General features: G+C 37.1%; 4 protein-coding genes across 5 annotated transcripts in view; 2 read left to right on the top strand and 2 right to left on the bottom strand.

Annotated features, from left to right (window-relative positions):
- LOC128025354 (pro-neuregulin-3, membrane-bound isoform-like) overlaps positions 1–18,731 on the top strand; it is a 144,570-nt gene extending 125,839 nt beyond the window's left edge. The window contains exons 3-9 of one of the 2 annotated variants that reach the window (XM_052611626.1): positions 3,241–3,314; positions 7,948–7,974; positions 10,240–10,342; positions 11,000–11,126; positions 13,903–14,015; positions 14,397–14,585; positions 17,657–18,731. In XM_052611626.1, the coding sequence (XP_052467586.1) occupies positions 3,241–3,314; positions 7,948–7,974; positions 10,240–10,342; positions 11,000–11,126; positions 13,903–14,015; positions 14,397–14,585; positions 17,657–18,326 (1,303 nt within the window). In that variant the 3' untranslated portion in view covers positions 18,327–18,731. Of the gene's footprint in view, positions 1–3,240; positions 3,315–7,944; positions 7,975–10,239; positions 10,343–10,999; positions 11,127–13,902; positions 14,016–14,396; positions 14,586–17,656 lie in introns of both variants that reach the window. The other variant, XM_052611625.1, reaches the window with a different exon arrangement.
- A 22,708-nt stretch (positions 18,732–41,439) lies between these two features.
- Positions 41,440–47,185, top strand: LOC128025782 (SH2 domain-containing protein 4B-like). Its single transcript, XM_052612309.1, has 8 exons — positions 41,440–41,619; positions 42,871–43,018; positions 43,207–43,360; positions 44,590–44,728; positions 44,826–45,023; positions 45,303–45,464; positions 46,552–46,772; positions 46,858–47,185. The coding sequence occupies exons 1-8, from the start codon at positions 41,457–41,459 to the stop codon at positions 46,948–46,950; spliced, it is 1,278 nt and encodes a 425-aa protein (XP_052468269.1). The 5' UTR covers positions 41,440–41,456; the 3' UTR covers positions 46,951–47,185.
- Positions 47,186–50,721: 3,536 nt separating this feature from the next.
- Positions 50,722–66,645, bottom strand: LOC128025353 (ribosome biogenesis protein BMS1 homolog). Its single transcript, XM_052611623.1, has 23 exons — positions 66,462–66,645; positions 65,751–65,930; positions 65,343–65,533; positions 65,113–65,192; positions 63,630–63,818; positions 63,410–63,552; positions 63,181–63,302; positions 62,514–62,707; positions 62,141–62,280; positions 61,412–61,989; positions 60,841–60,942; positions 59,464–59,618; positions 59,263–59,344; positions 57,967–58,046; positions 57,677–57,889; positions 56,975–57,163; positions 56,621–56,801; positions 56,134–56,192; positions 55,874–55,996; positions 55,600–55,747; positions 53,714–53,889; positions 53,461–53,622; positions 50,722–51,627 (listed from the first exon to the last, which is right to left on the bottom strand). Exons 2-23 carry the CDS (start codon positions 65,918–65,920, stop codon positions 51,400–51,402), a joined length of 3,705 nt encoding a protein of 1,234 aa, XP_052467583.1. The 5' UTR covers positions 65,921–65,930; positions 66,462–66,645; the 3' UTR covers positions 50,722–51,399.
- Positions 66,646–67,231: 586 nt separating this feature from the next.
- Positions 67,232–68,782, bottom strand: LOC128025784 (homeobox protein SEBOX-like). The gene is made up of 3 exons (XM_052612310.1): positions 68,687–68,782; positions 68,379–68,551; positions 67,232–68,273 (listed from the first exon to the last, which is right to left on the bottom strand). Exons 1-3 carry the CDS (start codon positions 68,703–68,705, stop codon positions 67,569–67,571), a joined length of 897 nt encoding a protein of 298 aa, XP_052468270.1. The 5' UTR covers positions 68,706–68,782; the 3' UTR covers positions 67,232–67,568.
- Positions 68,783–72,089: the final 3,307 nt, after the last annotated feature.

The following is a 72,089-nucleotide window of genomic DNA, read 5'->3' as shown; positions in this document are numbered from 1 at the left end:
ATAGGTTTATTTTCAAGTCAAGCTATTGTGGCTTAAAAAGCATGTGAAAAGTAGAAAAAAAACTCTTAGTTTAACAAAGCTCAGGGTAAATGTGTGGCTCCTGAAAGAAGATACATTTATTATTTACTGTCTTGCTTGTTTCCATACATTTCTATACATATTTCATATGTGGGGTTTTATTCATCTAAAGGCACCTTTGGCCCTGTTAAATGTTAGAATTTAAAGTATTTTCACACTCTCTCTAGTTCTTTTTCATAGTTCTTTTTTTGCCCTGAAATCATGAATGTGTTTAATGTGATGGAAAAGGCAGTGGAAATTAATGTTTACATGTCTTGTTAAGGCTATAACTATTTAACTATAACACATAACTATTTGAATGAAAACTTTTATTTATTTATTTATTTATTTATTTTACTAAAATGTAATACCATTTTGTATTGAACTGTTATGTCATATATTGTATAACAGTTCATATATATATACATACATACATACATACATATATATATATATATATATATATATATATATATATATATATATATATATATGTATGTGTGTGTGTGTGTGTGTGTGTGTGTATAATATTCTATTTAATATTATTTCTATTGTGCATAAAGTAATATTAAAACGCAAACATTTCTCATATTTCTGCTTTTGACAAAATTTTATTAAGGGTACAATTGGTGAAAATTATTATTATTTGCTTAGATTATTTTAATTTAACCTGAAATAATATTTGTAAGATGGATAATTTCATAGTTTAATATTGCTAGTCTGAGTAATGGTAAATGTATGTAAAATGTTTCTAAGGTCATCTTTATGCATATATATATATATATATATATATATATATATATATATATATATATATATATATATATATAGAACTGAAGTCAACCCCTGGGACATAAATATGCCCAGAGTTGAAGAGACACTAGTTGAAGAGGTAGGGAACTGGTCCCTGTCTTGCCAGGTTTTTCTTAAACAAAAATAGTTTTTTTTATTGTATTTTTTGTTTTCGTTTTTTGACAGGAATGCTTGGTAAGGAACAACTGGACAGATATAGTTTCCATTACTTTCCTTATTTTAGCCTTCCTTTTCGTCAGTAATACTAGAGGATGACAGGATCAGTTTGTGCCTTATTTACAGAGGAAAGTTGTCACGGGATCTTGAGGAGGGATGACAACATGTTTGTGTAAATGTGTGTTTGTACAGTATTTGGGTGTGTTAACATAGTTAATATTCAGCACCCACATGCAAGTCACAGGCTCAGTCTGTTATGTGGGAGCTGTTTGACAGGGAGGAAAAGAATACCACCCCGCACATCCCACTCATAGACACACTTTCCTGCACAAACAAGCTCACCTGTTTTCTCCAACTTACATCCACATACCTTCAAAAGTGTATTTTCTGCACTTCCAAAATCATCAAAAGTTATTGCAAAAATAATTATTGTTTTCAAAGAGGTTCCCTCTGAAAACTTTGACCATCTGCCAATAGTCAGGAAAGCAGAGTGCCCGCCCTCTAACTTACGCAATTGGCTGAGCCACTGTTGCCTTGCAACGCAGGTCGGAATTCTCAGACACTTTTCATGGAACCCGCCCCACTAATTGCTTACTTTTAGTTGTCTCTACATATTAATCTGGGAAAGGAGTATTTTAGAATCGAAAAAAAAAGACACACTTTAGCTTTAATTAACAAGTTGGGCCGTAGTCAAATCTGAGTCCTTCTCATTGCCTTGGCCTCCTTCAGGGGAGATATATATCCTTTTTCTCTTTTTCTCTCTAGCTGTAATTTAACCAACGGGGGCAAGATCATTGATGCCAAGCAACATGTCCTTGAATGATAATGAAAAGCCATGAAGCAGATGCAGACATTCTAGTTTACAATGTTGTTTACTCCGTAGGCACCTCGAATGTCATATTTACATGCGCACACATTGATTTTCCTCCGATGCCAAGTAAACAATGATGCATGAAATCATTTGTCTGTTTGTTTTCTGGGCATACGCCTAAAAGCTCTACAGTATTGTTTAACAAAAAAGGGGAGAAAGGGGAGAAACAAACAAAAAGGCTTCCGACAGTCACGGCCATCATTCTTCCATCAACCCGTAAGTCAGTGTTAACCAGGCGGTGAGCTAACAGAGTGCGAGGGAGCAGGAGATGAGACCGCACTTCATGCTCCTCACCTGTCTCCATGACTGTAATTACAGTCCAACCGTGGTTTTCCCTCTTTGCAGTCATTTCTTTTCAGACTCTTCCCTGTTTCTTTCAGCAAACCTCAGTCATGCTTCTCAAAGCCAGACACACAGACAGGACTGAGTCTAGGCAGCTGTCGCACGCACACTGCAGATGAAGCCAGATGAAACAACATCAAGATCATTCTGTTAAGGGGCTTATCGGATGCTTCTCAGCCTGTATGCTTGTTGTTTCCTTTTATGAAGCCATTATGTCATTATCATGGTATGCCTCATCAAAATCATGTTTGCGTTGCACAGGATAGAAGTGATCACAGAGGCAGATCTCAGAATTTAATCATTTTCTGGTAAATGTGCTGAATAAAAGGCGCAAAGCTGCTGGTAAATGGGGAGTATGTGTTTGCGGCATCGGAGATGTGTTGTATTTATATTTATGTAGGTGAAGACTACAGTTGTTAGAAATAAGATGTAAAATAAGAACTGCAAAGAAAGGACGAGAGAGACTGAGACCGAGATTAGAAGATGTCTGAAATGCTTTAGCTGGAGGGCAGCTGGTGTTCTCTGTGGTTCTTCTAAACACGTATTCATAACACATTGCTACTTTTGGAAGAAGTCCCCTGTTTCAAATAGATCTCACAGTAAAAGTCTAGTCAAATGCCTCCTTCTCTTCCATACAGTCCCATAGCTCAGTGGGGATGTGACATAAATGTCAAGACTGTGTTATCTGTGTGAGTGCAGGCACCACTGAGCTCTTGACAGACCCGCCCTGTTGTGATCCCTTTTTTCTTCTTCTTTTTGTCCCTATCACCCCTCTTTCTTTTACTTCCTGGTCTTTTTCTGCATTGGGGTTAATTTATAAAATTTCTGGATAATGTGGTTTCAAATGGTGAGTCAATCTCTCTCTGAAAACGATAATGATGGATGGACAGTATTATAAATGGGTTGGCATGCGGTTCCCAATAAAATGAGAATATCCTCTAACCTAAACCAGGCCATTTATATTTCTATGTTGAAATGTTGAATCCTGTCTTCTCTTGCAGGTGTAAAGAGGGTTACCGTGGACTTCGTTGTGACCAGTTTGTCCCGAAGACTGACTCCATCTTATCTGACCCAAGTATGTATTTTTGTCAATGTATGTTTATTTTAAGGGAAAATATGAGGGAATCTATTCTTTCCTGGGCTTAATACATGGACACAGGAAAAAAAATATTTTGAATAAACACAAAGTTATTGAGTTATTTCCTACTAGAATGAACAACACAAAGCCCTTCAGCAACAACATGCTTCATGATACAGCAAACCAAAGATGAGAGAACATAATTTACGTCTTGTTTACTTGCTTTCCAGTCTTAGTTTCAGAAGTTTCCTGCCTCTCTATCATCAGGTGAGTCTCTTAGCCTCCAGGGCTGAGAGTTCTCTGCCGTTTCCTCAAAACCGTGTATTGCTTAAGTAGTTAATTATACATCTCGCTCTAAGTGCTGAAATTGCCATCACCCTACAATGCCACACTCTCGTGAAAATCAGAAAGCATTTGCATATGCTATTCTCTTTGGCAAAGCTGATCTCTAACTCTGCAAGAGCAGAATTTTTAGTGTGACAGATATAGTGTGTAACCTGCTCACTTTCATTGTCCTGCTATACAATGTGATTGCAGACTCAAACAAGGATGAAAGTGGCTACGAAATGTTATCAAGTGACCATTTTTCATGAAGAGCACATTTCCCCTGCCATTACTAAAGTCCTTGAATGAGAGTAATTGCTTTGCTAATTTTAGGTTGATGCTAAAGTTATTAGCCATTTCTGTGGCAGATGAGTGTCTCAAAGGTTAAAAAAGGGACTTTGGAGCATAAGTAGCCAAAGGGACGTTCATAGTCACTGAAAAAGCTGTCAAAGAGAGATGTTTGCTTTCTTACAGGATGGTATTGGAGAGATTTGTGGAACCTCACAAAGCCTCGATTCATAAACTTCTTCCTGTGACTCAACTTTCTGAGAGCTATTATACCTATATGAAAGGAAGTCGAAGCCTAGGAAGGAGAAAGCAGAGAAAAGTGCTGTCCAGCACACAGATGAATCTGCAGTGAAGCTGTTTTCTCAGAATGGCTTGTGTTGAATGAATTGTCTAGCTTTTGGGGCGTTATCTTTTACAGCGAGTGAGACGGCAACCTAAACTCCCATTTAGTGCACTTTGAGTGGCTGGTAATGGGATCTTTCTTTAGCCTTTCTGCCAAGGCCCACTTTATGTCCCTGATACTTCTCTTTCATATCTGATTTTCTCAATGAGAGCATTCAAATCCCTGTTATCCATCATGCCCTGATATGGAGCCATCATCTTTAGCAGTGCCATCATCTTCTTCACGGATACACCTACACAATCCTTCTGGTATTGCCTCCTCCACCCTCCTGTTGACACTGTTTAGCATTACAACAATTTTAAATCAGTGCTGTTGCAAATTTGCTAAATGTGGATGAAGCTTTCAGCATCTATAGTTTTTTGTTTTTTGTTTGTCTATACAACATTGATAGAGATGAGCCAGTTAATCCAGATTATGCTTGAATTACAATCCATTCCGGCCGTGAAAACAAACACAAAAGGCAAAAGGACTAATATCCTATGTCAAATTACGGCCTTTACAATTTTTTATAACCTATTACTGTATGTTTTCAATGTATCTTAAGTCCAACCTGTAGAGGCCAATAGCCGCTTTTCCACTGTGGGGCCAGTGCGAGCCAGTGCTTCAAACAGGCCAGGTGGGCCTTTATAGGCTACATCACATTTAGAAATAATTATAATTTCTATATTTTTTATAAAAGCTCCCAAACAAAAAACATTAATATATATTTATGACAGGCTACACGAAGCTAAACTCTCGAGATGAAACTTAAGAAAGATAAAATATGTTACTTAATAAATACACGATTGTTATAGACTTCTTCAAGTGGTCGTGTCTACTATGGTAACGTTAATGCCTAGCGTGTATAGTCTTTTTTTCATCACTTATAAATATGTCTGCCTTGTATGGTGATTATAATCCACATCGGATAAAGTTATTTGAAACACTTGCTGCTGACTGAAAGTTTTGAGCTCAACTTATTTTAAAAAGTTTTTAATGCTGGTGTTATAGCTGTTAGCTTTATGAAATGATCCGCAGTGCTGACGCTCTCCAGACGCGAAGAAACTCCGCCTTTGTTCATAACCAAATGTTGGCCCCAAGGAAGCACCAGACGAGGACGATCAAGCACCAGAAGTGACTGTGGAAACCCGACTGGCCCTGGCATGCACTTGCACGTCCGCTTTTGGCCCGACAGTGGAAACGCAGCTAATGTTTTCCATTCCTAGTTTGAGCCTGATGTGTATGGCCCAGTGCATCTTTATTCACTTAACCCACCAAATGAGCCATAAATCACCCCCTGGGGGTGGCTTGGCTTTGTCTGCCACCTAGTCTTTTGTCCCCTGAGCTTTTTCAAAATCTATCTCTGCTCAACACGCTAGCACAAATCATCTGTCGACCGTTGTTTTTGTCTCCATATCGACTACCACATAAGAGATGATCCAAAGAGCCTTGGTTCTGCTTGGCCCCTACCTCCCCCCAGCTCTCTGGCATGAGAAAACACTTTGGGTCAGTGTCAGCAGAAACCCAACTGCTCAATATGAGGAATTTTGCCTGCACTGTATGATAGGAGGTATCAGAAGTGTAGTTTACCCAAAATTGAAAGTTTTCTCACCTTCATGTTGTTCTAAAGCCCTATGAATTTTTTTCTTCCACAGAACACAAAAGGAGAAAATTTATTTTTGTGCTCTTTTGGGGACAGATGTTTTAAGGCCATAAAAACATGCATAAAAGTATCACCAAAAGTGGTATCGTGCACTATATTCCATTTCTTTTTAAAGCCAAATGATAGCTTTTTGCAACAAAAAAAAACAGAGCTTTAGTGTTGTCTGATTCATGAACAAATCATTCTTTTAAATTGAATCTTTTTGACAAATAGTTTGATTTGGTTCACAAAACTGATGTAAATGATTTGTTCACATTTTACTCATTTGGTTCTCATGTTCTAAATCAATAATCTGGTTGTAGTGGTTAAAAAAAGGACTTTGGTTAGTGAAGCCATTTTCCAAGCTGTGGATAAACCCGGGATTCACCCGGTAACTCAAGAGAGACGGATTTCACGACTGGCTTGCTCAAGGGACAGTAGCCCCTCTCATTTAGGTATTTATCTCTCAAGCATTAAGCTATGTAAGTAAGCTGCACAAAGGGGCTTTCGCCTATTGCTCCAACTAACCGAAGGATTAAGGATTTGATTCATTTTTGTAGTTCTTCCGATCAGTCTCTGAGCGACTGACGTTGATTCAGTGTGCTGGGTCCCATCGCTCTTTGATGGCGTAAATGTCTCCCAAGGGTGACAGGACAACGGATGGAAGGCTGTGGTTTATAGGAACAGTACATCAGGACCTTGCTGCCAGGTTTCGAGGAATGAATGCATATCCGTTCTTAATGACTTTGTGTGTGGCTCATGACAGCACAGCGATTATGACAGGATGAATGTGGCAGTTATTGTGGGCAATCAGAGGCAGCCGCAGCATGAATGGGCCAAGCAATGCTGGCAGTAGGTATACGACAGAACCGCTGGATCATCGCCTGGCCCTTTTGTCCCACAGAGCTGTTGTATTTTTATTTTTATTTTTTTTTAAAGCTGCCAATAAACAAGGGTTCTGTCCTTACACACCATGAATTTAAATTATAAGCAGGAACTGGCAAAAACTACCAATCCTTGCATTCTCATTAAGAACTGCTGAATGACCTCTTCGAAAAAAGAAAAAAAAAGGACATTTTGGCTTATTATTTTCCCAAAGATCATGTTGAAAATGCTGCTTGAATATATTCAAAAATGCACCATTGATAAATTGAGGCTACATGTGGCGATTCATCATTTGACCGAAGGTTTTCTGTCACTGTTTGATTTCTGTTTTTCCCCCTAAGTATGTCCACTAAAATAATCTTTCTCTTTTTCGCAGTCTATTTAAAAACCTTAGACCACCTCCGTCAGAAAACCAATTAAGTTTGAGGGTTTCGTTTGAATTTAAATGAGATTATATTACAGTAGCATGAAAAAGGGGACTATTCAAATGAAAAGAAGCATGAGTGTTCTTCTCTTTATCTGGACCAGCAGTTCTGAGGCTTCAGTGGGATAGAGGAGAGAGAGAGAAAGAGAGGGAGTGACTGCATTTACAAGACGATTTGCTTGTGTGATGCTCTGCTGGAAAATACTTTTTTAAAGAGGAGGCATATTGGTTAAAGCTTTCAGATGATTTAATAAAATTTTGGAACCAAAAATGCAATTTAAAGCATCTCCTGGGCAGAACAGTTGACATTGAGGCATTTCTAAATGCTGTCTCTGACTAAATCTCTTGGGGAGCATGTTTTCTACAGGCAACTAACAGCCTTTATGTGCTTTATATTATAAACTGCTTCACCCTCTTCAAAATTGTGTTTGCTTGTATCTTGGGTAATCAAGAGAAAGCTATTTCTGTTGCCGAAATGATGCCACTACAGAATTTTTTCTCTTTCTGAACAATGAGCAGTTTTAGTTGACACAAAACTCGCTTGCTTTTTATTCACGGTTATTATCTGGGTGATTTAATGTCTTTGTTCATGGAAATCTGTATGATAACATCTCTCTCCTTGTTTCTGTCTTTCTCTCCATCTGTTTAATCGCTTTTCTCTTTTTTTTATTTCTTCCTGAAGCAGCAGATGAGCTGGGCATTGAGTTTATGGGTAAGAAATTTATTTATTTATTATTATTAATATTTATTTAACCTCTTCTCTTTTCTCCCTCATTAGCATGCAAACAGAAGTAGTTGATAAGAAATTCTTCTGGAAAATTCTGTAGTGTGACAAGCTGTACTCCATCTAGTATATAATATATATATATATATATATATATATATATATATATATATATATATATATATATATATATATATATATATATATATATATATTACTTTATTATATTTTATCATATTTTATTTTTATATCATTCACTATTCATTTTCTATATAATTTTAAGACCACATTTGAATTAAGAGACTTGAATTGAGAAGCATTCTTCACACTCCAAATCCATTTAAATGATTAAAAAAACTGTGATTATAAATGTTTAAAATTAATCCCATATAAATTCCAATAAATTTAAAATCTAGCATATTAATGATGTTTGAAATAATAAACACCCACAGGCTTCTACTCTCATTCCTGGCATTCATTAATGTATACAAAATCACATGATGCTCTCTGTTCCTCAAAAAAGCCTAATGTTCTTGAGTTTCCATGGAAACAGAGCAAAAGAAATGTATTGTAAAGGCACAGGGTAGCATCTGTATGGGCGATGTGGTTTGTGTGGCTTGTGCGCATACATGTGTCTGCTTGCGTTAGTCTGCGTGTGTTACTATGTGTGTCACTGTCAATTACGGCAAAGCCCTGAGGTGTGCACCTTGCTGAGGTGGCATGTTGTATAGCAAGTCTCTGGGGATAAGAAATATCACACAGCCATGGGCTAAATAGATGCATTTACCCTGACAAACCACAGTATCCACATACGTAAAGCAGTGTCGACAAACAGAAGCCCAAAAACTGCTGTGAAAATGGATTTTCCACAGGCTTTCTCCTTTTATGCATCCACACCCCTTCCCCGACCATCCTTTATCATGTGCCTAACAACTGAAAGCATTTCTTTAAGTGAACGAGTGATTCCTGTGAAGTTTTCCATTAGTCGTGCGTCACACGCACGCCTCAAGATTTCCTCAAAAACTGTCAGAGAAGGAGAGATAGTTAAAGTGGAACTGATATGCATTTCTGCTTCTCGGAAATGGCTGCCTGAGTGATTTTAATCTGGATGGTGAGCGAGTCCAGTTGTGGCCATTACGAAGTGTTTTCCATGAGAGAGAGAGAAACGGGAGGGCGGTTGTTGAGTGCATGTGTGCATGAATGGTCAGCTTTGTGCATTTGTGGCATGAGAGAGCATTTCAGTCACGTTTGTGAGTGAGCCTAGCCATCTGCTCGCAGACACTCTCCACCAAACCAGGGCTCAATTTCCTTTGAGAACTAGTGTTCAGTCTCTTCTATCCCACTAGCTGTTCTTGGTTTTCCACAGACGTGATGCTAAACTGTTTTTGATGCCCATTTTCTGCTCCTGTACACAAAGATAGATCTATATAGATTATTCTACTGTACTAGAAGTAGCTTTAAAGAACAAAGCTCAGACCTGAATCCCTTTGAACACTTTTACAATGTATTGAATCACAGGATATGAGTCACACAGCAAATCTCAGCATTGATGTTCTGACATCAAGTGGATCTTCTCCCAGATGAATATAAATTGTTAGGGAGGATCAACGCCTTACTAATCAGAGTTATTATAATTTAGATGTAAATTGAGAATGCTTTTTTCAAATCTAATGCATGAATGTTTCATTTATAACCAGAAAAGAAAGGTTTGATTGAGACGAACTGTGAACAATGGATTGACAATGTCTTACAATTTCTTGACGTGAGAAGGTTTTATAGGCTCTACAGACAGACAAGCAATAATTTTTCCATTTCATGGACCAAGATGGAAAAACACTTCCTATGGCGGCCTATGAACAGATCATTAGTCCGATTCTTCAAGCACATTTCAAGCCTGCCTAACCTCTGACACAAATGAATGTCTAGCTGACAGCTCCCTGCATGTTTCTCTGCTGTCTGTCCCTGAACATCAAATCAAATATGATTGTGCACGTTTGCATGCTAGTTAAAAATGCTGAAATTGATAAAACAGCCGTTATTAATTTTGAGATGGTCCCTTTTCAATTGTCTCTAAAAATGTATGTTCCGTCGCACTGGGAATGTTTCCATTATTGTGGCATTGATACATTTTATATTTTTTACAACCTATAAGAGACAATTATCTACACAAGATTTTTTTTGTTCAATCAAGACAGGCAAGTGATACCTGTGAATAAAGCCTGAATTATGTGCTATCTTTGTCTGTCTTTTCAGAGAGTGCAGAAACCTATCAGAGACAGATATTGTCCATCTTCAGCATAGCCATGGGGATCAGCCTGCTGGGAGTGGCTTGCATGGTTCTTTACTGCAAAAATAAGTGAGTCCCAATAATGCTTGGGATTTTGAATAACATTGTTTCAACATATTTGTTTTTTGAAGGTAATAGGTGGAAAATAATAAATGAAAAGACAATTAAAAATGAATTACAATTGCAATTCAGGCATGCAATGGCTTATGCCTCTTCTATGATTTCCTATTTAAGAATGAAATTCTTGAAAATAAAACATTATTTAGTAGTTTGGCACAATCTTGTATTGTTGTTTCTTAGAAAATAAATATTTTAACAAAACTACACTGCTTATTAATATTTGAAAAGCTGTTGTCTGTAAAATCAAGGTCTCTCTTGTCAAGGGCTCATGAAATATTGATTATTTCAACATTTTCGTCACAAGGGAAGGTTTGTAAAATGTCATATGATGCAACTCCCCATCATCAATATATTTTTTTAAATGAATAATTTATATTTGTATTTGAAGTAAAAAGCAATGTGTACACTCAGTTTAAAGTAATGTGTACACTCGTGTTTTAAGATGCAAGGAATATTTTTTAAATCATGTTAAACCAACATGAATACAGAGAGTACATTTCGAAGAACCTGTCGCAAACTAAACTAGATTGTTCCTTTTCTTTTGTTTCACTGATATGAGTCTCATTACAGATTATTAAATGTTGTGGTTTAAAAATGTATTAACAGGAGACAAAGAGAGAAGCATCGAGCCCATCTGACTGAAATACGCAACATGAGGGACTGTACTATCAATGCCTCGGGTCTCATGTCTAAATCCAGCCCCAGACTGGAGAGCACCCTCCAGCTTCAAAAGGTGATGTTTGTTTATGTCCCACAGAGCAAATCTGCATGAAGTCCACATTTGTGCTGACAATGCACATAATGATTGCTTGTCCAAAAAAAGCCTAAACCCATGTGTATACCAAATATATACGTGTAAAGTCTGAAATCAAGTCACCCTCATGTGCTGTAATGGAGATTGAAATAAAGTCCCCTGTGCATAACAGTCACCAGTAATGAATACAGTTGGAGGAATGATGCCCTCCATGGTTTTACTGCTTTCCCACCTGCTCCAAAGATCCCTCAAGTTGACAGAAATAACACTGCATGCAGCTTGGGGAGTAAACACTGCATCGATCTGATGCAACAGTCAAAGGCAGCCAGCCACCTAGCTGATGAAAAACTGGATAAATAGAGTTACATTATCCAAACTGGAAAATCAGTTTCTTCCTGATGCCATTTGGCAGTTCATTCTCATCCCATACACAAATGTTGATGGCTCACATTCCCATGTGTGTTATCAGGTCCAATGAGAGTGAGCAATCAAACTTAAATTATTCCCAGTGGCTTACATGTATATTTCCTTACAGATACTTTAATACCAAAGTCATTTATATGAAAATAGTGTGTAAACGACACAGGGTGCAGCATATCAGATCAGTGACTTTTGCTAATCCAAGCATGCACAGAAAACATTTAATTGGACCACTTATATAATTGCCACCAATATCTGCTGAGATAGTAGCAGACAACTATAAAATTAATTTCAGAAGAAGCTGAGAGGGGGAGTTCCAATCTTTTGTTCAGACTTCACTTGAATTTTGCTTGTTTCTCCCCTCCTTCAAAATTTCGTTCACAGTAAAGCTTCGGTTCTGCTTCTCTTCCTCTGAGTTCTCTCACCCTGCTGAGGCAATGAAAGGGTGGTCAGAAATCATCCAATTTTCTTGTTGGAGAGAAGAACAATGCTAACAGGTCCCCAAGGAAGGAAGCAGTGTTAGAAGGACATGCTTTTTCAGCTGTAAGGCCCCAAACTACATTTAAGTCAAACTCAATCGTTTTAATGATGTTCCACAAGACAGGCAGAGGGAGGGAGATTTCACTAACTGGAATAACTGCATTATCTGTCTTTTCCAGCTCCAGCAACATTTGGGACGATTGGGGGGGGGGGGGGGGGGGGGGGTGGCGGGGGGTCTTGGTGTACTTATAGCTGTCTGCTCTCAGATTGCTGGTTTTGTTATTATTAGTTAATGGCATTAATTTTAAGAGGGGACTGAAATTCATTAATGTAATCTTGTCTGAGATTAATTCCTGACTGGGGAAGTCGAAAGGAAGAATAATTAGAGTGTGTCTTGCTTAATCTGCAGTTTAAATGTAAAGTCTAATTAAACTGGCTTTTCCTCACTGAGGGACCTGTATATCGCAGAGTGAACATTTCTATGCAGCCTCTCTTTAGAGTTCATGATCCCTTTATTTTTTCTTTGGTCTGTGTGTGCGTTCTTATATTTATCTGTCTATACAACTGAGGGGAAGTGAGATGAGATGCTGGACAACACTAGAGCAATCATAGGTGTCATTTACAGCCAGTCGTGTCCACACCACTTCATGAAATAGCTTGCAGCATCAATGTATATAATACAGAGGAAGCATCCCTAATTGCTGAGCAAGAGTTTTCATTTTGTTAGTGTGTGTTATAACAAGTGGCAATCCGGCGTTGAAATTCGATTTTAATGTTTTGCTGAGAGGTTGTTGCAGTTGTCATCATTGGCAGAAAGCGACAGTGCTCACATGGCTCCCAGATGCACGCAGCTCGCTATCCGTTCTAGTTAAGTCATGAAACAAAATCAAACAAATGCATTCCCATAACTACTCTAAAGTGAAAGAAAGAGTGAATATTTTTATTCAGTATGGGCGCATTAAATTGATCAAAAGTGACAGTGAAGACATTCATAATGTTACAAAAGATTTATATTTCAGATAAATTATTTTCCTTTGAGCTTTCTTGTCAGCAAAGATTCCACAAAATATGTATCAAGGTTTCCACCAAAATATTAGCTAGCACAACCATGATAATTATATGAAATTCTTTCAGAAACATTTAAAAGTCGTACTGACCCAGGACTTCTGAACAATATTTTACATCCCCTGCAGTTCACCTACAATTTAAATGAATGAAAAGAAGTTACATAAGGATGGACCCTGAAACCAAAACGTGGAAAATATTGCTGGACCAATAAGCCATATTCAGGCCTCAGTTGCTGTTTTACACATTCATCCACTGACTTACAAAATCACAGTGGCAGATATAGAAGTGAAGTTGTCAAATTAAATGTCACAGAATTATTCAAGTATGTGAACTTGGTTAGAAAGAGTGATTTCTGCCTCCACCCAGTGTGTAATTACAGCTTATCAAATCATTATGCTATTGAAATTGTTTTTTTAAATGATTTTATGAACATTTCTAATCGCAATGTTATGCTCACATTTCAAATTAGACTAGGGTATGAACAAATGCTTTACTACTGATCTGTTTAATCAAAAAAAAAATGTATATATATATATATATATATATATATATATATATATATCTTGAAATAGATTTTGCTAATACTAATTAATATTCATGTGCTGAGCTGCTACCATTTCATGACATCAAAGTCAGCTGCATCCACTCATCTATCTTCCTCACTCTCTTTGGTTAATAGCACCCATTAAACATTCACACATGCATGGAAATGATAATCAGTGGGTCATCTACTATATAGTTTTGTTCATCTGCAATAATATCTTTTATTTCCTGTTCGTCTCTACAGAGCAGAAGAGCCCATGGTTTCTCCTCTCCGCAGGCGGCCAGCATAGTTCTCAGCAGCTCTAAAGTTTCCCTACCAAATCATAATCGCAGTCTCTCCATGGGGAAGCGCTGCAGGTACTTTCCCAGAACTTCACAACTATTGTAAAACTTCTGACACACTGTCCCTCTCTATAGAAGTGAAAGCAACGGAGGAAGAAATTTAATCAGCTTTCAATATGGCACCATATGTTAATGTCAAAAATGAACCACTTAAAATAATTATATTAATTGTAATTGGTAGCAGCCATGATAATTAGCATTTCCGAATATGTTTTCCATAAAAGTAATTTATAAGCACTGATTTATATAAAGAATCTAACAACAGGGCCTGAATTATTTATTTTGAACTCTATCATTGGAGCCGTGTGCTATCCTAAAGGTGTCTCATATAAAATATTTGAAACAACCTGCACATTTTTGTCTCCTAACTCCAGAAGCTTTAATCTGTTTCTACAGAAGCTGTTCCTTCTCCTCAAGCCCTGCCCTAAAAAACAAGGTAACCGGTTATCGAGCTGTCTCAAAGTGGACTCCGCCCATCTCTAGAGCAGGCCATCATCTCAGTGGAGGGTCTCGAGATTCTCTTCATTCCTATAAACATCTCCAGGAAGTGGAGGTGAATGAGGTGATGCCACAATCTTTGAGAAGGTAAGCAATAAAATGCAACGATTGCAATGATTTATCTTTATTTCCCCAAGATCTAAATATATATATCATTTTTTAGGTATCAGGTTTTTTTTTATTTATTTATTTTTATAAGGATGATATTTAACTATATTTTTGAAGATATAACAAAATTATTTGATATGCCATTTTACTATATACAATATGTGTTTAGAATTTCCATAAACATTTTTCCTCATTAAAGACAATGTTATCTATACACTGCACCTACTTTGCATATTAATCTGCTGTTGGGACAGCATGTTGAAAAAAGAAGTGTAATAGTGGGAGTATTTATTGGCCAGATTTTGGTATAAAAAATATCTAATATTTCATAAGAATATTGACATATAATTTATTTTCCTATTCATTTGTCGTGTGTCCCAAAATGCATAATAAACATGCTTTTAGTCCTGGTGTCCTCTACAGTGGACATGTAAGAAATCAACATCCTGTTCAATAAAAGTCATATTTTTGTTTGAAACCCCGTAACATTTTCCTGAGATGTTGATTTGAGAGAAACAGTTTGAAAATTAATCAGATTTAAATTATAATTACAAAATATTTTCATATTTCCATAACCATGTACTATTACTATTATTCACAACTATATATATATAGTCAAAATGTATATAAAATAAAACTTTATTTATAATATACATACAGTAAAATACATAAATATGTTTTCCATCACTATAATTTGAGTCATTATTTGAAATGTGATGGAAATGACACTTGGATGGATCAGAAAAATGAAATGATTAGGTGAAAATGACAATTCTTTTGGGATGCACGTTCTCTACAAAAATTTGGGTTAAGGTTTTTAATTTTTAAAGGAAATGAATTATATTCAGCAAGGAAATTTATAAAAAGTGACAGCAAATAGATTTATAATGTTACCATGTTTCCATGAATATAATAAGTAGCACAAACAAATCATCATATCAGAATGTTTTTTAAAGGATCATTTGACAATGAAATATGCCACATGAAGTTGCTAAAATTTTACTTACCATTAGGGGAATAAAATAATATTTAAAAACATACTAAAATAAAAAATAATTGTTTTAAATTGTAATACTATCTCACAATATTACTGTTTTACTGTACTTTTAATTAAAGAAATGCAGTCTTGGTGGGCATAAGAGCCTTCTTTCTAAAGCATTACAAAATCTTATACCAAACCCAAAGTTTTGGAACACAATTTGACATTGTTAGTAGACAAATTAAGTCAGGTCCATAGAGCCAAAGGTGCACATGATTGTAGAAAAACCTTTAAATGTTAAAGTTAAAGACCATAACTGCTGAACTTTTCTGTATAGAACTGGTCTAGAACCAGATCCAGAGTTGAATGAGATTTCCAAGGAACATACAATATTGATTCAGAGAGTGAAACTGGGTTTCATTGACAGGGCACATGGCAGGAATAGTGTATTTCAGTTAAGTAGGGTGTATGTGAACAAGTAGCCCTTACTCTTGAATTTCCAAGCAATGTTCTCATTACCATGCCAACTTGATCCAGCTTCACAGTGACTTGTAAACTGTGCTTTCTGCCAAACTCTCTCTGTTTGACCTATTTCCATAATTTACATTCTTAAACAGTGCAGCTTTGAGCTTGGAGACTCATTTAAGGGCTGTGATCGAGCACATATATATTAACACAGTTACAAAAGGGGGGGGGTTTCTGTTTTTCCAGTGTGTCAGCAGAAGGGCTCTCTGTGCTTTCGTAAAGTCTGCTGGGTTCATTTTTGACTTTTGCTTAATTTAAGCTCATGTCTGAAAGCACAAACAATGGGTTACACTCTTTAGGGTTACACACTATTTAGTTATTACTGTCCATGATTAATTAAATATTGATAAGCCTCTGTGAACCTTTCTCAGGCCGGTTTAGGCCCGGCCCAAAGAGAGACAGATTGGGGCTGAGCTGACCTATTTCTAGACTTAACAGCTTTAAAACACCAACACCATCCCTGAACCTCTCTCTTGTTGCCATGGAGACACCCTCCAGTCTAATGGAGAAAAAAAGAAGTGAAGATGGGGGGAAGAGAGAGAGAGAGAGATGGGCAGGCAGAGCTCGCTTATCCCCCTCACTATGACAGCAGGACCCTCACAGAATGTTGTCAGTTTTATAAATAAAAATAAAAAACACTGCATAGACACATATTTACATGTCAGAGATGAAATATGGATTGAAACTGTGTGTTCCATTGGTGCGGTTATATTTAGATATTGTTTTGATTTGCTGCGATCTGCCAGATAAACCTGCAGCTAGAATACACTTTTAACACCCATGTATTGTGTTATATTATTTAAGCCCTGTTATTTAACAGTCTTTGATACCAGACAACAACTCAGTGGGAAGATGAGCTGGGGTTTCTGGGAAGTGACAAAACCTAGCATTTTCGTGTGAAGCTTTTATATTCACTTTTTACCAGGAGCAAGAATGATTTGGTGCCTTTGCAAAGCTTAATTTAAATGTCATCATGTCGAGGTTTAGAAAAGAGGGCGATAACTGAGCCAGTTTGAACCTCAACTCTGAGAAACCCACAACATTTCCTATGATTTTACATCTGACAAACCCTAGATAACCCAAGATCTGAGTGTAACATCACGGCGGTCTCCAAGCAAAATACTACAAGATATTTGGTTTGTCACCACAAGGTGTGCTGGATTCGATAAGCAGTCCCATCCTGCAGATCAAAACCACAGCTAAATGAAGTAGAGTGGCCTTCATAAACTCATAGGCCTGGGTGAAGGATACACAAGCTTTGATGGGAATGGCTCCAATCTTTGACAAAGCCATCAGAAGCAAAGTCCAAGCTGTGGCCGGATTATACATAATTACACTGAGATTCAAAAGATACAAAATTCCCACCACCTCAAAATTATTTTTTCACTGCTGTGATTGTTTATTTGTTTTTGGGGTTTTTTTTGTTATAGAATTGTTTTCACAACATCCTCAGTGACCAAGTGATTTATTTCATGTGTAACAGACTAAATTAATGTAATGGATAATGAGATGTAAGCACTAATTCCCTCGGTTTCTCATTCTCTAGGTGCCAGTCTCACTCGGACAGAAATCAACAAAGCTGTTGCAATTTGAATATGCAAATTATGTTCTCCGCCCATTCCAAAGGAAAGATGGGCTACACCGATGTTCCGTGCACTCGTCTCGACCAGGGAACAAACTTTCCTCCCCCTTCTTTCCGAGCCCACTCCGTACCCATTATCCCCTCCGTTCAGGGACCTGATTTTGGGGAAGGGGGTGGGAACAAGCTGCATAATGGGGGTAGAGGATCTTCTAGCTACAACCTAATCAATCCTGAGACTGAGGCGAAGCCAGTGGCAAATTCCAGTGGATCACTTGCCAGCTCCTCTGTGGCGGTGCAGAATCCACAGAGCCTCACCTGCTCCGAGTCTGCACTGATGTCAAGGGGCCAAATCAAACACAAAAGCCTTGTTACCTACACAACAGCCTTGGGATCAGGTACAAGCTCCAGGAGAGCAAAGACTGTCATTTCTATGACTGTACTTGGATCGGGGGTGAAAACCATGCAGTACGCCGCCAGCATGCAGTCTAAAACTACCGGAGGACAGGAGGGACTGTCTGCTTTTGGGGAAGGACAGGATTATGTTTTACAAACCCCATTTGTGGGGGATGAAAAAGACAGCTTATTTCCTGATGGGGTTAGAGGTGTGACCTGCCTCACATATCCCGCAAGCTGATTGGATAAATGCAAAGATTGATTTGGAAAACTCCATGTTGGTGTGGATGGGGCAGGAACATCCCCGCTTCTGTAAAACACTTACTTTTGGAACTATTTTACTGCATTGTGAAGTACAACTACTGAACCGAATTTAAAACACTGACTTACTGACGACACAATGTGAATAGATGCGAGAGAATGAAGACTTTGGTGGGATGTTGATCTAAAGAGGTACTACAGAGGATTTATATGCCACTATTTAACAAAAGCTTCAATTTAGAAACCAAATAGTGTGTCATCTCAATGTTGTTTCTCTACTGTAAAGAAGAAAAAATATAATAGATGTCAAAACTATATGTATGTCATATATTCCTTGTATATGACATGCGAAGTGACGAAAAAATAAAGATGCAAAACATGCTAATGCAGAAGTTTTTTCTTTTCAATAACTGCTGTTCTATAATCCCAGCCCAGCTCTGTCTTTTTGTCTGTTTTGCTTGAGGTCTTGAGAAGAAAACGGCAGTTTCTGAATAAAATCTGAATGTCACCCTGTCATTTGATCAGAGAGTATCTGGCCGTTCCCGTGCGATCGATGTTGTGCATCTCACACCTTCTGTTTTTAGCAGAGAGCTCACTGAGCACCGCAGCCAGGTATCTGCAAACATCGCCTGAAACGATCCAAGGAACGTGCTGAATGGAGAGAAACCGGCAGAGTCACCATCTGTCTCCATGGCAACAGAGACAAGACCATCAACGGATTTAATCATTTACTTGTTTATGTCCAGTGAAAGTAGCTCTTGCTAATTGAGCCCAGACTCATTATTTTGGATCAGCTATTTTGAAACCGCAAAAGGGGAGGAAAAAAAGTTTCCTCAACTAGCTCGTTTTTTTTTTTCAGGTGAGGGTGGAATTAATCACCAGAAAGATTAAAGTACAGTGTCACTGATGTCCCTCATCGTGTTTACCTCAAACGAGTGACTCGCACCCAGAAAGCTTTATGAGTTATCATGCTAATTTTCTAAGCACGAGTCTCAGCGGGAGGTGACATTAATCCATATGAGAAAAAAAACAACAACAACCGCTGGCAGCTTGCTCCAACAATTTCTTCCAACTGAGCTCCACAGAAGCAACATTTGGCAATTCTTTTAATTAATTTGCAGATAAACATATTTGTTTTGCTCTCACGCACTGTGTCTCTATGCAGATCTTGTGTGAGCCATTGGCTCTGAAAATCATAATGGGTGATCCTTTCATTTTGTAAAAACATTACACGTTCATCCAACAGTTTAATATTCAATCTCAAGTCAATCTTTGCTCCGATGGGAGAGAGGCATGAAAACACTGATGTAATGTACAATGAGCTGGAATCCTGTGTGGATGTCTTGGTGGGGTGGTGGTGGTGTTGGTGGGGGGTTTGGTAGAACACTGCATCCCAGTGCTATTGCATCTGATTGAGAAGCAGGCCCATTTCTCCTCTATGCTGATATATTAATAAAGGCAGTATGTTTCTTTGAAGCAGGCTGCTAACAATAGAGAGAGTACAACCACACAGCACAATGGGTAGACCAACAGATTCTGGTGGGAAATGAATGCAAAGCTGAACACAAAGCGCAGAGAATGTAGACGCAATGAGGGCAGTGGAAAGATGTGAAATATGTCTGTCACCTGGAAGGAGCTGCAATAACTTCAAAATTACTTTTTTCCACAGCAATGCACCTTTGGTTTGTCTAGTTACAATTTTTTTTTTTTTTTTTGCCTAAAGCATTCACACTGTCTAGATGGTTCGCACTGGCACAGAATACAATTTGTTGGTAAAATGTGTAATTTTGTAAGGAAACTGCTAAGGAAAACACTTTCACAATTCAACTCACAGCCTAAACCGAAACTGAAGATTTCTGATGGATGATTAGCTTTTTCATTATTCAACAGATAAAAGATAATGAGTAATGCATGCATTCAGTGATATGGTAGATAAAAAGATCCCTTACTCTAAATAGCTTCGGTTTTGAAAGGATGTGAAGAACTTCTCATGTTTAATAATAAAAAAAAAAAAAAAATTATATTACAAATGGGTTGCTTAAACAATATCACACATGCAAATCAGTGCAATCTATGTGAAATGGAAGTCATTTGCACATATCCTGTAAAGAAATCCTAAAAAGGTCTAAATTTTTGTCTTGAAAAATGCCTTAATAAATTGTCCATTTCATTGATTTGATTATTGCTGCCCATGTTAAACCAGACATCATTTTATATTAAATGTAGGTGCATTCAGTAGTTCTTTGGCTAGCATTACCATCAATTTTCTTCAGTAAAAGTTATATAAATTATACTGATACTAGTGAGTTTTAGAGAGCGGTCTTCATTTTTTATTTTGTTTAAAGTGCCCCTATTATGCCATTTCGAATATAGCCTTAAAATCAGTGTGTAATGTAGTTGTAGTATGTGAATGTAAACAATCCTGCAAAGTTGTAAAGCCGAAAGTGCACAATAAAGTTATTGTTTCCCAAAAGAAAGAATCAACTCTGAGCAGCCTAAATAATTTGTCAGTAATTCAAATCCCACTTCTGTGACCAATATATGTCACGGTGCATAACATCACGATGCTGTGCCGGTGAATTTGTTTTATTAACACTTCCGAAAAACAAGGCTGCAAAGAATCAGTGGTTAAAATATTGTTTTCCACTGTACCACAGCAGTAAAACCCCAATCTTTTTTTATGTCCCCGTCATTTTACTGACGACTGCTTCTCTAATCTCAGGGATTCAATGCAGGATTCATCAAACGCTTGCTCTTGAAAGATGGCTCAGTACTCAGTTTATTTCGACCAGCTGGCTCCACTGAATCACAACTTGTAAGTATGAGAAATAATAGATGTTCTATCAAGTGTTCATAATACAGAACATTGGCAATGGGCTTATAGTTTCTGACAAGCGCTGTACGGGGTAGACTAATCATAACAGACTGGGCCATGCTTTAACCTTGCATGCATGTAAACCTATTGTAGGAGACTCCCAAAACGATATTAGGAACCTTAAAAATGGCATAATATGGGCACTTTAAGTTGATTTACTTGAAATTAAATTAATAACTATAGGCATATTTAAAAATTAAAAACTAATAAATATGACAAACACAACAAAATTACTCAAACTAAAATCGAAACCGGCACAATACTGTAATTGAATGTTTTTTTTTTTATAGCAATCTGCTGTAAGCACAATCTTCATCTGATGTGAGTATACCATTCTGATAACTCTTCACAAAAACATCCCTTTGTTAATTTGCAAAACTTTTTAAATGAGCACAAAAGTATTAAATGCAACTTTAATTAAGCAGTTAAGTGAAACTATACATCCTTAACATTCAGCATTTCCTTGAGGTACTTTATCACAAAGGGCTCTTCATAAAGCAGATGAATGGCATATATGTGCACAATAGACTGACTCTGAATTCTTCCCAGGTGAGACAATGGTTTGTGATATGAAGTTGACAATGAGACTGATTACATAAAAAGGGAACTTATGATTCTCCATGATTAGCTGCATCCCAGTGGTGCATCATTAAAACATACATGACTACTTTAATATACTTGATCATAAATCTACTGCCGCTGTTTACAAGAAAGTGCAAATTTGTTGTTACTGTTCGAGGCTAGTGACAACCATGCATTGTAGTAGCAAATGATACAAAACACTTCCATGTCTACCTAAGTATAACATGAACAAAATATATAAAAGGTGTCCATAAAATACAGTGAAATTACTTCATATCATGGAGTTGATTAAAAATGGGTCCAGTGAGAATACTGAAAAAAGCACGTGATCGATAAAACATTAAAACATTCAAATTCATTTCATGGTATATGCAACCCATTAAATTGGATTTTCACAATGAAATTCACAGTGATTTCAATAAACCAGGGTCAGTGGTGTGAGTCATGTGACATAAAGATTAGGGGCCGTCAATATCATAAGATACAAATTATTTAAAAATGGTTTACAGTAAGTTTTTCCTCTGGCAATACAGAATGCAGAAACAGATGCAACTAATTTGTTACATGTGTTACTCTCCATTCCAAACAGATTTTTCAACTTTGTGCCACACCAAGCTCCAACTACATCCAGACAGTGACGGACGCTTCGCTGACCACCACCTGCATCACTTCAGATACTACAACTAATACTACAAACTAAAATACTACAAACTAATAAACATGACTACTGCCTACTACACATATACTAGTTTTGCATATGCACATTTATTTAAATCTTCCTGAAAGTTTAGATCCACCTGCTGAGTTTCTTTCTCGGCTTCTTTCTCGTTCACACTAAACAGCTTTCAATTTTAGCAGTTTTGCTCACTGGTGGGGCTTTAGGACACTATTTTCCATAAAGCTGGTTTTATTGTGAAAAGAATAATAATAAAATAAAATAAAATAAAAACTTACATAGCTTAGTAACCCCACATTTTCTATTTCTCATGCACATATCCAAATTTTCTAATGAAAGATAAGCATTATGGGTTCTGGCTTTGTGATTCTTCTCCCATCTGATATTGGTGTACTTTTTGAACTTGTGTATAGCAGAATTGATAAGAGCAATGAGATTATGCTTATGAGCTTAATTAGAAAGATGGTATCTAATTTCTCTTGCAAATACAATTACAGGAAATCATGAGCTGAGGAGAGAAGGGGCTCTATAAGTGAGTGCAGAGAGGCTATAACACGAGAAACGAGTCTCAGTGGGTGTTTCCAAGGAAATTAGACGCAGAAATACACAATTATTTCTAAATTAATAGATGTGATTATTTGCCAAGACTCAAGATGTGTGAATACTGGCCACAATTTGATTAATCTCAAATTGAAAATAAACAAAGATGGAGTACTTGCCGAAGCACTTCAAATGGAAATAATGTTAATATTTATGTTGGGGAAAGAATCCATGATTTGGCGAGTTATATTATGTATATTTCTACATCTTCACTCACAAATACAAATGACGCCTAAAAAAATTATAATTATATTTTAAAATCTATACAGATTTGTAGTATTAAATTATTGATTATTTAATTGTTAATACATTATTTATATAATAGCACAAAACTGACATTAAATGACTCTGTTTGTACATGCATTGCACAGTTTTGAATCTGGGGACTGAAACATAATATCAAATCAAAGCCTTGTCTGCCAGGGACCGTTCTGCTGCAGCTCGACATATAAAGTCATCTAAATATGGTTTCACAAGAACTTTAAATCAACCAGAGGCGTCACTACTTTGGCTGGCTAATCCACATGGACTTTGCATCTTTTAAACTGCCTCATTAAACTTTTATATGAAATGAATAATCATCACAATTACATTTATTTGATCTTGGGCTCCTTGCACATGCCATACCCTGAGGATTCCTAAAAACCAAACTAACCTTAGCTTTCTTGTTCACTGGTCCAGCCAATTTACCCATTTCAGCAGAAGAGAAAGCAGATCTTTGCAAGGAGGACAAGAAAAGAGAAAACAGCATGTTGAGCGAGCTCTGCATGATCTCTGGCAAATAAATACACTACTGTAAGCTATTTTTGGTGTTTGTGGATAAGATAAGAAGAGCGAACAGAAGGAAGTGATGGAGAACAAGTGTATCGGACACAGGCAGGAACAAGAGAAATAAAGAGACAAAGATATCGCTCGACATTATGATTCCTTTCATGTTGTATACAATCACTTCAAATCACAGAGGTTGAATTACATTTTTAAGATGCCATTATAGATAAACATTTACAGTGCTTTAAATATAGGTCTATGTTGATAAATCTAACTGCATTCTTTTATTTCTTCCATTTGATCCAGTATTCAGTAAATCTCATTAACGTGGAGAGGTACTCAAATTAGCCTAATTGAGTTTCAGATATCGCCTGCATGTATCTTCTGTTGTGTGTTTCTGTGTTGCTCTTCTATTCTCATGCTGCTAAACAAGCAAGCTAGCAAAAGACAATGAGAAAAACAACAATAATGACACATGGAAAAGGCTGGGGAAAAGAGAGACAAAGGTTGAGGAAAAAAGAATGAGAAAAAAAGAGACTGTAAGAAACAATGAAGGGAATTGGAAAGAAGAACACTTTGGTGTGAGTCAGCCATTTGGAAGATATCCCATTGTGGGGTCACAGGGTCACCACAGCTTAAACTAGATCTGTTGACCTCTTAGTCTCCAGACTGTGAAAGTGTTTGTTTAGGTTCCATGGCCTGGAGGTCAATGTTTTATTTGGACACGCTCTACCCTTCCCTTGAAAACAGTGTTTCTATCGCTGGAGATAATCCATCATTCCCTATTCACTGTTGGGAATACACAGTTATAGATTTACAGGTTAGAGCAGTGCTTTAAGGGTCATTCCTGTTACACAGTATACATTTTCATGTCTTCAACATATTTATCCAATATATTAGGCATTAACGGACATAGGGTGCATGCGAATATACATTGTGATTAGAATAATTATATATATACTAGAAAGAAAGTCACATAGGCTTATATGATAGCCAAGAGTGTAAAAAAACTCATATTGTAATTAAAATAGTAATAATATAAAGCCTCAATTATGAGAAATAATGTTGCTATTGTTAAAAATAATATTACAAAATAGAAGTGGTCACAATTTGACAGATCATAGCAAACGAATGTTAAGATAAAGTCACAATTAGGAGAAAGTAAACTGAAATGGCGTAATAGTCACAAGATATAAACTCGCAATTCTGAAAAACAAATTTGAAACTGCAACATAAAATCAAAATGTGCAATTTTGAAATAGTCACATTGAGAGATATAAACTTGCAATTATTAAAATCTAATCTGATATTGTAATATAAAACCACCATGACGAGAAATAAATGGTCAATTTTAAGATACAAAGACACACTGTGAAATATAAAGTCATGGGTTTAATTATCTGTGGGAAATAATGCACAATTATGAGAGAAATTGAATCATAACTGCAAAATAAATTGCAATTGCCTTACCATTTTTTTCATATGTTTGGAGTCACATAAAGTGGGTAATTGTATTTCATTTTGCAGTGAACTAATTTCAAGTCAACAGATTTACTGTACTGCATTTCAGGAATTACCATTAAATCACTCCCCACTCATTCACGGCCATCCGTACATGCAGGATGAATACACGTGGAATGTATTAAAAAGTCATCTAAAACAGTGTTGTGTATTAATGGTGGAGTAATTTTATCAGTCCTCGAGTGTGCATTATATGCAGCTACTTATTATAGGATGGAGAGCTAGTACTAAATCACCATTAGTAACCTCTGATACCAAAAAGAAGATTCCACCCCCACTAATGCTTCACAAATACTAGCAAGCTAGATAAATATCCACAAGGCTGTTTTTCCAACCAGCTCCATTCTAACAATGAAAAAACATGAACTAAGCAAGCTCTGATAAAGTCTTTTCAAAAGCAATAATTCAGTATTTCCCGAAGTTTAAAATGCCAGAGTGATAATTTTGTTTCAATAAAGAAAAATTCCCAGGTGTAACATGTTTGTTTACTGTTTGTTTTCCCTCCCAAACCTTTTTGAAATATGCTTAGAATCTAGTGTGTAGAGCGCAAGCTGTAGCCCGAGGTTTAATACAACAGTAATTTGTCATGAATGGAAGTTTGTGTGGCCCCAACAGTCTTTGGATCTTCTCTGCAGTCTAGACAGCACTCTAAGATGGCAGCCTGGACCCACGATGAGCGTACAAATTACTCTCAGTGTAGTCTGCGACTCTCATGCACTCACTCTGGCGATGATCCAGTTGTCTGGTACTGCCCTTTCCACTTCAATAAGAAGCCAGCTACGCTCTCTCTCATTCATGCACACACCAAGACACTTCCATCATTTATTCTAATGTCAACACAAAAACAAAACAATGCATCCTTGTTCAAGCCCACAGCCGTGCTGAGACAGAGAGAGGTTTAAACAAATCAGACATTAAATCTGCTTCAATTAGCAGTCTACCAGAGAATGAGTAAGGAAACGCTCACAGATCTCTTAGAAATTTTTAGGAAAACACTCTTAGGTGTAAAATGTGTTTTGTCACCTAAAACACAAAGGCATACACACAGGTGGAGAGGAAACTAGGGCTGTTGATCAAGAAAATGTGTTACATGACATGCTGAAAATAACTCAAATTAATCATAGAGATCAATATTTAATAAAAAATAAAAAAATAAATAAATTACACAATTTAATTGGTACAGGATTTAACGCTTTGAAAAAAAGGGCACTCTTAAGGACATGGTTCACTTGAAAAAAAACATCACGGATTCACCCATATGTTGTTCTAAACCCATCTGACTGTGTTTTCTTCTGTGAAACACAAAATAAGATTTTAATAATAAATATGCATCCATTGGTGAATTCAATACAATTGCAGTATAACATTGCAGTATAACACTTTAACAGAAAATAAAAAACTCAAAAGTGTCAGTAAAACTATATGCGGCTTGCTGATCATTTCAAATGTTTTGAACCATTTTGATGAAAAACAACTTGATTTTTACAATTATTCATTTAACATTCATTAAATATTTAAGCAACTTTACAGTAAAACTGTTGCAAATGCCACTGTTTTTCTCATGCTTCACTCTCCTGTCTAGGTGGCAGATGAGCTATTCCTAATTCTTCTGGCATTTGAATAATTTCATAATAATAATTGTATTAATTTGATAGGTAAAAATGTATAGCCTGAATGCACTGTAAGTCGCTTTGGATAAAAGTGTCTGCTAAATGCATAAATTAAATTAAAATAAATTATTTTTTATTTAATTTAATTAAATTTTTTTAAATTAAATGGCAGTTGGTAAACTATCATAACAGGAATCAAAGTTTGGGGTCGGTAAGATTATTTAAAATAGTAATGCTGTGAAATATTATTACAAATTAAAATGACAGTTTTCAAAGTTTATATATTTTCAAATGTAATTTATTCCTGTGTTGGCAAAGCTGCATTACCTCAGTCTTCGGTGACACAAGATCTTTCAGAAATTATCTTAATATGCTGATTTTGCATCAAGAAACATTTATTATTGACAGATGTTGAAAACAGTTGTGCTGCTGCTTAACAGATTACATACAGATCAAAGCTTTTCACTTAATTGCACTTAATTACCATTTTAAATTAATGGCCCTAACAAATATCTAAATACTTTTTCGAATAAAGGGAGCATAACAGTGTGCAGATCTTTTTTTATGCTATTTGATTTACCCTTTGATCTTGCACCTGGTCAAGACTTTTTTGGATTTGTGTATTTCCACTTTTTCTTTATGCCTAAAAAATATCAGAACAAAGGTGCAGCTCGGGATCAGACAAACAGACAACAATATTCATCTAGTCAACAGACATACATGTTTTATTAGTTTTTTTATGGGCCTTAGGACAGGACTGAAAATTAGCCCTATTAAAGCATGGATGCATGCAGATGAAGATGTGTGAAAAGCAGCCCAAACAGCATCAGCATTGCATTAAAATACATTCAGTCTACAAAACAAAACAACACAATATCAAAGCTTTGATCTTTGCTCACATATACTCTCTCTCTCTCTCTCTATAAGTCAAAGGTTTGGAAATTGAGAGCTTGTTTATGAGGGATGGAGGAAAGGAATGGTGTTTGAGTGACAGCAGTAAAAGGCTCCCTGGCCTGTCCACTCTGATGAAACCTGTTCGCCTATTCAGCAGTGTAGGTTGAAGTGTGTATCCGCTGAAAACATCCCAGGAGAGGTCAATGCAAGGGTTGTATTTGCACTGTCAGACATTAACAGACATACACACAGTCACAAACCCAGATAGTGTGTTTGTCACTCCATCTCAGTGTCAGTGTCACCACAGTTAAGAAGAGACTGGCAGAAGGACACAGGGTCATCCATAGGAGCCAGACCGCAGAAGCCCACCAAAAGGTAAGACCACAAATTAAAAAGCGGGTTAAGAAAACACTCTTGTGTGAATGACAGAAGAAGAGCAAGAGTTTGTCACATCTTAGAGCCTTTGTTCATAAACACTGTTTCATCTCAACTGATTCTTCTCAGTTTTTGCTTTTTCAGTCTGGGAGCTCCTGTATTCACCCAGTGAACACTGTCAGAGCTGGTCTGTGACAAATGAGTGAAAGGAACTGCAGACTTGACTGAGTAGGACTGGGAATTGAGAACTGCTCCATTTAAAATATTAACGCCAGAATCAAATTTGTTTCATGGTGTTCTAACAGTTCCTGAACATTGTTAAATAAATTTGTTAACAACTTAAAACATAGTTGTTTGAACGTTATAGGTCAACGAAAATAGTTAAACTATAGCAATTTGATTGATGCGTTATAACTATGAATGTTTTCAACTCAGCTGCATATCTAAAGAACGCTGGTAGTTCGTCATTGAATTCAATTCATACTCGGAAAGTTGAAGCCTGCATTGCATTATCCGCGCTAATCACATGCAACACAAACACATAACAGTGCTAGTGTCATCCGATTCCCAGATGAACGACTCTAGATGCCGTTTTTTTTCACTGAACTGAGTCACAAACTCATCAATCTTAAATGGCCCACTACAGAATAATTCCAAATTGTTTACTGAAAATCTGATTTACTAACTTGATGAACTGCTGATCATTACTATTAATTATACTTTATTAAAATACACATAAATTGTTTTTTTTTAACAATAACAATGTCATGAATACATTAGACTATTACCAGAGATTACATCATATTACCATATAAAACAATAATACTGTACAAAACAAGATTACTAATAGGCTATAGGCTCAGGATTGTGGTTAGTTTTTACATGTGTTTTGGTCATTATAATGTTTATTTATTATTATTATTTATTTAACGCAGAAATCATAATGGTAGATTATTGCCGCTATCACTTATGCCATAAAAATTGCACAGACAAAGACATATGTTTTTATATTTATTGTTGTTCACTGTGATAATTACATTGTACGTAATTAGTGCATCATGTAATTAGGTTTTGTCTTATATTTCTATCATATAATAAGCGATATCACAAGCAGTGAGCACTGTTTTTGTCCTGAATTGCACGAGTGCAAATTAGATTTTTGACAACAGTTCAGTAAGTTAATATTGTATTATATTTTATACACAATATTGTCTGCTTTTGCCAACGAAAATATTACCTATTTTTAAGTCCACGGCAGATCTGTTGAGCATCTCAGAGCAACACAGCGGTGTTTAGATTAGGAATCAATTTGCATTTTGAATGAATTCATTACGTATGGTAACCCTTGTTCCCTGAAGGAGGGAACGGAGTCGTCACATTGATGACCGTCGAAATTGGGATATCGTTTCAGTAGACCAGTCTACTTCGAGTTTAAACTAAATGAGCCAATGCACATTGGCATGCAATTATTGGATCCAGCTGCCGTGGATCACAGCGCAAGTATAGTAAGGCAGCGGGTGCAATGCATACCAGGTTTTCGCTGAGGAGCCGAGCAGGTGACCCGGCGGTTCAGCTGTGGTACAGCAACCGTGGCAACAGGACCATTCCGTCCTTTAGGGAACGAGGGTTACCATACGTAACCGAGACGTTCCCTTTCAATCGGTCACTATCGATGTCTCATCGATCCTACCAAAGTGCCATGGGTGCTGCCCCTTTCAGTGCCCTGTGTGAGCCGCCTGTGCCCCTATTAGGTGTAAGCCGGGGCTTGGAACAAGTAGGTCCACTCACCATTGTCAAACCACTACCTCACTAGGTGAGATTGGGTAACACTGGGAAAACGTACCCCTTACGCTTGGAACAGGGATGCTGCGGAAGCCCCATCCATCCCGAAGGAGTTTTCGGAAGCAAATACACATATAGCATCCGTTTGTGTAGTGTATACGGAGAAATTTGAGGTGATTAAAACCCTCTTGGAAAGGCAGAAGTCTGCCGGGGAAACACGGGCTCTAAGGCTATACCGTGTACAATACACATATGAGTACCGCTTAGGTCTCAATATGGAACCCAGCCTTCCATGGTTCTCAAGAAATTCATCATGAAGACCTGTCGCCAGACGTTCTGCTGCGTCCAGCTGCCTAGGGTGATGGAGGATCTCAACAGGGTCTACAGTAAGGAGCAGTTTAAGCAAGCCGACACTAACCGGGGCCTCTCAGTGCCCCTACCCATTTTGGTGTCTCAGTGCCACTACACCAAGGCTTTAGAACCTAGCAAATGTGTTAGGGGTCACCCAGCCCGCAGCTCTACAAATATCTGTCAGCGAAGCACCACGAGCCAGCGCCCAGGAGGATGCAACACTTCTAGTTGAGTGAGCTCGCAACCTGAACGGGCAGGGCACACCCTGTGCCTGATAAGTCAGGGCTATGGCATCCATAATCCAGTGGGCCAGACACAGTTGAGCAGAACGATACTAACGCTCGGCTCCGAAGCGAAAAGCTCATATGCATTGCACCTGCCACCTTATTATACTCACGCTGTGATCAGCGGCAGCTGGATGCAATAATTAAAAAATAGATTGGTCTATCGAAGTGATATCCCAATTTCGTCAGTCATCGACGTGACGTTGAGAGTGACCGACTGAAAGGGAACCAATAATACAAAGGCCCATTCATAAAGAGAGCCATTACTTTAGTCCTGATTGAATCAGCCATTTCTTTCAATGAAGCGAATGAATGAATGACTCAATGACTCATGCAGACATTTACCACCAACTGCTGGAAGTTTTAGCAAAGTAGTTGTCTCTCAACAGCTTTGTTTTAGTTTATTTCATAAAAAAAGAAAATAATATTGATTAAAGGATAGTTCACCCAAAAATGTTGTTGTCATTTACTCACCCTCATGTTGTTTCAAACCTTACCTACTTTACTTAGTCTGCTATTTTCTTTTGCAGAGTTCATTAAAGAAGGTATTTATTGATGTTTTGGTAGCCAGTAACTTTAATTGCATAAACAAAAAAAATAATGAGATGTTTCTTTCTAAAGCTACTATTTGTATGTCTGCTTGATGCTTTTCTCATTTGTGTGTATTTGGGATTAATATATATATATATATATATATATATATATATATATATATATATATATATATATATATATATATATATATATATATATATTTCATTACTAATGTACAAATTTCATATATTTCATATTTATATTTTCATATATTTCATATATTTGCAAAAATCCATAGACAAATAAACAAGCATATGTGATGTTGAACAGCTTTCTTCTCTAGATGGCTTCTCTTCCTCCATCTCATGGGTCACAATAAAAATCGGGCAAATCAATAAATAATAAATAAAATACAACTCACAATCATAAATGTGAAGGGGCACTATCACAACCTTCCCAGCAGTCACATAAAAATATTTATCAGTGTCACAGTTTTGACTGTTATCTGTTTCTTCGTCTTTGGTCTGGAGAAGACAGGATGTCCTGTTAAATTTGTGGTTACAACAGAGATGGTGCTGTCAATCAACTGAAAACTTTAATTGAATTAATGGCATCATATGGCGATTAGTAAATCTAATTAATTGCATAAATTAATGATTGCAGAGAAAATTGCTTAAATGAAGGCAATTCAAATACATTAGGCAATTAGTGTGACAAATCAGTTAAACAGACATTACAAAAAGATGATTTCAAAATAAATAAATATTGTTATTTAATATCAATGAACGTAATATTAATTTCACATAGATTGATTACATTGATTGTTTTTCACCTTTGTCCAAATATAGCTTGACAAGTCGTAAATAAAACTGCCTGTCTATATGCTGGTTTCACTGAGGCACAGCTGGCACTGATGACAGACTCTGACAGAGGCTTCCTCGAGAGAATGACCTGCAGGAGGCGAAAGGGGACGCGTCCTCTGAGGTACCGAAGAGAAAAGCAGCAGGGTTTTTCTCAGATGCTAAAAAACTGGCTCACACACTGTGAAAAGAAGGTTTCGTTTCAGACACTTACTTCCTCCATCATATTATGTAGAAATGAGGAATGTGTGACCTTTGCAGTGTAAATGAGTTCTGAATACGGAATTAGAGGCATCAAGCCAAGCACAGTATGACTGCTTCGTATGTGCATTGGATTACCTCTCGTGTCTTCTCTCTTTCTGTTTAGGTCAAATTGACATGACATGTCAGCCTGTCTGTGTCACCATTGTCTCTCATTTTCCTCCACTTTCATTTCCTGAGCCGTCTGAGGAAAATATGGGCTTGGGCCAGTTGGACCAATTCTGGCCGTAGTAATTATGTTTTGAGAGGGAGGCAAGGGCACTGACATACTACTGATGATGGGTTACACTACCCCACTGTGGTCGCACTGAAAAACAGTGGCCTTTAGTGGTCATTGCTGGATACAGCTACTCACAATCCCACAGTTGTTGTTGTTTTTGTTTTTTCCTTAGCAATGGAAGACAGCTGTCAATGCAGATCTCTATCTCCTCTGCTCCATCCTTCAATTTAAGAAGTAACAATTTTTTATGCTCAAGCCTGCATTAAAACTACTCCATGACAGTAAAGATCAAACAAGTTCAGCGTATGCTGCTGTGGCGCATTAAATAAACACCAAGTATCAATCTGAATACAAGATGCACAGCGATCAGATGGAGTGAATAATCATTATTTAATGGTCTCGCATGGAAACCGTCTCCTCCCAGTCCTCTACTGTATATAAGGGCCAATTTGGCTTGACAGGTCATCAGATGAAGATGAAGGGTACTCCTGTTTTATTAAGCAACACTGACATAAACATCCAACACACATCTTTGACTGCAGAAGAGATTTTAAAAGCCACCGCTTTCCACATAATGGATGTGAAGCCCCAGGCCCGTCGTCAAGGGGGGGCATCGGGGGGCAGTGCCCCCCCAAATGACTTTTTGTGCCCCCCTAAACGTAATGCACAGAACAATTAACCAAACTTGCATTACTGTGCATTCACACCGCCGGCGTCGAGAGCGTCAAAGTGGCCGGAAGTCATTCATTTTCAATGTAAACCGGCGTCGAGCAGCGGCGCAACTTGGCCTTTGAGAGCGTCGAGCAGAGTTTAAATCAAGGCAACTTTATGGTAATGAGCTATGACGCGGTTGGGCAGCAACCAATCGGAACGTAGAAGTCAACCGCTTGAGAGGATTCCAGAGGACGCAGCTCCGATCACATTAGTTCCCAAGCAAAATAGAGGACAGGTTGATTATTGCTGTTTCGCGTTTGCAGTAATCTATGATGTGTCCCTGTTTGCGTACAGGGACATAAAAAATAATTAAAAGTGATACGTGGAGCAAGGTGTCTGAGATGGTTCATTTTAAGTAAAACATTTAATGAGATCAACTTATAACGTTACCCTCCTTGTGGTTAGTCTGCATAAGATCAACAAGTCTGTTTGCTTTGCGGCCACTTTTACTATAAAATAAGCATTCTGTCTACGTCAGAGCATCTGACAGCTCACGAATCTTTCTGCAGCGTCGTGAGAGATTTTGGACGCTTCCGACGCCGCCGGTGTGAACGCGCAGTTAGACTTTTAATATTGGATGTTTTTGATTTAGATCATTTCCTTATTAACGTTGTTTCAGCAGAACTTGGCTCACAGGAACAGTAATCACTACAACGGTAACAATAGAAATGCATAACACATTACCTTCAGAAATGATTCAGACGATTCATTATTCAACGCATTATTACACATAACATAATTTTAAATATAATTATATTCATAAATTACTGTTAAAACATCCCAAAACAGCACCCAAACCTTGCAAAGACCTACCTCATTAATTATTCAAATGCAACAGCCAATGGCAAGTCTCCAGCAGCAGACCTTTCAATATGTTATTTTTGTGTTAGTAGTTTTATTAATTCAAATTACAATATGCAGTTTGTGTGTAAGTATATGTATATGTATATATAAATCATGCAATTCATTTAGTTAAGTATACAGTATTGTATTGTTTATAGAGCTCGGGCGTAGACGTCATGGAATGGTGCATTGTGGGTAACGGTGGCCATTTTAGAGGCATCGCAAAGCAGGTTTGTAGTAAGATAATAGCCAGTCTCCAGAAGAAGTTAAAGAACGTGACAAAAAAAGTTGCCTATACCTATACGGACAAACTTAATAATGAAGCCAAACAACGCTAATTAAAAAAAAAAGAGGTTGTAGGCGGAATCGATCCCTATGAACACATGAAAGTTTACCAAGCCTCAGTTTCCCTGATAATTTATCCTACCGGGTCTGTGGAGTGAGCGCTTACACCTCCGATCAATTTAAAAATGTCACTTTCACTTTTTAAAAAGTCACTGGAGGCTCACCTGCAGATCATAAATGGATTTGCAAATTAAACGTGGAGAAAACAATCTTTTTCACTAAGGAAATGTTAACATTAACCAAGCATCAGTGGTGACACACACACACACTTATCAGATTCTGCGAGCTATGAAGCTTGTCTATGCGGGTTTGTTACACTTCCGGAGTAATTACTCACCTATCATACTTGCAAAAATCCACTGTTTTCCTCCGGTAGTTCTGTAATCCGGTATAATATTGACGAACATTCACCTCAGACACAACCCACCATTCACCAAAACAAGACGCTTAACTTCCTATTTTGAAGTTCGTTCCAGTTTTTTTTTTTTTTTAAACAAGTTGTTCAAATTTGTTAAATACAGTCAGCACAAAAATATCAAAAAGCAAATTAAGTTCAGGATTGGGTCAAAAGAAAATGTTTAAACAAAAAATACAGACACTAAACTGACTCCCTTACTGGCCAAAAACTAGAGAAAACGTAATGTGTTTGTGTCTGAGTTTGTGTGTGTGTGTGTATGTGCGAGAGAGAGAGAGACCATACACAACATGTCTCACCATAACTATGTATTATAATATTATCGAAGGTGATGGTTTCCCTCCGTACAGTGGCGACCCAAGCCATCTGACGCCTCTTGGTGATTTCAGACACCTTGTGTTTTTTTTCCAAGTAGGAAAATGTTGAAAACTAATATGATTCACGAGGCGTTTGCCCTGTCGATCATGAAACCGATTACAGCAGTTCACAATACAGCAATACTGAACCATTTTCCAAAAAAAATCAAAATTAATGACCAAATGACCAACGTTACCTAATGCCTACTATACAGTACATCTACTTCTGTACCGCGATTCCCACAATGCATTGCGACGTGACGCAACGATCCCGACCTCTATACACAATTCCCTTGCGCAGCTGAGCTGCACATTGCATGCGATCTCAGAATAAATTTTTGGCGGTTTTGGAAATGTTAAGAGACAATAAACAGAGACGTTGAGATCAAACGGTGAAGTATTTTATTTGAATAATTGAACAAAACAAGACTATTGTGGTCTATTTTAGTTATAGCCTAATATGGGTTTATGTTATGGTCTGTCTCAGATCATTAAAAAAAGTGTGCCCCCCTATGAAAATTAAATGCCCCCCCATTTGGTTTGTTCTGGCGACGGCCCTGTGAAGCCCTCTCAGGTCACAAGTCTACAGGGTTGAGCGGAAAGGAAAGAAAACATGCAGATTGCTGCTGTGTGGTGCGAAAGGCTAAATGACATAATTGGTCTCGCTCTTTGCCCAAATTCGCGCACCATGAATTAGCTGCATTAGTGTAAACACTGAGCTTTGGACAGGCATGACACGGTTTTGTTTTTGATTAATTGTATTTGATAACGTGTCTCACTGTTAGACATGATTATTACATCAATGGTGTAATAAGCATGTGTGTTGGAGTTCTCCCATGAATGCGGGAGCCTCTTTGACAGGTTTTAGCAGAACATATTACAGCTGTAGTGTTTTTGGATGTACAATTTCCATAAAACGTTTCTGTTTGACAATGGCTAAATGCATTAGTTTGTTCATTTTCTCTCTTTCTCTCTTTTTTCTCATTCTTTATTCTGTTTTCCTGACTCTTGTTCTCTGTTCCCCTTTGGCTAATAGTGACCAGGATGAATAAGTGACACTAGAATAATAGTCAGGAGAGAGAAGAAGAGTAATTATGAGGTCAAGGGGGTTTTATGCAGAGCATAAAAAGCCCCTTGTAGAAATCAGGTCCGAAGGGCAACAAGGGACAAGAGGTGAAGAGAGACATGAAGATGAAAATACTGATGTCAGAAAGACAATTACAATACACCAGAGATGGGACCAAGTCACACATGTGCAAGTCTCAAGTAAGTCTCAAGTCTTAACCTTCAAGTCTCAAGTAAGTCCCAAGTATTTTTTTCTTGGGCAAGTCAAGTCAAGTCAAGTCACAAGCTATGTCAAGTCAAGTCCAAGTCAAGTCACCTTAATATTGTTATTTTACCTGCAGAATCTGATCTTAATAAAGTTAAAAGACAAGATATAAGTAACTGTCAGTAAATTAAAATAATTTGGATTTGCATTGTAAATACTCATGTTCAGTAAAATACATCATGGAATCAAACAAAATTGTAACTTCCTAAAATTATTTATTTTTCACTTCTGCCAACAGTGTTTGAAATGTTTTACATTTTCAACATTGAGTCCATAAAACTAAACATCCAACAGACTCCTCTCTGAACACCTCTCTCTCTCTCTCTCTCTCTCTCTCTCTCAAACACAGTTTACATACAACATTAAACTGTTACATTTCTCCTCTCTCTCTCTCTCTCTCTCTCTCACACTCTCTCTCTCTCAAAGTATAGAATATAAATATGACGTATTTTCAGTTGTTTCATACTTTTTTTATGTACAGTACAGACCAAAAGTTTGGACACACCTTCTCATTCAAAGAGTTTTCTTTATTTTCATGACTATGAAAATTGTAGATTCACACTGAAGGCATCAAAACTATGAATTAACACATGTGGAATTATATATGTAATTATATACATAACAAAAAAGTGTGAAACAACCGAAAATATGTCATATTCTTGGTTCTTCAAAGTAGCCACTTTTTGTTTTGATTACTGCTTTGCACACTCTTGACATTCTCTTGATGAGCTTCAAGAGGTAGTCACCTGAAATGGTCTTCTAACAGTCTTGAAGGAGTTCCCCGAGAGATGCTTAGCACTTGTTGGCCCTTTTGCCTTCTGTCTGCGGTCCAGCTCACCCCTAAACCATCTCGACTGGGTTCAGGTCCAGTGACCCCATCACTCTCCTTCTTGGTCAAATAGCCCTTGATGCCTTCAGTGTGACTCTACAATAGTCAATAGTCATGAAAATAAAGAAAACTCTTTGAATGAGAAGGTGTGTCCAAACTTTTGGTCTGTACTGTACATAACAAAAAAGTATGAAACAACTGAAAATACGTCATATTTATATTCTGTACTGTATATATATATATATATATATGTATATATATATATATATATATATATATATATATATATATATATATATATATATATATATATATATATATATAATGTATGTAATATGCACTTGTCATGATTGGGTAATCGCGGCAGCTACATTTGTGTTTCTGATTAATTGTTTTGCTCTATGAGAAAGACAAGGTAACAAAATATTCGGGGCTTATGCCCCCTTAGCCCAGCCCTAGCGCCGCCCCTGGAATGCGTTTTTTTGACGGCCTGCTAGCGGATCATTAGGGGCTGTTCACATCATGTCTTCTGTGCGCGCAAGTTCGTTATTTCCAATGTAGGCGCGCGGTATGCGCGCTCATAATGGAAGCAACGCCCTCAACATCTAAACTTTTCAGAATGCCGCAAGCGCACCGCAGGTCATGTGACAATAACTAACCAATCAGCTTCATCCTTTCTCGTATCAACGTTGAAAGCTCAGCTAAGAAATCCATTTATCCTTTGATGAAATTTCCGCGTTTTCATTGAGAGAGAGCGTGTCATGGATGCTTAGCAACGACAGACGCCCCAGGAGCACTTCTGCCCGAGCGCTTTGGAAAGAAGGAGAAAGCGGCGCGACTAGCGTTTTCCACGCGTTTTTAGGCGCGAACTATTGAAGACAAAAGCGATGACCCTCGGTACCTCTCAGGCTGACATGTTGATGTGATGTGATATCTGATTTAAGTGGGCGTGGTGTGTGTAAGGTAGAGAGGGCATGACTGATGATAGTGTCCTGATCCAGTCACGACGCTATTCTCAGCCTGCGCTCCAGCTGAGTAATCAACTTTATTTTTAAAAATAATTTATATATTTTATATTCAAACTGAAAACATGATGTAATTAACACTCAAGTCATTCAAGTCATCGTGTCTCAAGTCAAGTCAAGTCCCGAGTCTTTAACTTCCAAGTCCGAGTCAAGTCTCAAGTCCTAAAAATAGCGACTCGAGTCGACTCGAGTCCAAGTCACCAAGTCACAAGTCCCCATGTCTGCAATACACAGAGCCAGTGATTGGGAAACTGCTTTGACAACATAACATGTCAAGCTACAAACTTCTTATTTGTCCAAGTAAATAAACTGCAGGACAAACTGCACTTTTGAAGAAGTAGAAAGTTACAAGCTAAAAAAAAACCCCGAAGGGGGGCAGGTCGTATAAAGGCCACAATTAGCAGCATTTATTAATGTCACATTTGTATTCATTCTAGTGAACTGGTTCAACTTAAATCCTCCTCTTCTCTTATGTGGCTTTAGAAAGTTTGGTTAATTCTAGTGAATTCAGTTTGTTCTACAATGTTGGGGAAAGTTAAATTTAAAAATAATTTGGGCCAATTCACACTATTAACTAACCATTATCTAACTTTTGCCTCAATTAACTCCTTATTTGATGCTTACTTACATTTTATAAGGTAGTTGTTAAGTTTAGGGAATTGGGTAGGATTATGGATGTCATGCATTATATGTACTTTATAAGCACTAATAAACAGCCAATATGTTAATAATAGGCATGCTAATAAGCAGCTAGTTATCAGTATGAATTGGACTCTATACTAAAGTGATACTGTAATGAATTACAATATTGCGTTACTCCCTAAAATAGTAACTAATTACGTTACTTTGTTGGATCGCTGAAGGTCAGCAGTATTATTAATTTTGAGGAATAATGAATGTGTTTTTGTGCAAGTGAGACAAGTAACTGCATGTTCACATTTAGTCTAGAATTACAGTAACAATCATGTTGCACACACACACAATGTCTCTGCACTTATTCCTGATTTCTTTCACCATGGGGACAAAAGAGCTGAAAGTCAATAAATCGGAAAACAACGTAACTGTCATTCGAAAAAGTAGATCCAATATTTTTTTTTATTTTTTTTTTTTATTAAAAAGTATTGCATTACTTAATAGTTACTTGAAAAAAGTAATCTGACCACTGATTACATTACCCCAAACACTGTGTTTCTTCGACTTTGGAGGTATTCTAGGTTTTTATTTATATTTTGTTTAAATGTATCTTTTCAAGTTCACTACAGTACATTTAACAGGAAAATACTATTTACAAATTTCATATTTAATCCAATGCATTACTTGCCGATTTGTAATTGTTTGTGAAATTTACTAGTTTCGGAGTTTCTACATAAATTTTATTCAGTGTATTTCACAAAGATCCACCACTTGGGAGATTTCTGCTCTTGCACACTGACGGGGCAATATCTTTTTAAATATATAACAATCAAAAGACATAATGATCAGACGCAATCAGAGCAGTATTTATCTGGTACAAAAATAATAAGATTGTCAATTAGGATGACAACTAGAAAATGAGACCTCATACTTCAAACCAATAATTATACAGCAAACCAAAGTCCCTTTAAGGCCATTATTTTCTTCTCAAGGACTACTTTGTGTCCAGGGTTAAAAAGAGGGGTGTAGGTGGGTTAACACCATTTGCTAGTGCAGAACTATGGTAATATGAGTCGCAGATGTAAGATTACACCATAATAAAAAGAGAGGGAGAAAGCGACATATCAGATAGCATGCCCACACTCACACACACACATACAGTATAGACCAAAAGTGTGGACACACCTTCTCATTCAAAGAGTAAAATTACTATATTTTCATGACTATGGAAATTGTAGAGTCACACTGAAGGCATCAAGGGCTATTTGACCAAGAAGGAGAGTGATGGGGTGCTGCGCCAGATGACCTGGCCCCCACAGTCACCAGACCTGAACCCAATCGAGGAGATTTAGGGGTGAGCTGAACCGCAGACAGAAGGCAAAAGGTTCAACAAGTGCTAAGCATCTCTCGGGGAACTCCTTCAAGACTGTTGGAAGACCATTTCAGGTGACATCCTCTTGAAGCTCATCAAGAGAACGCCAAGAGTGTGCAAAGCAGTAATCAAAACAAAAGGTGGCTACTTTGAGGAACCTAAAATATGACATATTTTCAGTTGTTTCACACTTGTTTTGTTATGTATATAATTCCATATATAATTCCACATGTGTTAATTCATAGTTTCGATGCCTTCAGTGTGAATCTACAATTTTCATAGTCATGAAAATAAAGAAAACTCTTTGAATGAGAAGGTGTGTCCAAACTTTTGATCTGTACTCTACATACTGTATATACAAACTCATCTCAAATATTCACATTGCATCAATAATTAAATATCAATTCTTCTTTCGCAATAGTATGTCTGTTTCAAAATTTGACCTCACTGAGTAATTGCTTGCATATTGTTTGTTAATCTGACATATTAGGCTAATTGTTGACATACAGGTGAAGCCTAGAGAAAACTATTCAAGTCAGTTCATCAAAAATGATATAAATAGACATTTTAACCTGCAAAGGAGCTGAACATTTTTTTTTTTCTTTTTTCGAGCTGTCACATTTCGAGCTGCAGGTAGCAGTGTCAGACACACCTGGTCTGTAGGGTCACTGCAGGAGACAGATAGAGAGGGGAAAGGGTGAAATGAAACCCCATAAAGGATCTAAACGCAAGAACAAAACACCATTGCAGCATACGAGAAGTGGAGAGAAAGAGACCCTACCTGGATCAAGATCAAAGGAAGGGTTGCAGTTATGATCAGCACTTGTTGAACAGAGAGGTATGTAAAATAGAGGGTGAAAGGAAGGAGAGGGCTCCCAGTTATATCACGCTCTCTTAAAGAGCTTCACATCAGTTGTGCATTACACTGGACACACCTTGGGCCTTTCTCAGCCAGTGAAGATTGATCCTGAGAGACAGACACACTTGCAATCTGCGGTGACTACAGACAAAGGTCAAAGAAGTCGAGATAGACATATACCTGGCAGGCTGTCAGGATGATGCAGCAGATTCTTCAGGATATGTATATAGAACCTGAGCTGTTGTCTGAACTCCACGAAGAACAGAAACAGATCCTCTTCTATAAGATTCGGGAGGAGCAGGTGCGGCGCTGGAACGAGAGGGAGAGAAGAGACCCCAGCCATGCTTTGAAAAAAAAGAGTGAGTCCAAGGTTCATTTTGTACCTTTATTTGATGAGTTATACAAATGACACATGAATGTTTTTATTAAAGTGGTTATAGGAAGTATTTTGACATTTAAGTCACTTATAAAAATGTATGAATGTCTTTGCATTAAATAACAACTTACCAAACCAAGTGGTATTTATTAAAGAAAGATAACTCAAGCACACTTTTCAAACCAAACTTTGAATTTATTACGCAATGCATGATTACACATAAATGTTTTCCTGTAATGTTATGTCCATTACTGTAATTATTTTGCACTACCATTCAAAAGTTTGGGGTCAGTCCACCAAAGCTGCATTTATTTGATCAAAATTACAGTTTATTACAAAATATTAGTACTACTAAAAGTAATACTGTTTTATATTTTACTATTTTATCAAATGCAATTTATCGTGTGATGGCAAAGCTGAATTTTCATCAGCCATTACTCTTCAGTGTCACACGATCCTTTCAGAAATTATTTTAATACGCTGATTTGGTGCTCAAGAATAATTTAGTATTTTTAGCAATTCTAAAAACATTTGTGCTGTTTAATATTTTTGTGATGCATTTTTTCAGTATTCTTTGATGAATAGAAAGTTCAAAAGAACAGCATTTATTTGAAACAGAAATATTTTGTTTCAGTCACTTTAGACCAGTTTAATGCATCCTTGCTGAATAAAAGTAGTAATTTATTTTGATCATCATTGTAAAGTATTTATATGAAACATTTTACAGGTTTATTTTATTTTGCCCTTTTAAGTAGTTAAATCAAATGGAATAGAAAACAATTTCTTTATAGATTGTGTTGTGAGGTTAAAGTGTGTAATTTTGTTCCATTAGCATTACCAAATTAAAATGCAGAAATAATAAATGCTTTAAAACTTCACAAAACCAATGTTGCTGCATAGGGCCAGCTCATCTGCTGAAGGTTTATATCATTTAGGTTTACATTATATTGCAAGTGCAATCTTCCTGCATCACTTCCTGATTGTGTGTGCTGACAGTTACTGTTACCTTGTTTTCAAAAGTTCTTACACTATCTTATTCAGTTGTCATGTTACTGCAGTGCAAAGGTTCCCAGTAGGATAATCTCTTCCAGTTTTGTCGCGCTGTCTGTGTTATTTTGTCTTCATCTTATCTGAACACGGTCTGATGGGTCTTAAAAGTGGAAGAAATCGTTTTTTGTTTTGTTTTGTTTTTTCATATTTGTTGTTTGCTGTCTCTTCCCAGGTGACCGCAGAGGCATTCAGTGGCTTCTGGGCTCAGATGGAGAGGTTTGGGTATGGGCAATGGGGGAGGCCCCAGGGGACAAGCTCTTTGAAGACATTGTGGAAGAACTGATGGAGGAGAGAGCAAGGAAGCAGGCCCAGCAAGAGACACAGGAACTCCGGTGAGAGAACCATGGGACAGGATGAAGGGATGGGAGCAATGGGACACTAGGGGTGGGTGAAGATTGACAGATGTGATTGAGCTAAAAATTGAGAGAGGGGGCTGCGAGGAGGGGGGTGTCAGGGTAATAATGATAGAAGTGTAGGGAGATGGAAAGTGCATAACTCATCCCCTGCTGAATTTCCTGAGGCGTGTGAAGGAGGCAGAGATTGAAAAGAAGTTTCGAGATGCCATGGCGAAGGAAAAGGCTCGATTCGTGGCAGAAAAATGGAAGGAGGAGACAGATGACAGAAAGGCAGCCAAGCAGGAAGCAGAGGAAGATCGCATTAGAGAGGAACTGAAGGTGGGATTGGCTGGAGTGTTCCTTTGAGTAAATGACAAAAACACAGAATACTGTATGCATCTTTTGAAAGGGTGACACAGTTCTAAACAAAACATCAAATACAGCATCATGCCATCTGTCCACTCAGATAATAAAGCCAAGTGGATTTTGAAGTACACTTGTCCTCATTAAAAAGTTTTACAAATAAAGACATGAATAGTGCTTTTGAAAAATGATGAAAAATTATTTTGTATAACTCACATTTCTAAAAACATTTCTAATTATGAGACATCTGGCCGGTGCAACACAAGTAAAACAACAACAACAAAAAATAGAGTACATACACTATAACTAAATCAATACAGCAAATTTGTACTAGAAATAAAATAAACGTTAACTGAAAAAATATATAATAAAATCAAATATTAAAAATCTTGAACTTATTTTATTTCAGCTAGTTGCCAAACAATAATTCTTGTTTTTTTTTAGTTTAACTTTATGTACTAAAATATCTAAAACCTAAACTTAAATAAAAATATATAAAAAGTATATAAACAAATACATATTATTATTATTATTATTATTATTATTATTAATAATAAAAACTACAATTACTAAAATTGCATCTAAAATTAAAACAGATAAATAAAAATCAAAACTAATTTGTAAATTAATAAAAAGAATAAATTAGTATCTCAATTCTTCTAAAATAACACTGGTTGGTCTAGATTAACATGTACACATAAGAATCACTAATCTATTTTTTTTCATGGGTGACTGCTACTAATTGTAACTACTATTAAAGCACCCTTTATAATAAATCTACAACCCCCAAAAATTAGCATAACCATTGTGATCTCAACGGCTCAGTTGTGGCAAAAGACCTAATATTTAAGGGTCCTTGCATTTATTCTTCAACCAGGTCTTTAATCATAGTCTCATAATAGAGTTTGAGGTTAATTAAGCTTAATTACTAAGTTTTCCATTTTCTGAGAATGAATTATTTAAAAGATGGCGACCTCTCAGAATGTAGATAGTGATCTCTGAGACCCAAGGCCAACATTGGAACGCCTGATCTATAATAGGGTTGAAAGCACTGATGTTTGGGTTAATGACATTGTCCAACAAATTAATCATTTATATTCGCATGCAGCTTAATGACACCAAAAATGAAAAAACTAAAGCAAGCTGGGGTGAAACTTCTGTGCCTTTGTGTTAGCAAGGGCTGATGCTTTCTCCTTTATTCACAGAAATGTGAGGAGGAAGAGAGACAGCGAGGCGAAGAAGAAATCCACCAAACGGAGGAGAGAAGAGCAAAGGAGCTGTACATCTCTCTGAAGCAGGAGGAAAAGAGGAGCGAGAGAGATGACAAAGAATGGCAGGAACAATGTGAGGGAACAAACAGAAGGGAAAAGAAAATGGGTAGTTTGGCTGTTCTAAAACAAAGTAGCTCATTTCTTTTCAAATTCCACTCCACTTTCTATAGTGCAACGCTCCAAGACGGCGGATGAGGAGATAAAGTGCAAGGCACGACGGGCTAGAGATGAATATAAGCGCCAGTCTCTGCGGGACATCCAGAAGGGCCTGGTGGCTGGACTTAGTGGCCTGTTTCATAAGATACACCTGAACAGATCTGGTCACATCCGACAGCACGGCGAGGTCACTGAATATCTGACCCCTCCAGCTGAGGCCACCCATTCACCTGCAGCTAGCTCGGGTCAACTTCCCTCAGGCCATTACAGGCACAGACAACACCAACGTTACAATAGTCCAGTCACACAGTCACTCACAGAATGGTAAAATCAATAATCAAATCAATAATAAATTATCTCGACCATAACCCATTTATATTTTTGCGAGTGTGATATTGTTTTATGGAACAAGAAGTTATCTAAGTAAATTACATACTCTGGTCTTCAATGGCAGAATAAAGTGAAAAGAAATAATGATAGATTTGCATGCTGACTATCACAATACTGTCTTCCATTGCCTTTCAGCCCAGTTTGGATTCATCCACCCAGACCGAACTCTCGTGAGTCCATTATCCGCTGGTTTAAAGAGGAGCAGAGACCAAGACGAGCTGGATATGAGCGAAGTAGCAACACCATCGCACCCTGGTTCCACGGTAAAGACAGCTAGAACTTTCCTAAGGCTTTTTCACAGCTCACATCAGGCTTTAATAAAAGCAGCATGCTCTGACCTCCACACAAGAAGTAGACAGTGTCATGGAAGGATGATTTTGCAAACTAACATTAAAACGAACACAATAAACTATCAAAGGAAAGGATGCATCACATTTGACATATTGCTGAGTAAAATGACGGAACACAGAAATACTGACAATTTCTGAAAAATTATTAGCAAATAAACATTGCATAACAGCAAAAAGTATGAAAAATTTAAGTTTGGGGTCAGTAATTCTTTTAAAGACTTTTTTTTAACAGAAATGAATTATTCCACAAGCAAACATTAAATTGATTTCTTTTTTTAAATAATAGATGAAAGAGGCCAAATCTTGAATGAAAAATTACAAGCATAGGTGGAAAGCAAAAAAAAAAAAAAAAAAAAGGTTGAAAAAGACTATAAAAGATTGCAGACACATCATGAAAACTGTCTGTTAACCACTGACTGCGCTTCAAAAGGTCAGTGGGAAACAGGGTCAGCTGAAGTTGGATTTGAAATAGTTTGAACTTCAAGTAACATTACAACGTTTGACCGCACTAGGATACTGCTGACGCTGCACGTCAAAGAGTTCAGAGCAGTGGGGCAATGTTGACAGGAGTCGCATAAAACAGCCTCTGATGTATTTTTAGGAAATAGACTCCGAAGTTTAGTGGAAACGAGCAGTAGTTTAGTGGTTGCAATGAAGGAAAGACATTGATTAAATCGAAAAAATTATAATGAAAGAGACCGAAAGGGGAAAAAACAGGCAGACAGAAAAACTCAATAATTCAGCACTTGTGCCAGGATTATTGGAGCCCCAGTGTGTGGCCTCTGATTGGAAAATGATAAGATTAACGACTATTTGAGTGATGCTATTCGACCAGGAAACACAAGAGTGCTGCCAGCTTCGCTCTAAGATCAGAGCACAACACCTGCACTCTCACTCAATCTCTCTCCATATCTCCCTCGTCCCGTCTATCACTCTGCCTCATCCCTTCTCCGGCTCTCCATCTGTCTTTCTCACTGTCACCCGTCTCCTGCCTCTGCAGGAATAATATCACGGCAGGATTCAGAGGCTTTGCTAGTGAATGCGGCAGATGGCTGTTTCTTGGTCAGAGTGAGCGAACGGATCTGGGGCTACACGCTGTCCTACCGCACCACCTCAGGCTTTAAGCACTTCCTCATTGACGCATCGGGTGATTTTTACAGCTTCCTAGGTGTAGACCAGAACCGTCACGCCACCTTAGCTGACCTCATTGACTTCCATAAGGTAAGCTGGAACTTGTGTTTATCAAATTGTACAATTGTCGTAGGGTGACTGACAAACATGCTTATGGGGTCTGCTTTTCCTGAAGGAGGAAGTGATCACCACGTCTTCTGGAGAACTACTCCAGCTCCCCTGCAAGCAGAGAAGCTCAACAGCTGACTATGGAGGGCTTTTTGAGTGATGGTTTCCCTTGTTGTGAAATTCAATTTGGCTACCATATCTCTTGCCTTCACATCCTTTCAACAGCACGGCGCAGCTTTTATTTGTAGTCTGCCAAGCTTCTTCTGTGAAATGTAAATTTGCTTAGCAGGTTTAAAATGTGGGTGATAAAAAAATGATGCGGTCACATTACACTTTAACCATGCAGAATTAATTTGGACTCCAACGGGAGAATATAGGCAAAGGGAAATGATGTACCACCCTAACCCTTTTGTTTTAAATCAATAATAAATTATGATTTTAAAATATGCACTACAAGTCTTGCACTTATTTGTTCCAGCTCATCTCGGATCAGCCACATCAGAATGTCAGAATGAGAGTCCAAAAAGCTAATAAAAACAATAATTGAATGCTTTGTGAAGTGAAAAGCTGTGTATCCTTAATCCATAATTATGGACAAAGCCCCTTAGTCCATCCCGTTGTCCTCTCACATCAACATTTTTGGACTGTTTTCGCTTGTAAATGGTGCTTGACCTGTGCATATTTCACTCATGATTCATACAAAATGACTTTTTTTTTAATGGAGAAAGCAATATTATGGATAGAAGAATGGTATTTTAGATAACATCAGTTTTATGTTAAAAACACCTTAATGGATTTATTATAAACATGCAGCTTTTCACTTCACAAGATTATTGTGATGTTTTTATCAGCTGTTTAGATTATCATTCTGATTCCACCCATTCACTGTCTCAGATTCATTGGTGAGCAAGTGATGCAATGCTAAATTTCTCCAAATCTGTTGCAATTAAAAAAATAAAAAATAAAAATAACAAACTCATCCACATCTTGGATGGCCTGAAAGTGAATTAATGCTCATTTTGGGGTGAGCTATGCCTATAAGCAACTTTTTTTTTTTTTTTTTTTTCAGGTAGCCAGGTCTTCTGTCGGGCAAAAATATAAGTTAATCAAATGGATACATTGGTATGCAAGTTGCAACTAAAAAATAAATGTCTGTGCATATTCAAGTGTAGTGTGACCACCTCACCCCCGTAATTTTCCAGCCTACGCAAGTGTCCCTCTATGATTCAGCATGTCCCATGTCACTGAGCACAAACAGTTACCCCCTGTGACTTCCCGTACACTCACACAGAGGCGTAAAGGGGTATCGGGTTTCTGTGAAGTGCATGGCTGACCTTGCAAATCTGCACATTGTTCAAGAGGAAGGAGCTTTCAGCTAGCAGCAGCGACAAAGCCCTGATAAACACAGTGTAGAGTGGAATAGAGGTGCAGGGTGACAGAGAAACTGTTATGAAAGATGACAGAAAAAAAATTATGGGAAAGGCAGTTTCAGTTTACCCATATTTACATATATGCATTTAGCAGACGCTTTTATCCAAAGCATTCAGGCTATAAACATTTTTTTTTTATTATTTATCAGTATGTGTGTTCCCTTGGAATTGAACCCATGACCTTTTATACTGCTAACGCAATGCTCTACAACTTAGCCACAAGAACATTCCATATTCAAGAAATGTGACCCTGGACACAAAACCAGTCTTAAGTGTCAATTTTACAAAATTGAGATTTATACACCATCTGAAACCTGAATAAATAAGCTTTCCTTTGAGGTATGGTTCATTAGGATATATATATATATATATATATATATATATATATATATATATATATAGGATATATAGGAGATACAACTATTTGAAAATCTGGAATCTGAGGGTGCAAAAAAATCTAAATACTAATAAACTTCATAAACTTAAGTTTTGATATATAAACAGTAGGAAATTTACAAAATATCTTCATGGAACATGATCTTTACTTAATATCCTAATGGTTTTTGGCATAAAAGAAATATAGATAATTTTGACCCATACAATGTTTTTTTTTTTTTTTTGGGTTATTGCTAAAAATATACCCCAGTGACTTATGACTGGTTTTGTGGTCCAGGGTTACATATTTCCAGTCAAGAAAAGCTGACTCAGTTGCTTGTGATCAGTGATTGATAAGACTGTTGGGGAATGGAAAATTAGATGCTTATTGATATACCAGGCAGCTGATAACAATCATAAAAAAAGTAACAAAGTCATTAGCCTGGACACAAAGGCTTCCTGTCAAATGCCAGCCAATGAAACATGATGCTGACATGCATTAAACTGACCTTAAACTGATCTTCACAGCACCTGCTTTACCCAAACATGTCAAAGTAGATAAAAAATTATATGCCAATTCAAATCCAGCATAATAATATAAGAAAAACAATACAATAAAATCTTCTGCAGTTATAACAATTACAGGGCATGTGGCCAAAGTTATAAAAGTGCATTGCAAAAATCAGATGGTTCATGAGGGCTGGAACCAACAACCTTCTGCCGTAACTTTGCTAAGTAAAGCACAAAATGTGTTGCTACTACAGCTTGGGAAAAATATCTATTTGTTTTCTATTTGAGCCCAGTTTCTTGTAGGAGTTACAAAAAAAGAAGGTGATGCTTGCTCTCAAATTGCTCAAGTACCATTACAACATGTTGTCAATAGTGAAGCTTGACTTTGATTAGATGTTCTGAAAAAACAGCAGTCTGCAATAAAAGTCTAAATGATGGTAAGACAAAATGGGAGACCTTGGAAAACGTTTATATATATATATATAGAGAGAGAGAGAGACAACAAAAGAAAAGCAATAAAAAGATACTTAAGACTTAAGCTGTTAGAGTTTGATTGGCATGCAGGGTTTTCAGACCCACTGCACTCAGCTTTCCTATGGGTTACCATACAATCCCAATTTACCAGAACAGCGTTATTTTAAGTTATATTTATACTGTGTAATATACTATTATAATATTTTTATGAAAATTTTTAGTTTACTTTTTATCAATATTATGCACTTTTTCATTTTTACTGGTTCTTGTTTTTTTATGTACTTTTTTTTTTTTTTTTGACCATTTAAGTCTGAGATTCTTATTATAGACAAAGTGTCCTCTATTTTCCCCAGTGTTTTTGGTGCAGTTGTACACAGAGACATTAGTCATTATTTCAATTAATTCTCCCATGACTCCCAATCTCTATTATTAAAATATAATCTATTTTAGTTAAACCCATCCTAAACAGAACGGTTCATACGTCAAAGGTCTGGATTGTTTTGTGTGACTCCTCGCCAGCTGATTCAAGCAAAAGACATTTGAAAAACAAAACAGTACTGTTAATTGCTACTGTTTGGAGACTGGTGCACGACAGACCTGCATCATGTAGTCCCCAGAGACTCTTGGTAGAGCAGGACACTCTCAGTGATGTTTACTTTCTCTAAAGACACCGAAACACCTCAAATGCTTAATTACCAGCGTCAATAAATCGCTATCACACATATGGAGACACTCCTCCCACACTATTAAACATCTGTCCATACAATCCCTGATGCTGACATATTGCTGTTCAGTTGCTATTCTTAGGTTTTTCATCAACCTGCCATTTTGCTTTGTGTGGAAAAACCATAACACGTATTCTGGAAAGTGCTCAGCAGCAGGCACCGGATTATGTCTGACTCAATATCTCACACAACCACAAAAATTCACTCCAACTTGATAATAAGACCTAAAAAAACAGGGATATTGCTTAAAATAACAGGGTCCGGACAAAACTGAAGTGCCAATGTGTAGGCAATAACAGAGAATGCTATTGGGCGCCTCCAGCCCCTGCTAAAGAATTCATTACAAGTGAATACCACTGAAGGCTGACAAGTATCGCCACCCTTTTATCTGACAACAAATGTCATTTCCTTCCCATGTTTCTACTCTCACATTGATTTTTATTAAAAACACAAAATAAGCATAAGCAGTTTCAAGTGACTGCAGGAAACATCAGTAAGAGGTGGCTATAAACATACTTTTTTGGTGCATTATGGATCTTTTTGGTTGGAGTTTACAAAAAGGTTCAATTTATTAACATTATGAATGCCACAGTAAAATTAACAATGAACAATCCTTTTAAAGCATTTTTTAATGCAGGTTAATTTATAAATATATCTACTAATATGTTTTAACAAGTTGTACAAATTAACATTGATCTTGAACATAAAATTGATCTTCTTCAATGTTGTAAAAATACTCAATTTTAGGTCATTTAATACATTAATATGTTAACAAATTGAACCTTATTGTAAATATATATATTTTTTTATATAGAAATCATTTTAGATTCACTAAACATTAACCAGGCAGTTTTATTGGTCTTGTTTCTAGGGATATTGTATCTTCTAAAAACTTCTGCAAAACCAGGGTCAAAAAACTAAAAACTTCAGCATCTGCTGCAGTATCATCTCCTCGACTCTTGAGCCAGCTCAGAAACGGCAGCCGGTGTGGGAATCGAATTATGGCGCATTTCAAACAGTCCAACTAAGAGCCTAACAGACACTGATCCGATTGGCCTGGAGTTACAGATGAACAGAATCAGGTGGGAGGTAGACTCAATTGTCCTTGGATGCTCCCTTCAGGCTGGATTTGAGTTTCTTCTTCTCTTTCTGTCCCATTGCACGGTAGGTCTTCTTTCTTTCTTCTTTCAGCCTCTTCTGCTTTTCTGCCTCCTGTTTCTCTTTCTGCTTCAGGAATTCTTTGTGCTTGGCGTGCTGTTCTGCTCTCGCCTTCTTATTCTTGTATGCATAGACTGAGCTCAGAGCATCAAGCAATGCCGCCACCTGGTGGAAAAGGTTGAGAGGTCATATTTATTAGAAGAGATGTGAGCCCTGTGGCCTCCAAAATAACGTGAACAAAATATATGATCTTCACACTCAGTTTATCCCTTTTGTTCTCACAATATTTTACTTTTTTAATCACAGACTTGCATTATTACAGTAGACTAGAACTGCAAAATAATGCATTGTTTATCTTTTTGATCTTTCATTAAAAAAATTAGCTAAATTCTAACATTCCATTGAAGTAAACCAATTGGAAGTGGGGGGAACTCACATTATGGAATAAATGTGTTTCTCCTATGCATGTTGGCCACAATTATTGGCACCCCTAGAAATTCTTATGCATAAAATATCTTTGAAGTATATTCCCATTCATTTTTTAAAAATAAATTTTAGCACACAAGGGTGACTAGGAACATGCAATTTTCTAGCTATGACTTCCTGTTACACAGGATAATAAATATGAGAGCTCAAAACCCAAATTCCCTGAATCATCCATCATAAGGAGTAAACCCAAAGAATATAGTTCAGATGTGCAGAACAAGATTGTTGAGCTTCACAAAAAAAGAAATTGGCTGTGAAATAAAATAAAAAAATAAAAAAAAATAAAACATAGCTTAAGCACAGAACATCCCCATCAGGGCAATAATTAAGAAGTTTCAATCAACTAAAGATGTTACAAATCTGCATAAAAGATGTAATATATTGTCCTAGTGCATGGTGAGGAGTAGAGTTGGAGTGGCTAAAGACTCTCTCCAAGGACCACAGCTGGAGAATTGCAGAGATCAGTTGAGTCTTGGGGTCAGAATGCCCAAAAAAAACCAAACAGCCCCCACATCACCACATGTAGAGCTGTCACCATAATGCAATGCCACGCGATTGACGAGCAGACCGCAGAGAAATGCGGCAACCACATCTGTGTTTTCTTTTTTCGTGAGGTTATGCTCTTCTCTTTTTACACTTCATGCATGTGTACTGAATATTAAATAACTCAGTAATGATAACAATGTGTAACATGCTCCGTATATTTCCTCTTAACAAGCCTAAAAACACAGCGAATGTGAGAAAGAATGTGATTACTTATGTCTGTCCTTCAGGCAGAGTCACATATTTATGAAAATAGGATGCCATATCCAAGGGAAACAAAATCTCTGAGATAGAAATCTATTGAACCACTCAAAAACTCTTCTACATTTTTTTCTACATAAAAAGCTTTCTTGATGTCATAACATTGTATGATTTTTTTTTGTTTTGTTTTGGATGAACTATTTCTTTGCTGGTTAATAGACCATGATCCTCACAAAAAAGGCAGAAGGTGAGAATGACCAAAGAACTGGAGAGTTATGGGCTCCTAACCCTTCTGTCCTTTGAGGAACTTGTCCAAATAATTACTGTTTTGTAACTGAATAAAACCTTTTACTTGTAAGAATGAATACAGCAACCTCTAAAGGAATGATTAGAAAAAGTCTTTCTGATTAAACGATGATTATGATTAAAATCTCTTTATTACTTTCACATGTCACTGCCTAGCACATCTTGGAACAAACTGTGGGAGAAGAAATTGATTAAAAATGTTGCCCCCCGTGTCATCTTTCAGACAGGAGGATTTCAAAGGGGATTGGTAAAGAAATTGTCCAGCAAGCCGTCTTGGTATTTGCCAGGGACACGGATTAAAGAAAATATGAAATTCCGCACTCTGGAGGCTTCTTTGGTGAATTAACTTTAGACTAATAGTGGATATTAAAACAGTCTTTGTGTAATGACAGTAAAAAAGCTCACTGGAGTTACAATGGCGTGACATATGTATAACAAAAGGGCAAGTCCGACAGCACTCACCTTTTTCTCATGGGGCTCTCGTACAACAGCCGGTCTTTGCAGGTCCCGTGGGGTTTTGCCTTTGGCCTGCATCTGTTTGGGTTTGTTCTTGAAGGGGAGGCCCTTTTGCAGCTCTTTGGGGATGTGGAGGGGGTTGAAGTGTCGAACTTGCCTCACAACCGGCTGTAGGGATTTAAAGACAGAGTGGACGATGAAAAGGACAACGGTGAACAAAAAGTAACTGGTGACTCCACTTTTCTTTAAAAGGGCTTACCTTGTACAGGGAGTCCTGGATCGGTTTGTTGCGGATACCCAGGTCGTGTTTTAGCTGTCCAAGGGTCCTCATACCTGCCCATGTGTCCTTTTGTCCAACCGGCATCAGTAGAGATGTCACTGGATTATACAGCTGAGGAACCGTGACCGGATACCAGGAACGCAGGAACACAATATCTAGAGAGAAACATTCATTTAAAATTTAGGGCCACAATATTTGGTAAAAAAAATTGTGTTTGAATTGCAAATGTGATAAAGATTTTACATCTTGAACTGCTAGTGCAACTGGTAAAAAAAAATAAAAAAAAATAAAATCAGTATGAAGACATTGAACCAGTGGAATTCCTAAAATCCAAACATGACTTCTGGTCCAGTTTTCTTAATTTCCCTTTTTTTTCTCCCTACCTGGTAGGGATGCACGATAATATCGGCACAATATCGGTATCGGCCGATAAAAGCTTAAAATGACCATTATCGGTATCGGCCGATATGAATATTTCTGCCGATGAGCCAAACCGATATTCTCCAAGTGAAATAATTGACCTGTTTTTCAGATGTGAATGTCTGTCTACATTTGTTAAATAATAAATTTATGGTAGAATCAGTACAGAAGAGATACATGGATTTCTCTTCAGTAAAATTAAAGTTTAAATATATCAGTATATATTTGTATATATATCGATATCGGTATCGGCATCGGCCAAAATTATTTTGAAAATATCGGCATATCGAATATCGGCCAAAATCCAATATCGTGCATCCCTACTACCTGGTTAACCTTATTGAGCAAGGATGCATTAATTTGATTCGGTCAGACATTAAAGACTTTCATAATGTGACAAAAGACTTTTAAAATCCTGTTCTTTTGAACTTTCCATTTAATCAAAAATTCCTGAAAAATATTTATCAAGGTTTCCTCAATATTAAGCAACATAACTGTTTAACTTGAGTCATAAATGCTGAAAATTCTGTTTTACCATCAATGGAATAAATTTAAATTTAAAATATAAAACATTCATATTAAAATTTAATTATATTTCACAATATTAAAATTTCACTGTATTTTTTATCAAATAAATGCTTCCTTGGTGATCAAAAACCTTTTTTTAAATCTACCAACGTTTGAACGAGAGTGTACAGAAAGGTATAATAAATTATTTTAGTAGAATTATAAATTAGTATTGTTGCTATTGACAATAAAAAAAAAATTATAATAATAACCTGTTGTTCTTATGACTGTTAATGAGTATTAGTAATAGTGGTGGTAGTAAACATAGAAATTATATATCCTTAGTAGGACACTGAAGAAAAACATTTCAGTTTCATTGGAAATGCAGTGAAATTGGATTTGTACAATTATTTTTAGTTGCCAAAATGCTTGAAATTATGCAAACCTTGAGTGTTTTGATTGTGCTTGAATAAAGCTTTTTGTAGCATAATACAGAAAGCAGAGTGATGCACCTTTCCTTTGAAACATAGTGAAAGCATACTCATATTTTGATTAAATCGCAGCCTTTTGCAGTTTAATAACCGCACAAGCCAATAAACATGATTCCGATTTATTATTCCAATCAATTTCGCAGCCCTTATATAAACAAACAATCACCATCTTATAAAAGATGCAGCAGACCTAATAAGCCTTAAAAACACATAATGCTTCACTGCAAGTTTTTCCACATGCCTGTCTCTCCAGAGAGGAGCATAATCAGCAATAATACCCCTCCATTTTAACAAGGAGTCTGTAGAACGGAAATTCTGGGCAGTCATTACATTTGTAGCACCACTCATTGTATAAAATTCTAATAAATAAAAACTATGGTAAAAAAAAAAAAAAAAAAAACTGCAGCAACCAAAATATTTATAAATAGAAAAACAAGTCTGAATCACCACTCATCAGTAGTCTGTCCTCAAACGTGGCTCTGAAGGAGCCCGGCGGGGTCCGCAAGGCTTTCTTTATCTGCCCTTTAATGCCACTGACGGTGCGGATGGACGCACCCTCAAACTTTGCAACCTCCAAGACGGTGTTAAACATTCCCTTGGAGTTGAAAAAAGAAAAAAAAAGAAAAGAAACGTATGACCAAAGATGAGAGGGTCCAATTATTCAGAGAGAGCACGAGGTGTGTGCTGTGCTGTTACGCTCCTGACTCTGCAGACTCCCTACCTGGATAAAGCTGGTGTTCTTAAAGATTTTATAAGGGTATCCAATCAGTTTGAGCTTCTTCACAATTGTAACTGATTTGTCCAGGTCCAGAACCACTCCTGTGGCTGCGATACGGAAACTGGCCTGAGGGGAAAGAAGATAGACTGAGTCCAAGAAAAAAAAAGAGAAGCCTTTCATCTGGCTGTTTGTCGGACTGGGGACTCGGACTGAAGCTGTGACCTAGGCTACTCCTGTGCTCTCATCATATGCTGGTGTCTTACCTTAATACCTCCGACCGTCTGCACAGCCAGGAAGCCTGTACCCTGGGGTGTTATAGGCCCTGTACAAGAGTAGAAAAAGAAAAAGTGGAGTGTGCATGAGAAGACAAGAAAGAGAATTGAGAAACACAGTAGAACTACACAACTAATCAAAGTATTTGCACGTTGTTAATTTCTGTGTTTTGATGCTGCTAAATGATTCACAGGTTGTTTTAGCTGTCTAACCTACACAAAGAATATGGCATGAAGTTGCCATAGACATCAAGTACCATTATGGATGCACCAATATTGAAACTCCTATATGTTTTGTTTGGGCTCCTATATGATTCTTTATGATTAAAGATTTAATAAAAAAAAAAATAATAATAATTATAAAATTAATATCAGTGTTTTAAATATTAACTTCCTAACTGAGCATCAGATGACTGCAAATGCAATTTGAATGTAATAACAGGGAAAATGCCGGAGAGGTGTGTGGTTTGTCCCTCACCCCAGATGGTGGCACCGCAGTGCATGTGTTCAGGTGTGTATTTGAGTAGGCGGTGACGTCCGTTATGGTCCTCGATGTAGTAGAGGGGGATGGTCTGAAAGCGCCTCCAGCCCAAAGACAGGATGAGAGGGTCGCGGGTTTTCAAGATACGATTGTGCCAGCGGTGTTTCTTCAGACGCATCTGTGCAGAGGAGATAAAGAAAGGACCTGAATGTTTTATCCAGCCCAGCCTTGTAATGGCATTTGGTTTGGCGTTAAAGCAGGTGCCCTTCACTTTATTCACAAGGTTATCAACTACAATAGAAGTTGCAATTGTCCGATACGAATAAGTCACATAAATCCCTTCAGACTTACCTGCAAGTAGCCAACATTGCCCTCACTGGGGCCCAGTCCGCCAAGGATGATGGGATAGTGGGGGTCAAAGTTGGTGACAAACTCACAAGGTAAAGCAGGGATCTCCACACGCACGTACATGCCTGGCCTGAAGCCCTCGTATTGAACACGAATTTCATCATCTACATCTTCGAACTCTTGCCTGTTCAACTAGAGAAAAACAAGCAGCAAGAAATGAAAATTCTGTTATTTATTCACCTCGTGTCGTTCCAAACCTGTGTGGCTTTTGTTCTTGTGTGAATTAAGTAAAAGTAAAGGATTTCAACAGTTTTTAACCTTACAGTGGAAGTCACTGAGGTATATATATATATATATATATATATATATATATATATATATATATATATATATATATATATATATATATATATATATATATAATATACCTGCATGTACAAAACAATGGGACAATATTCTTTTTTTTATATTTTCTTACAAATATTTTTACAAAATATCTTCTTTTGTATTTCACAGAAACAAAATAAATGCATACTGGTCTGTAACATTACTTAAATCTAAATAGATATATAAATAAAAATAAATTAATTTCAAATTTAATGCGTTAGGCTTATTCAGTTAGTACGGGGGGAAAACAAAGCTTTACACACATTCTTGCTATCCCCCACAAGGAGGTTGATCATGTCTCAAAATTTGACCTCTGACCTCAGCCTGTTTCTGCATCTCCTCCTTCAGGTCATCAAAGTATGTGGCGTCACCATCATCATATTGTGCATCGAACCTCTCCTTCAGCCGCCTCTTCTTCTCCAAACGCTTGTTCTTTTGAACTTCATCGTCGTCAAGTTTCACTTGGGGAGCCTCCTCCTCTTCGTCATCATCATCATCATCACCGCCATTTGTTTCATCATCATTCCCTCCCTGTGTTTAAAGAACAGTTTAACTAAATTTTCTCAGATGCAAATCAGATGACAATGCTTGAAAAACTATTTGTATACCTCAGCTTGGTCTTTATTCCCAGTCTTTGCTTTGTGAACCTGTCCTGTTTCCAAATCTTCAAAATCTCCATAGAGTTCATCTAGAAAGGCAGGAGGAAATACATTATATAATATAGATGTACCACACGTTTTAATGGTCGATATCCAGCCAGTGAAATTTTCTGTCTTTTAATCAAATCGAACATGGAACAAAAACAGTAATATGCGACTGAACACATCATCACACTCAAAAATGTATTAAAAAAATTCTACAGGGCTCACTAAAAAGATCAAGAAGGTACTAACCCACTAACTTTGGCGCTGCTAACGCAATGCTCTACCACTGAGCCACAGGAACATATTAATGACATAATATTAATCAAACAATTAAGCTGCATTAAGACTGATCTCTTTTTTTCATCTGAACTTTGTTCAATCATTTTTAAATCTGAAATGTTGTCCTGTTTATCACTTAAAGGTACAATTTGTAAGATATTTGAAGTAAAATATCCAAAAACCACTAGGCTAGTGTTATATATTTTGTCCAGCTGATTATTAACAATATCTCTAATGTTTTCAACTACTTGTAAGGTTGTGGGTTCGATTCCCAGGGAACACATGATAAGTAAAAATTGATAGCCTGAATGCACTAAGTCCCTTTGGATAAAAGCGTCTGCTAAATGCATACTTTTTAATTTTTAATTTTGTAAATCATGAGAAAATTCCCATTCTAAACAGTGACATGGGGCAGTGCAGTTACCTGTCAATGAGGTTAGTTACCCTTTGTTACACTTTTACTGACATAGAAACCACATCACTAGTGTGTCGTGGACAAATGCGGAAGTAGCTTCGCGACAAAATTCAACTAGAAAGAGATGCCGATCTCGCTTGTGTTTTACTAGACAGGTGAGTTGTTTTGATTCGTATCTTTACAGAAAATTTATGCTATTATAACGATCAAAAAGATTAGTATTATGGGGCATACACGGCAAACGCGGGACATCGTGTCTCTAGACCCATGCAAGGACGTGTCTGATCCATAGTCTGATCACGTCTTTGCATTGACTTCGTATGTGATCTACTCACGAAAATAATTGAACTCGCGTTAAATTCACGATTTATCTTTCAGTCTGATTGATGGCCGTCAGCGGTTGGGTAGAAGACAACAAATCCCATCATTCCACGCTCCACGATAAATTAATACATATTGAAGAAATTCAGTATCGTTAAAATTTTTTTTATTAATACTGACTAATTACCAGTACTGGGAAACACCTACAACGGCTTGTGACGGCGTCTGGTGCATTTAGCTCTTACCATCTTCCTTAAGCAGTGTTGCAGCATCTTTATCTTCCTCCCATTTTCCAGTCACAAAACAGTCCCTGATAGAGGCTAGCATCTGAAAACACAAAGTTTGTAAGAAAATGCAAAGGACATAGACAACAAATGGCATATTTATATGCATTATGCAAATACATGTAAATGCATATGCAAGTGTGTTTTTACACTGCATCTCACCTCCTCCTGATCCCAGTCATGGCTGTTGTCTGGCTGAAAGCGAGAACAGTCCATCGCATCGGCTCGTACTTTCTTACTCTTCTCTGGTCGATTGACTTTAAATAAACCACCCAACTCTTCGTCATCATTAGAATCGTCCTCTTCTTCCTCCGCCACTGACAAAAATACATATAGCAGATGCATTATAGCACAGAGATTTATGTGCCTTATTTTTTTCCAATGAAAATATTTAATATATCAGTCCTTATATATAGCACCCTATTCCCTCCCTGTGTAAATAATAAATAAGTATTAAATAAAACATAGTAAATAAATAAAATATGGCTTCAGATTCAGAAGACTCGATATACAGCACACAGGCCATGTGGATCCTTTTGGCAGCATGACAGACATCACTTATTCATTATATGGAGAAGGACTAACTAAAGAGTCTTCAACATTTCTAAAGACGATTTCTAAGGAAATAACAGCATACAGGTTGGAATGACATGACAGTGAGTAAATAAGATTTTACTTTTGGAATGAAACAGAGGTTCTGCTGCCAGTGAATATTCTAAATTTTAATATATATTCGAATAGTTTAAAAAAAAAAATTGTGGGAGAAAAAAACTCCCGAGGCATAGCATCATCGCTAAAAGTTGACGCGTCTTGGATGGAAGATGGCAGAAAGTGCAGAGCCCAACTCGACCGCAGCAGAGAAAGTGAATTTAAACCCCCCAAAATCTAAAAAGCCATGTCTGGAAGTACTTTGGATTTTGGTCGATAGGAGGTAAAATTGTTGAGCCGCGAGATAAAGTTGTATGCAAGCTATGTAAGATACAGTTAGCATACCATTCGACCACTAGCAACATGAGCTCACATCTCGAAAATGTACACCCAAATGAGCATGACATAATGTGTGGAACTTCAGCTAAACAGTCACGTCTTGACACTTACTTTGCATCGCCCACCACAAGCTCTTTGTCTGCAACACGACAAGAGGCCATAACGGAGAAATCATATTTATTTATTTTGTAAGGACATGAGACCGATCAATGCCGTGGATGGGGCAGGATTCAGGGAGTGCTGTCAAGCAATGGAACCGAAGTACCATATTCCTACTGACTGAATAGATATTGCATGAATAAAGGATAAATGCACTGCTTCCGCTGGTTTGATTATTTACCGTTTCATGTCACGTTCCATGTTTACCACATCACAGCTCGCTCGGAGCGTTCACTGTAAAACTTCAATTAATATTATTTGTTTCGATCACTGAATGAAGCCTGCTATATTTGGAACAAGAGTCGCAACCTTACATTGCTTGCACAAAACTCTTGATCAGCACTCAAAATTTGTTTGTTCATTTAAACTGTTATGCACAGAGAGAAGACTCACCTGTACCGTACACTAGCTTGCGCAGGTTTGGGGCTGCAAGCTGATGTCTTAAATATGCCTCTGTTGCTTTATGGGCCAAATCTTCCTTCCACCGTAGCGCTCCTTCAATATAAACACACACACACACACACACACAACATATTCAGAAGGGGCTTTCAGAGCAGTAAAATTCAATAATAATAAAACAGCACTAAGTAGAGACTGGGGAAAATTAGTATGAATAAAGTGCAGCTTATTTCATAATTTAAAGGATAGGAAACACAAAACACAATCTACTTTATAATTACCAAAATGGAATTAAATTAAATAACATTACCGTATTTCAAGCCAAATAATACAATCTGATAACATTAGGAGTATTTGGGAGAAAATAACTGTTTACGGTTTCTGAACTAATTGCATTTTTACAAAAACAAAAAAAAAATTTCTTTAATAACTATCGATAAAACTATTATTTATTAATAAAACGTGTTAATTAATTGATATTATTCATAAAATTAAACACTAAATGATTTCTGTTTTGAAACTTCTGAACTCAACGTTCAGAAATTGTGAATCAAAGAAAAAGCACCTGCAGTTTCATAACCCATCCGTGCATCATCTGTGTCTATCTTTTCTTCCTCTGGATACTTGGAGGACATCTTTGATTTTACAGTCCCATCTCCGTCTTCATCCGTATCAGAATCTTCTTCGTCATCCTCATCATCGTCCTCCGAGCAGAGACCAGAATCTGGACCAGAGCATCTTTTAGCAGGCTCCCCTTCTTCCATATCCTCATTTTCTTCATTCTCCTCCTCTTCACTTTCATCTTCTTCGGTGTCCTCTCCTTCACTATTTTCCAGCTCATCATCACTGTCAGCAAATGCAGGCATCTCCACTGGTTTCTCAAACTTCTGTTTCTTCACAGGAGGAGCTGCTGTCTCAGCTGCTTTCTTATCGTGCTTTTTTTGTGTTGTCACCCCATCTTCATCCTCATCCTCATCCTCTTCATCATCCTCATCCTCATCGCTCTGTTGCTCACCGTCATCTTCTTCATCATCATCATCATCATCATCATCTTCTTCTTCGTCTTCATCAGCAAAAACAGCTCTCCTCCTCTCTCTCTGTGCTCTCTCATCCCATTCCCGGCTTTCCATAGGGTTCTGCTTCCTGACGATTAATTCAGAGAACATCAAACAAGTGCATGAGAAAAAAGTCTTTGAAATGATCTTTGAAATCATTTTCTGGGTGCTCGGGTACTGGGGCCATCCTTGTATAAATGACAACAATATAATCAGAGTTGTTTAGCAAAACTACTTACTCGTTCTCCTGCACCTCCTCTGGTGTCAGTGCAGCAGTTCCTGTGAACAGTGACACTTTGCTGGCAGCCATTTTTGCATCCAAAGTGGCTTGTGTTCCAATAAGAGACTGAACGAGTTCAGTGGTGGGCCGCACCTCCTCCTGGGACAGACATTTCTCACACCATTAAAACGCTTAATATCCATCAGATCACAAATCGTCTTTAAACCTCAAGGTCATTTTCACTGATGGAACAAAATTGAGTGTAAAAAGTGTTATTACTTGGTGTAATAAGCTGTGACTGCCCTGTAAACTGCAGACATTATTGCATCTGGTATTAAATCTACCATAGGTAATGCTGTCATGGGGGGGAAATGCTGAGACCGAAATCTGACCTGCTGCTGGTTGGCATGTCCACTGGGCATATCGATGTAGACGGCGTCCTTATCATACACCAATCCCCCTACACCGGCCATGGGGGCGTACAATAGCCGCTCCTTAACATTCAGCGCTCTCTTCTTAATCACCTCCGGTAGAGGGCAAGGGTCGGGGAGGAAGCTAACATCCGCCACAGAGAAGTCACCCACACCTATACAGAGAGTTATATCATGATTAACAGTAGTAATATAATTGTTGTAAGTAATATAATTATGCATAGTTAGAGTAGCAAAATAAATACACTAATGTTCAAACGATTATCAAGTCTCTAACGTTCAACAAAGCTGCGTTTAGTTGATGTAAAATACATTAAAAACAGCTATTTTACAAAATATTAAGACAATTTAAACAGTTTTCTATTTATAATATGTAATTTATTCCTGTGATGGGATAGCTGACTTTTTAGCTGCCATAACTAAACGCTTCAGTGTTACATGATACTTCAGAAATCATTCTAAAATGCTGAATTGGTGCTCAAGACACATTTCTGATTACTATTATTGTTATAATAATATTAATGTTAAAAACAGTTGTGCTGCCTAATACTTTTTTGGAAACTGTGATTTTTTTTTTTACTGAAAAAGAAAATACTGGGTTGCCACATGTACAAAAATTCCATTTTACCAGGAATGTGGACCTGGCATTTATTCTTCAAGAATGTCCCACGTAGGTAGCCGTACAGAGAGACGGTTCTGTCACATTTGGGATTTAACCTAATAGCCTCAGGATCAGTTAGATCTTCCATACTGTTAAGGAAATAAATATATATCAATCAATCAAATAATTGCCAGTTATAAAAGGCAACATAAACTTCGAAAGACCATTAATAATAGAAAGACTTAAGTACACTCACCGATCAGCCACCACATAAGGGTGAGAAGTCCTCCAAACAAGAGGTCTGAACTTCATGACTGAGATGAACCGCCCAAGATTTTTAACTTCCTGTGTCTGGTACTCTCCATACACCATTCCAGACAGGTAAAAGAGCTTGGCACCCTGCAAGACTTTTATGTTGAGACACTAGACAGTCCAGTTTAAAGATATGTCAGTTATATATCGGGCTGTTGACATACCTGGTAAACTTCAGTCCAGAAGCGGTGTTTGAGGCGTTTCTTTGTTTTGCTGAGTGTCTTGTTGTTCTTAAAAGTGTCCAGATGTGTGAGGACCCCCATGACCCGAGGGAAGCCATGAACTTGGCAAATGTTCAGGAACTCAAAGGTCTCCATTTCAAAGCCAAAACTTGCATCTATCAGCATCAAAACCTAATATAGAAGTTGAAATATCAATACTGCCTTACTGGAAAACATAACATTAACACGTATAAGTAATAACACGGTCTAATAAAACATTTTAATTTTAGTTTGTAGTTACCAGACAGTGTTGGGAGAAACGCGTTACAAAAGTAATGCATTACAGTAATTTATTACTTTTTCCTGTAACGCAGTAGTGTAAGGCATTACTAATTAATTTTCAGTAATATTTTACTCGGTACATTTTCAGCAAAGTGTGCGTTACAAAAAAAAAAAAAAACTTTGTGCGACCGCGAGAATTCATTAATCTCCCGAGTCCCTCTTGTTGGTGTAACTTTGTTATTGCGTGACATAGTCCAGTGAAGGCGGGTTTTACAGGAGTGGCGCGAGGCATGATTTCTGCCCCCGCTGTGCTCGCGAGTCGCGCTTGCCAGTGGAAAAGCGGCTAATGAAGATGGCAGAAGACGACTGTACATTCACGAGGTGGTAAGCAGTAAGGCTATGTTTAGCCTATATGTTCAGTTCTGTGGACTAAAATGACTGAGGCTAAGGGGTTGGTCCTCCAATTGCACTTTATACTTGAGAAAGCACAGCCTAAGCTATGTTCATCATGTGCACTTTGTGCATGACAGTTTTGTGTTGTGAACCTCTTGAATTCAAAGAGAATAAAGTAAAACAAATGTGCATCTTATCATGGCATTAGAGTTTACTTATGTTGTGTCTAATATTAACAGACCCAAGCTATTCATGGATATTGCCAGATAATAATTGTACCTCTACCATACTTTTAACAGACTTTAATCATTTGTGATTTTGTCTGTCATCCTTTTCTTGTCTTGAGCCTTCTACTGACACGATGGGTTTATCCTTTTTCCAACTCTGTGATGTTTTTTTTGTAGGTGTTATGTCTTTCACTCTGATGTTGTAAGTTGCACGGATTAAATACAACTTGATAAAATAAAAACTGTTCCACAAAAAGGGATTTTGCCCTATTTTGTGATTTTTTTTCCTATTTTGGAAGGCCAAACAAAGCATTTTTGCTTTCACAGCGCCTCCACAACATGGTGGTGCACCATGTAGACATGTGGGGCCGTGTTTAAACAGTGTTTTAGGAGTACCTGGACGAGTCTTCACTTTTATAAAGAAAATAACACTGGGTTTGAGACTTTAGTCTTAGCAACTTTAGGGATCTTATATATTCACAAACAGCTTGTTACAATCCAGAGAGAAAGGAAAACTTGAAAATCACATCATATGTCCCCTTTAATCTTGGACAGTTTCTCAGATAATGCTTGCCTGCACTCACCAAGTCAGCAATTTTTGCCAAATCAATCATGCTGTTGATGTCATTGTTGCACTCAATAAAGGTCAGGCGGCGTTTCTTTCCTGAAAACATTAGAAACAACAAGAAAGAAAAAAAAAGTCACCACAAGTGTGACATTTGATTTTTGACGTTACACCCAAAACAGATGTTAATAACAGGTGAAAATGAAAACTATTAGTCATATGTCTTGCATTAAGTATTACAAAACTGACCGGAGACTATAGTCACAGGTCCACAGATGTCAGAAAGCTTCTGCCGTGTATAGTTTTTGATCAGGCATCGAATGAGGGTGCTTTTGCCCACTTTTGGAGGTCCCATCACTACTACAACAACAGGTGGAGGCTCCAGAGGGGTCCGATCTACCAGAGGAATGTGATGTTTCTTCGTTTTAATATCCTGAGTCCTACAAACCAATTTTAAAAAGACATTAAAAAGCAATAAAACCATCTAATTTTCTTTATAAAAGTGCAATTCAAAAGCACAAAGTATATCACAGCAGAGATACACACAGAAGCAGATCATAGGAATAATGTGAAAACTGTTTTGCTCATAAATAGGATAAACTGATGTAAGAGAAAACAGTAAAGGATGGGTCATGTTAAACCAAGCTGAGCACTGACCTATGGAAGGTTTTGGCCATGCGCACAGCTGACTGGACGCTAAACGCCCGTGGGTTCCTCTTGCGCTCATCCTGCTCTGGTTCAGTGCCCTGCTCCTTCTTTCTGTTCTTCTTCTGTGCTTTGGGTCCACTGTGCTTATGCTGGTGCCGTTTCTGTTCTTTCTTCTCCATCTTTGCTTTTCTGAGTCCAGAAAATAAAACAGAATATCAACAACGATCTTTGACCTCACATAATAATATAGATGTCTCCCACTCAGGTATTGATCAAACTCAACCCTGCTTAATTTTAGTAGGAAACCAGGCAAGAGTTACGGGGTGACAGCTACTGTTTTATTTTCTGTTGAATATTTTCATCAAAGTCTGACAAGATATGATGACATTTCCCATTAAAACAACAAGCATCAGTATGACATTACTTCCTAAGCGTTCCAAAAACAAAACGCTTGCATGTATTAAACTACTTTTAAAACAGAATAACCCACGCGTTGTCTCGTGTTTATCTAGTCACGCTCACTGAAAGCTTTAAAAATCTATCAATTTAAGTAAACATGCAAGGACAACGTACAAAATACGAGATGGACCTACTTGGTATTTAACAGAATTTAATTTCAGGCATTTTGAGTTCGCATGGTTCAAGAATAAATACGCCTTTGTCTTTAAATACCCATCAATGCAGCCGCTGTGTAGTTTAAGCATTAAAATAGAGGCTCACCTTTTGGGGTTGCAGTTTATTTAAATCCGATGCACATATGATCTCAGAATTCGAAGATGTTAATTCATGTTTTCATATAACAGTAGTACAACGTGACTCTATCCACGGTTTACACGTGTGTTGCACTTCCGGTTAGAGGCGGAAGTGGTTACGTTCGACAGTGTCTATGTAAACAGGAGCTTGTACGGAGCGATCCGTGTCACACGTTCCGCATACACAAATTTGTCTGTTTTTAACATGTACTCTGTTGATGATTTTATAGTAGTAAACCTGAATGTTATAGCAAGCTGTTTAGCAACAGAAACCCAATCATAAACTCGTTAAATATGCATGCGTTGTTTGAGGTAAAGTGGACGAAAATTTCGAAAGTTGGCGTGAATGTCGCTGGTGTCAAAATGTTTAAAGGAAATTATCTCTTGAGTCAAAGAAACTGGTGTAATTTTGTAACATACAGTGAGATAATAAATGAATAAATTCGACCCACTGAAAATGGTTCTTTATGTTGAACAGAATACAAATTTGAATCAAATCCCCCCTATAAACTGGTAATGGTGTAATCACCCTGTAGCCTATGTTGTCAATGTAATATGTCCAGACATGTTAGACACCTCTACTCTTGCAATCAACTCTAATCTTTGGAGATGTTTTGATTCAACACTTCAGAATCAATGAATCATTTCTCATTTAATGTAACATCTAAAAAATAATAAAAATGTTCCATAAAATGTAATGTGTTAGCAAATCAGAGGACACACATTCATAAATAAATTGTGACATTTTATTTCAAATAAATATCTATTACTTTACAAAGTGACAGTATAGGTTGTGTGAGCATAATTAAATATAGAAATAAATATCCTAACTGTACTGTAATACCTTAAAAGAGCATAAAGAATAAATAAGTTCTAAATTACTTTCTGATGTAACCATACTGTTTCCAATCTACTCCTTGGTAGAAAATATCAATAAAAAAGTCCAATGTGGATATCTGATATTGCTCTGTAACCGGAACTTGCACAAAACCAAGCTTCATTTGTAATACAGTTCAAAAGAAATCCTTTAAATCAAAGCAGTGTTTTTCTCCTTAGGTTATTGATGTTTGCAATATTACTGTAGATCCATCTCACCACTGAAGCTCCACCAGGCTGGCTTCATTTCTCCAAGGACATCCTCCAGATACTGAGAGGACAGATCTGGAAGTGGGGCCACAGGATGCTCCTCAGCGAGCATGTCCCACGGGCTGTCACAGTCAGTGTATGGCACAGATTGAGAGCAATTTTCCATTCCCATGTCCCAAAATGCAGAGTCAGATGAGGCAGGAGAGTTGGGAAGTGACTCCAGGCCACTAACACACCCAAATGTGGCACTTCCATGATGATAAGGATGTGGTGGGTGGTGGAATAAATGGCTCTCATTCTTGTAGGAATTCCCAAAGCTCTGTGCTGGTAGATTCCATGTAGACTCAGGAGAGGACTGTGTGCTTCCTCCAGAGCTCCAGCTGTCTGCCACAGTCTGCAGATCAGAGGACCAAGAGGGGGAACAAGAACTGGTTCCCATCAGCCTGTTTTGTCGTGGCTTAATGGCAGGTGTGCTGTAGTCAGTTGGAGGAAAGGTAAAGTGCTGTGGAGATGATTGAGCTGTCTGAATGTTGAATGATGTCTCTTGAATGTCTCTTTGTTGGCCATTGAACCCAACACTAGTTTTGTGAGGAGGTAGAAAAGGGCTGGGCAGAGGAGAGGGACTATCCAGCTGTGGTGAGGTCCAAGTGGCTCTGTTCTTTAGGGTTCTGGCTCTCTTGTTCTGGAACCATACCTGGAAAAAACAGAACATTTATGTTAGATTTTAGATGGGTTTTCATTGTTATACTTTCTGAAAATTATGCAAAACAGTTTCCTTTCTATACCGATGCCGACATACCTGAATACGGGACTCTGGTAGGCCTGTGGCTTGAGACAGACTTTCTCTGACACTAATCCCAGGGTAGGGATCCACGCTGAAAGCCATTTTTAGAAGTTCCAAGTGGTCTTTAGTGAAACAGGTTCTCTTCCTGCGCCCTGCAATCCTGCTGGCCAGTGAGTTTTCATCTTGAGCTGTAAGAGTAAAGGATATCATGAACAATGTAAATATATATTCAAAAAAGTTCTTATATTCTTATATAATTTCACAAAATTTACCCTGATATATAAAATGTAGAGATAAATACATTTAAGAAAAGGAATTCTTACCAACGCAGTCAGTCCACATGTCTTTCAAGGATTTGTGATGATCACTTTATGAGGACTGAGCAGATCAAGCTGAATGCTTTGTTACTGCTCCTTGTGACACTGACCAGCAACTGAAGATTGCCACTATTTGTACCTGCCCACCTAATAGGCCCGAAGGGGGCTGTCCTCCTAACACTCGTACACTTTAAAGGTTAAGTGGGCTCTATGATCTCTAATGGGCAAGTGACACCTTCATACACGCCACACCTTAATTTACACTTCATTCATCCATCAACTTTTGTTGTTCATCACAAACACTTGATCGATTTGCAAACATGTCAAGGCAATTTGTAAGATTGTTTATAGAAATATTACTTATGGTCTAAGTAGCCTATTACTGCTTACAACTTTTGAAAAAAATTACAATATTTGCAGATACGTGACTATATTTATTAGGCTATTATATAACATGACATTACATCTATTTTTGTTTGTTTCTTTGTAAATAAATTATCCAGCTTGCAAAAAAGTTATGATAACTTTAATTTAAAATATTAAAAATGAATATGTAATCATTAAATAATAATTGAATATGTTAGTTATAGCTAACATTTTACCCTCTCTATTTTATTATTTGTATAACATCTATTATTATAAATAACTATACATATACATTTATTTTTATGTGTACTATTTGCTACTACTATTGAAGTTTGTGTTTAATATTCCAAAAGGGGAACTGCTACAATATTTAATATAAGTATAAATATTTATAATCATGTCACACTAGTCCTCATGTTTGTATTAAATGGTGTGATCCTAAAGTATCTAGCAGTGTAGGACTAAAATATTATTTTGTGTCTGAAAATTCTCTCAAATTCCAACATTTTGTGATAATCGAAAATATTTCTTTTGTCTTAGGTGTGAATAGGTTTGATTAATGTGTTTACACTTCTTTGATTGATATGCCACAATCAGTTTTTACAATAGCTCCTAAAGAGCTAACTCTAACCCTTAACAACTGTGAATATTCCTTTATTAATATGAATAGGCCCCATCACAGCTGCCCGATACAACAGAAGTGTTTCAAAACATTTATTTATGAGATTTTAGGACAGAGCTCTGTTTTAAGGGAAAAAAGAGCTAAATCTGCTGTGTCATAGGTATTGTTACATAATTGGCTAAAAAAAAAATTTCTTACCAGACACACATACAAATTTCATATTAAATATTTATTTGACTATACTTTAATATAGTTCAGACAGAAATTAACAGACATAAGGGGCTAAATTTGTCTTTAGGGACTGATTTATATTTTTACCATAATATGTGTATGATTTCTAATAAATAACTCAAACACAAATACAAATGTGTTCCATATAATTGAATGGTATCAGTTGTGAACACATATGCCTTTAAAATAATTCACAAATGAATAATGTGATAAAAAAAAAATATATATATATATATATATATATATATATATATATATATATATATTATGAAATATATCTGAAATATGTCAAATTCCTAACTTTTTCGATATGCATGTCATTTTTGTCATGTTTGGTGGCCTTATTGCCCCAAGGCCTGGTAAATTTCTGATCTTGGTTATCATTCTTCATTCTGGATCTTAGCATGTATGGCCTATAATGATAAACATTACTATTATCTCAAATGTGATTTTTTTAAAGTACTGTATGCATAAAGGTTTCTAATGGGCAAGTCACACCTTCATACACGCTACACCTTAATTAACACTTCATTCATCCTCTTTTGTTGATCATAACAAACACTTGACAATTTGCAAGACTGTTGACAGAAATATTATTTCTAAGTATTACTGCTTACTACTTTTAAAATAAATCTATTTGGAGGTATGTTACCATATTTTTCAGTTTATTACACACATTTTAATTGTCTTTTTTGTAAACAAATAACTATGATTATATATACCTATAATTATAAGTTCATGATAACTTTTATTGAATTTAAAATATTAAAAATACTATAATACAGTCATAAAAATACAGTAAAAGTAGACATTTCACTCTATGCCTAGAATATTTCTAATACAGTATGCATAAAATTATAAAACATATCTGAAATATACAAATTTAAATATATAAATATTTTTGTCATATTTGGTCATCTGGGCTGGTAAAATTCTGATCCTGTTCATCATTTATTTTAAATCTTGACCTAAAGTACTTTAACATTTTGGAGTTGCAAGTTAAAGGACGATGTTTGTCTTATTTGTGAATTAACATCATTGTGGCAGTTATTTAGAATTCTTCATACGTCATATGATGTTGCCAAAAGAACATTATTTTGTGTATTTGGTGTAATGAAATGTGTTTATGTGGTTTAAGGTAAAAAAAAAAAAACTGTTTTCCATATACTGTATATTTTTGATTCTCCTCTATGCCCGCCTTTCTGAAACTTGTCGTTTTTTTTTTGGTTTTTTTTACAAAGCTCATCGGTCTGAAAAGCGTTGTGCGTTGTGATTGGCTAAAATGCCTCAAGGGTGTGAAAGAAAAGTTACGGCCCTTAACATACTGTGATGCGTGTCCCGGTCAGAACACCTGGGTGACAAGACAAAAACAATAAAAACCCATTACAAACGGGCCATTTGTTGCATCCATTGGGGACATAATTACTGATTATAATGATTTATGCTGTCTTTTTACGTATTGCATTGCATAGTGTCGCGTAAACATAAAACTATGTCTGCATCTGTGATTGGAGAAACGACAAACAACAAGCGCTACTCTACACTGCTCAAAACTCACGTTTGAATCATCAGTGGCAAATTCTTTACATATGTAAACTTACAGTCTGTGATTCACAACAGCCAGCATGGTAGTCGGAAACAGTCCTCCATAAAATGTTTTGCACACATCTTAATATTTGTATTGAACTGTTCAGGAACCACTGATTTCTAGTTGTGTCCTCTTTTGGAAGCCAAACAAAGTACTTTCGCTTTCACAACGAAACAGCGTCTCCACAACATGGTTCCCGGGGCAACAGTGAGAATCAAGGTTACACCTTTTTTCTTTATGTGAACATTTGGGCAGCATTATGCAAATCTTCCCTCATTGTGACATAGACATATGCAGTGTATTTAAAGGCGTTTTAGGAGGTTGTGGATTAGTCTAAACTTTTATTTAGAGTATATTTTTGGGTTTGAGACTTTAGTCTTTGCAACTTTGCAATCTTTGACCCCCTGCCATCAGGTAGAAGACTATGCAGTTTCAGGACCCACATGGCAAAGTTCTGCAACAGCTTTTCCCCCCAGGCTTTCATAATCCTGAATAAGCTGATACCATCCTAAATAAGTTGATACACCCACCATCTTACACCGCCTTCCCATCCCATGCCTACAGTAAAACCACTCCAACGGATATGCATCTGCACTTGCACT

The sequence above is a fragment of the Carassius gibelio genome, chromosome A12 (assembly GCF_023724105.1).
Source record: "Carassius gibelio isolate Cgi1373 ecotype wild population from Czech Republic chromosome A12, carGib1.2-hapl.c, whole genome shotgun sequence".
Classification (NCBI taxonomy): domain Eukaryota; kingdom Metazoa; phylum Chordata; class Actinopteri; order Cypriniformes; family Cyprinidae; genus Carassius; species Carassius gibelio.
The sequence above is the reverse complement of the archived record's forward strand: the minus strand, read 5'-3'. Positions and strand labels throughout refer to the sequence as shown.

Coding starts and splice junctions, on each gene's coding strand:
- LOC128025782 (XM_052612309.1), top strand. CDS start 41,457: ATGATGCAGCAGATTCTTCAGGATATGTATATAGAACCTGAGCTGTTG. Junction 41,620..42,870: donor CCATGCTTTGAAAAAAAAGA/GTGAGTCCAAGG, acceptor GTGACCGCAGAG/GCATTCAGTGGCTTCTGGGC. Junction 44,729..44,825: donor CAAAGAATGGCAGGAACAAT/GTGAGGGAACAA, acceptor CACTTTCTATAG/TGCAACGCTCCAAGACGGCG.
- LOC128025353 (XM_052611623.1), bottom strand. CDS start 65,920: ATGGAGAAGAAAGAACAGAAACGGCACCAGCATAAGCACAGTGGACCC. Junction 65,534..65,750: donor ATGGCCAAAACCTTCCATAG/GTCAGTGCTCAG, acceptor ATTGGTTTGTAG/GACTCAGGATATTAAAACGA. Junction 56,193..56,620: donor CTGCGGTGCCACCATCTGGG/GTGAGGGACAAA, acceptor ACTCTTGTACAG/GGCCTATAACACCCCAGGGT.
- LOC128025784 (XM_052612310.1), bottom strand. Junction 68,274..68,378: donor TACCAGAGTCCCGTATTCAG/GTATGTCGGCAT, acceptor TGTTTTTTCCAG/GTATGGTTCCAGAACAAGAG.